The sequence below is a fragment of the Diadema antillarum genome, unplaced genomic scaffold, assembly GCF_040938485.1.
Source record: "Diadema antillarum isolate AM-2024a unplaced genomic scaffold, OU_Dant_1.0 seq00000576_RagTag, whole genome shotgun sequence".
Classification (NCBI taxonomy): domain Eukaryota; kingdom Metazoa; phylum Echinodermata; class Echinoidea; order Diadematoida; family Diadematidae; genus Diadema; species Diadema antillarum.
Window position 1 is genome coordinate 246,244 of NW_027271511.1, and position 66,257 is coordinate 312,500.

General features: G+C 39.9%; 1 protein-coding gene across 1 annotated transcript; it reads right to left on the minus strand.

The window, feature by feature from the left end:
- Nucleotides 1-23,348: 23,348 nt before the first annotated feature.
- Nucleotides 23,349-60,114, minus strand: LOC139735402 (uncharacterized). Its single transcript, XM_071646152.1, has 22 exons — nucleotides 60,031-60,114; nucleotides 51,636-53,725; nucleotides 49,037-49,222; nucleotides 47,557-47,754; nucleotides 45,883-46,025; nucleotides 45,157-45,263; nucleotides 44,316-44,413; nucleotides 42,929-43,187; nucleotides 41,488-41,576; nucleotides 40,662-40,905; nucleotides 40,000-40,109; nucleotides 37,648-37,903; nucleotides 36,107-36,195; nucleotides 34,267-34,498; nucleotides 33,569-33,614; nucleotides 32,646-32,734; nucleotides 31,113-31,350; nucleotides 29,582-29,757; nucleotides 28,685-29,007; nucleotides 27,497-27,724; nucleotides 26,105-26,230; nucleotides 23,349-23,489 (listed from the first exon to the last, which is right to left on the minus strand). The coding sequence occupies exons 2-22, from the start codon at nucleotides 53,691-53,693 to the stop codon at nucleotides 23,349-23,351; spliced, it is 5,436 nt and encodes a 1,811-aa protein (XP_071502253.1). The 5' UTR covers nucleotides 53,694-53,725; nucleotides 60,031-60,114.
- Between the last annotated feature and the right edge of the window lie 6,143 nt (nucleotides 60,115-66,257).

The window sequence follows — 66,257 nt, forward strand, 5'->3', positions numbered from 1 at the left end:
TAGGCATGTATACCTCATATTACAGAACAATGTTAATAGAATGGATGAGCCAAAACTATCATCTTGCCCTCTTCATTCATAGCATTCACTGACACTTCGTCATGAACTATAAATTAAGGCTTCTTTCTTAGCACTGCGCAGTACTATCATCAATGCTCATCTCACTCTGTAATCAAATCAGTCTCCATCCTTAATCATAATGACGTTTTTTTCTGCTTTTCGATGCTTTTCGATATGTGTTCTCACTAGTGCATTATAAGGGAAAAGGGTCAATTTCTCAACCTTGATGCTTAGAGTCCGAAAATATGCTTGTACTCTTCTCCAATTCGTCTAGCCGGCTAACACGTCGGGGCAAATGCGCGAGAACCCGTCCCTCCAGTCAGCCAGCTCATTCTAGGCACTAGAGCAGGCTCCTGCCAAGGTGGGACCTGGCGAACATCATGGGGCTGTATTGTTGTTTCTGCTAGTTGCTGTACTCCCTGCGTCTGTAGTGACATCAACTGGGGTTGACTCGGCCTGGTAGCAACTGGATAATACTCAGGATATGAAGGATAGAGGGGAGGATGAGACATTCGATAGGCGTGAGGTATGAAAGGGGGAACATGAGGCTGGAAGGGGTGGGAGTTGGTTACATGTTGCGGGTTGCGGGTTCCAGCTGGTATCTGCGTGAGGTTTGTTTGAGTTGTTTGGTAGGTTGGGGCACCTAAGTTGTCATATGTCAGTCTCGAAGGGGGCTGACGACGTCGTGGTGGCGGGGCGACATTCACTACAGGATCGGGTGGTTGTGGCGGGGGAGTGTTGTGTCTTTGCTGATCATCAGGTAACTCTGGTTCATGGTCATCTGGAAGTGGTGGTGTCAAGTTCCTCCTCTCTCTATTTGGCACCAATTGAGTTCCATCCCCTGTTGCCAGATCTGGTTCTGTCGAAGGGGGTTGTTGGGGTTCATCTGAGAGGACTTCCTTGTCAGAGGGAACACTCTCTACCACACTCTCACTATCTGATGACTGACGATTGGGGCCCTGTCTCCTTGCTGCTTCAAGGAAATACAGTTCTTCACCTGAGGAATCATCTGAAGAAAGAGACAAGCGGTGAGGTGTTTTCCTACTTCTCCTTGTCCTTCGATGAGAGGGTGCCCTCGTGTCCTTACCATTCCCTTGAACTTGACAATCTCCCGCAGTTGGAAGGTTCTCACAGGGCATCAACATGTTTCGGTGCAGGACTCGTGTATGACCCGATCCGTCCTCTGGGGTTACCTCGTACACTGGTAAGTCATCAGCTACCCTTTTGACGACCTTGTAAATTCCTTCCTCCCAGTATGACTGTAGCTTGTTTGGACCAGGATGCCGTTTATAGTTCCTGACAAGCACCCGATCACCACAGTCCAGTGGCAAACTTAGTCTCTTCTTGTCATGGTTCAGCTTTCCCCTGGAATTGTTCTTGTCGGCATTCTTCCGAGCCAGGTCGTATGCCACCTGCATCTGCTGCTTCCACTTTCCACAAAAATCAGAGTACTTGACCCCTTCCTCCTGCCCGCCTCTCTTCAGTTGGAACACCAAGTCAATGGGCAGTCTAGGTTCCCGACCATACATCAGGAAGAAGGGGGAGAATCCTGTTGCCTCTGACCTTGTGCAATTGTAGGCGTGAATCACCTTGGGGAGGTGATCCTTCCAACAGGCTTTCTCGCTAGACGTGAGGGTACGAAGCATGGCCAAGAGGGTACGGTTAAACCTTTCCACTTGGCCATTCCCCTCTGGGTGGTACGGGGTCGTTCTAGAGTGTTTGATGTTTGTCAGTGTTTCAAGCCGGCGGAACAGACGGTTCTCGAATTCTCCTCCCTGATCATGGTGAATACGATGGGGAAAACCAAACTGTAAGATGAAGTTGTTGAACATCTTGTCAGCCACCGTCTTTGCTGATTTGTCTTTCGTTGGGTATGCCTGAGCCAGTCTTGTAAAATGGTCGACCACAACTAAGATATATTCATAGCCGCCCTTGCTCTTCTCCAGATGGAGGAAGTCTATCGAGACAAGCTCTAGGGGTTGCGTTGTTTGGATGCTCGTCAATGGGGCTCTGGAGGGTCTAACTGGCCTCTTGTCTTTGAGGCAGGTACAGGTTGCAGTGATGAAGTGGTGTATATCACTTTCCATACCTGGCCAAAAGAACCGTTCCCTCGCCAGCTGTACCACCCTATCTGGTCCCAGATGGCCCATTTTGACGTGTAGCTCCTCATACACCAGAGGCTTGTACTTTGCAGGGAGGACCAGCTGAGTACGTGTGGTGGTTTTCCTTCTGAGAACCCCGTGTTCGTCCAGTTCAAGCCTCTTTGATTCACGAAGCATCTTGGCGATGTCTCGAGGCTGTTTCTTCCTTTCGGACATGGTTAGGTGCTTCTTCCTTTCTTTCAAACCAAGGATGACGGATATAGTTTGATCTTCCTCCTGGGCAGCTCTGATCTCACCTAAGGTCAGTTGAGGGAGTGCAGTAGAAATGTGGGCATCGGCCACCTGGACAGTTAGGGCTCTTGGTCCCTGTAGGGCCACGTTCCATGGTACCTCTTCATTTACTTGGATGCCGTGACTCACTGCCTGCAATACTGGCTGCGTCATCTCTTCAGAGTAGTTTTTCATGCTCTGGAGACTGAGTGGCTCCCTGGACAGCGTGTCGGCATCCCCGTTCCTCTTTCCTGGGCGGTACTTGATGCTGAACTGGAAATCAGCAAGTTCGCCGACCCACCGTAGTCCTGTGGCGTTCAACTTCGCTGTAGTAAGAATGTAGGTCAGCGGATTGTTATCAGTGAAGACAACAAAGGGAGGAGAGTAGTATAGGTAATCCCGGAAACGCTCGCATATTGCCCACTTCAGTGCCAAGAATTCCAATTTTCCGGAATGTAGGTGGTAGTTTTTCTCAGCGGGAGTAAGGGAACGGGACGCATAGGCAATGACACGTAGCTTGCCGTCTTGTTTCTGGTACAGCACTGCTCCCAATCCTTCCTGGGAAGCATCTGTGTGTACTACGAAGGGTTTTCCGAAGTCCGGGTAGGCCATGATGGGGGCCTCGAGTAAGCTATCGATCAGGGCTGACAGGGCAAGACGATGACATTCCCTCCACTGAATTGGCGTATTCGATGGTAGTGAGTTTGTCACCTTTTGTTTTGTGTTTCGTTTCTGTCTCAGTTTCGGCTGGGTGAAATTGGCTGAAAGGAGTTGGTACAGGCAAGCAGCTCGCTGGGAGAAGTTCGGGATATATCTGCGATAATACCCTACAAGTCCCAGCAGCTTTCGGAGTTCTCCCACAGTGGCTGGTACCTTCTCCTTCAGGGCTCGCACAGCTTCAGTGTCCTCCGGGTCGGCATGGTGTCCCTCTGCTGATACAATCCGTCCGAGATATTTCACCTGTCTCTGGAAGAACTTGCATTTCGCAGGCTTGAGCTTGATGCCTTTCTGTTTTAGTCGTTGGAGTACTCGCTGGAGATGGGCAACATGATCGTCAAATGTCGGGCTGTATACCAAGATGTCATCTAGGTATACAGTGCAGATGTCTCCACTCATGTCTTCCAAACAGTTCTCCATACACCGCTGGAAGACTGCAGGTGCGTTGGTAAGGCCAAACGGGATACGATTCCATTCGTAAAGGCCCCATGGTGTGACAAAGGCGGTGAGATGTTTGCTGCTGTCGGCTACATACCCCTGATGGTATGCCTTACCCTGGTCAAGGGTGGTGAACCAGGTATTCCCGCCGAGGCTGTCCAACACGTCCTGTATACGTGGGATGGGTTGCCTGTCTTGGATGGTCTTCTGATTAAGCTGCCGATAATCAATGCATAGCCTCAACGAGCCATCCTTCTTCCTCACGCACACCACGGGTGACGAGAATGGGGAATTTGACTTCCGTATCCATCCCTTCTCAAGTAGGTTTGACACATAATCTTTCACCTCACGGTACAATGGGCGGGGGATGGCCATGTATGTTTTCTGGACTGGCGTCGGGTCCGTAAGTGTGATGTCCATTTGTAGATCTGGGATGGACCCAATGTCTTCATCTCCTGTTGAGAACACATCCCGCTCTGCTTCTAACACATGAAGGATTTTCTCCCGTTGTTGCAGTGTTAGATGTCCAAGATCAAAGTTGTCACTGTACGACGTAGGGGCTGTGCTACTGGTCATTTGGTGAACTTCTGCTTTCCTTGTCTCATTCTCTGGTATGTGTTGGTGGATTGACGTAATCTCATGCAGGTTGCCAAGGACAGTCCGTTTTGGTATCACAATGGGGTGTGATGAGGTGTTCAAAGCATACACATGCACCCTGCATGAGCTGCCGTTGTTTACTCCTACTAGGGTGGGATCTAGTTGCAAACCATCGTCGATCAATGGGTGTCCTTCATCTGGCTCAAAAAGCCACTTAGTTTTACCTGTGTTCCCAGCATGCGTTGTTCCCGTGATCCTTCTCGTTTCACCCGGTTGGACAACGGTTGCTTTGTTGACTCTTATCTTTGGGACCACTTCCGTGGGAGGGGATTCTACAGTCGAGATGATAGTGCTCACCATCTCTGGAGAGCAACGCAGCGCAGACATCAGGGCATCATAAATATCATCAGGGGTAGATGAAGGGTGAGAGACAAGGGACTCTATCACGTTGTACCCAATGATAGCATTCTCGTTGATTGCATTTTCCCCAACGACAAGAAATGGAACAATGATTTCCCCACCTCCTTTTTCACCTATCCGGACAGGGAGTTCTATGTACCCGTGGAAGGGTAGCGGCGTCCCATTTGCTGCAGAGACTCGAAGTTCCTGGTCATGCAAGAGGTCAGTAATGGGTTTGACTCTGCTCTTGGGAATGAATTCTTTGATCCATGTTTGTGAAATGATGGATACCTGGGCTCCTGTATCCCAAAGAGCCTGCACTTTCACTCCTTTGATATAGCAATGGAGCATACATTTCTTTCCGACCAGCTTTGCAATCTTTATCTGGGGTTTTGATGGGAATTCCGTGGTGGTGATCATTGGGTCAAACTTCCTGGGACTTACTGTTGATTCTCGTTGGGGCACGACTCGTCCCGTAGTGGTGCCCGTCTGGCGTTTCCCAGGCATCCTCTGGCAATGTGCCCAAGTCCTCCACATTTGAAACAGTGGCGGCATTGACTTCCTTCCCCTTTCTTTCTGCATTCTTGGCAACCCCATTCCTCTGGCGAACGGCGTTGACGGCCCGGCCTAGGATTTCCTCGGTCTGCACCATCTCCCCTGAGGGCGGTGACCTCAGCCTTGATCAGTGCTTTAATCTCCTGATGAAGCTGCTTCATATCCATTGGAGCAGGGGAAGCACGCTCTTCATGGCGACTCTCAGATATTGCATTCACTTGTGTGTGAAGCTTGGCTCTCTTGTGCTTATCTTGTCTTTCCATCTCATTATGGGCGGCAACATTGACTTTCTCCAGTAAGACTTCATCACTGATTTGACGATCACTGAGGAGAGGTTTGAGGTCATGTCTGATACTCTCACTGGAGATGCCCGTATGCACAGAATGCAGAAACATTCCTTGCACAAGATCGTGGTTGTATTGGAAAGCTGATCCTGCCTCTTGAGAAGAGAAGAGGATCTTCTGTCGCAGAGCTAGTAGCCGAAGGATGAAGTCGTGTGGTGTCTCCTTGGGTCGTTGTACTGCCTTACTGAGGTCATGGTACAGTTCTGTTGCCTCCTTCTCTTGGTAATGGGAGCGTAGAAGGCGCCGTAGGGTTGGTAGGTCCAAATCTGTCTTTGATTCAAGGTACGCGCGGAGGGTGAGGCCCGGAACCATGGAACGAATGACTGCTTCAATTATTTCCTCGTCCTTGTAGCCTTTTGCCTTAGCCCGCTGCAACTGGTGAATAAGACTGGTAAAGCTGAGCCGGTCTTTTTGGCCTGCCTCACCAATCTGCCCTGATACCTTGAATTCTCGTCTCCACTGGTTCTCACTGGATGGAGTGGCGGTGTTCTCCACCTTCGGTGACTCTGGCTTCCGTTCTTGAGTAGGCATATCCTCCTTTGGCGTACTCTTTGTCCCAAGAGCAGCGGACACTTGCTTCCAGACAGCCTCTCCTTGGTCTGCTGATTCCGCCAACTCGTCACTATAAAGGTGCCTATTAACCAGCCTCAATACCCCTAACCTACCCTTCGACCTAGCCTTACTCACCTCCTCCTCCTTGAACTGCAGGGCCACCAGCACTTCGCTGAGCTCCTCCTCGCTGCACCCCTGTAGGCGTTGGGTGACGTCCTTGATGAGGGACTCCATCTTTGTTGTTGGTGGTCCTCCTGACTGCTGGGCTGGGTGATGATTCGGCGTCGGACTGGGTTAGGTCAGGGCCTCCTGGTTCGTTTCACTGGATGGTGAAGTCCTAGTTCTCTTTCGGTTGACACATGAAGACAGACGACACCATCCGGGCAGTGCCTCCAGAAAATGTTACACCCGTGGTCGTGCAGGTGTTTCAGACCGTTACCATGGATACAACTGATACAAATGATGAGGAGAGACACAAGAGTTGTATAGTTGAGATGATGGTGGCAAACGGTGTAATGATCTTTATTTCTCTCTTTTCATTGTTTATCACAATGTCATTAATCGTAACATGAATAATCCACATGACAAAGCATTTGTGAAGATCACAATTCAACAATGAATTTGTACCTTGGTCTTTACTTTGAATTACAACACTTAAAAATTACATGAACGATCACTGTCTAGATACACTAGGATGCAGAACCTTGAAATACAACTCACTTATCCACAGTATATCTGAGTGTAAGTTTGGCCGCTTCCAGCTAATCCTATTTCAAAACATTCATTCATTGTACAAACACGACTATATACCCTGATTGTGCCCTAATCTTTGTAAATTAATATGAATACATTAACAATCACCATCATGAATCATGTTTATATTGATGATTTACTTTCCACATCAAACATATTTTCTAATAATGAAAATGATGTAGCATTGCGCTTCATGCTTCGATTAAGATATCTGAGCTGATGGTAGTCTGGTTTATTACAGGGGTACTGAAATTGATACATCTGTATATGCCAAAATATCTCCCTAAAAATAAGATATGTGTCTTATTGATTAATCAATTATGAGCTAGCTATAAACTCCTTTTAACTCACATAATATAACAAGTGTGTAATTAACAATACTCAAAAATATCAATTATCAAAGTGAACAATTATCTAAAATGAAGTTAGATAATAACACAAATTATCTATCCATGCTTTATCTCACTGGAATATGACATCACTGAATTGAGTAATGTTTTAGTGTTTTGTATTCGACTACCATCCAACCCCATCGTCTTACTGGTTATGACTTATGTCCTGCGTCAAAGTACTGGCCCTTTAAAACTATCTCAGATCTCACGCACTAGGCAAAAAGGGGGGGGGGGAGGTTGCCTTTAAATAACACAACTGCTCTCTCTTTTACCTACATTGGAGCTAAATCATGAAGCTCACACAAGGAACTCCTTTTTCCAAGGGAAAAGAGAAAACTCCTCTTTTCAACAGCATACTAAAACTGAAAGCAGTGGTACAATGTACTGCCAATGTTATCTTGATTGAGGTTACTACCAGCCCTGTTATCTAAACATAAAGGGACAAGCCTCTCCCTCCTGCCTGGACGCGGTATCTCATCACCGGTCTTTGTAGTCTACATCACCTAGACCCACTATAGGTAACATTACCCAAGCATGGATATGCATGTAGGCATACTCACACTCGAATCTATGCTATCATCACTGTCACAGATTATTTTCTATTTCTTATCAAAGATTAATACACAGTTTCATTATTCATTTATATCCTCTTATTAATCATTAAGCTCGGGCTACGATACACCACTTGTTCCTATACAAAATAGTACATTTACAAGACATAAGCAGACCCCCTCTAAGAGTCTTTAGAGTCTGCATGATGAGACTAATCGTAACCCAACAGCTTGGAGATGTCCCCTGGGCTGGCCATCGCCCTCAGCCTAGTGGTCAGGGGTTACTCTCTATTTGTGAACTGATAAGAAAGACCCTGTTCACATCTTGGCTATATACATGTATGTTACAGTGCCTCTTTGGGTCATCACTTTCTACAGTAGGGGCTATACTAGACTGTGTTCACACGAGCGTCAGACTGAACAGGCCTACTCAGTTAGCTACACAATAATACGCCTGGTGTACACTTTCACATGAGAGAAATAATCTCTTGGACTACATCTATCTATACTTATATTATATACACTACAGAATAACCTTCTTTTAAGTTCCTCAACAAGTGATGACATTGTGTATTCTCCTGACAGAATCACTTTTGCACAGATTATCAGTTTAGTAACCTCCAAGTCTTCATTGAACCTCTTCCGGTGCAATATCAAATCACATAACTCACTTTCTATTAAATCTAGACAATTAAATGCAACAATGCTCGGTCATTGCCGGTTCTTCTGTCCTTTTATACAAAGTGAGACATTCAATTAATGTCAAACAACAATGAATATGTCATATAATGAGAAATTTGCTTACCTGATACAAATGATGAGGAGAGACACAAGAGTTGTATAGTTGAGATGATGGTGGCAAACGGTGTAATGATAACGTGGCCACTACCACCCAATCCATCTCTCCTCTTATCTCTTGGCCCACTCCATTTCTTAAATGGGGTGGGTTGCTTTCACTTTTCAGAGGTGCAAATATTCTCAATTCCTGGTAACTGAACAAAGTGTCTCATATAAGAGCATCAAACTGTACTGCCTCATGTCAAATATAGTTCCTTCTTGACAAAATTTAAAATTCTGACTGATAGGGTGGACATTTTCTACAGCAAATATTGGGTAGTGATCAAATCAAGAGAAAGACACATAAAATTTTATATGTGAACTTAACTAAGGGGCATAACATATAGCAATCCCATTGATATAAATTCCTATAAATCGCTCTATTCATATCACTTATATCATTCACATAATGTACGTGTGCATTTATGTCGTCGCTGTTTATTCATGGCGCTTATAGATTGGACTTGATGTATAGGGGCGTTTCTTTGGTTGAGTGCCAACTAAGGATAAACCTATTATATTGGCTGATTGACTGTAAAAGGGTCACCTCATTAGTCATGCGTAAATTTCGTTGTTCTAAAAGCAAACATGGCATAATGGCCCTTTAGTATAGACAATGCCAAGAATCTAACGTTCAAATTCATGGATTCACGTTGATCTCGCTAACATGAAACAAAAAAGAATTGTGGAAGGTTCCTTCAGCCTATCTAGGGCATAGATAAGATTGAGAGTTATGGTATTTTAGGGTCGCACAAGCTGTTCATTGTATAGATACACTGTACATGTTTTGTTAACATGATGTGGATGTACACAGATCATTGTGTTTGGTGGATACTTAAAGGGATAGTTAAAGTATTGGTTGAGGTGAAGATTAAGCGTTTGATTTTTTTTTTTGGAGATACTTAAAAACCACTTTATGAAAGGTAAAAAAGCATGCAATTCTAAGAGGAATCCAATGTTCTCTATGAGTTTGATGAAAATCCATTTAGAAATGGCTGATAATTTGTATCCAAAAATAAAGTAAAACAAAGCAACCCTTCAAAAAAGATGAGGCCCATCTTTTATTAGAATTGCTTTGTTGTTTGATATCTCAGCCATTTCAAACCAATTTTCATCAAATAAACTTTAAATTTCTCTCAATTAGTGTTATATGCTCTTCCATGTTTCATAAGAGGTTTCGCATTGATTGTCTCACAAAATCATCATAAAAAACCCAAAAACGTTGGATACCTCAAGCCCAATTTCAACGGAAACTGTACCATCCCTTTAAGCAGTGCGCTTTGATCCTCTGGCAGTCATTATTACAATTTTGATTGAAAATCTTCATTTGAAATCCAACAACTTTTCTTCTTGAGCGTGATGCAGCTTTTAAAACAACAATAAGAAAGGCCAGGAATTCAGTAAAGATGTTTGTATAGGAAGATGAATATGTGACACTCACTTGTGAAACAATATCATCTTATGAACCATGTCGTTGCGACAGTTAATCTCTAGAAATAATAGTAACAAAATTCGTAACTTTCCAATGCCGTAGGTCTTATTTCTATGTGGCCTATTGCACTGTAAAAAAGTTCGCTGATCACATCACATTCCTATGCCATAAAACAGACAACCACATTAGAGCTGTTCGACGTATAGAAGCTTTGGACTATATATAGTATGTACTATAGGGCCTAATAGTGACGAAGTCGGGAGAGCGGTGTTGTAACCCACTCAATATAGTCGCCCTTGATGACACATTCAGTGGAAATAATAGAAGGGGGCCTACACAGTACCACACCCTGATTCAATATCGTCTCGAATGGACATCTCTTCATATCGGAGATGGCACAGTGATAATAATAATTGTTTTCATTAAAAATAGTGGTTTTTGATTGGGGGGGGGGGGAGAAGGAGAGAGTAACTGTTAATAACTGAGATATAAGCATTTCCTTTATGAATCAATAATATGAAAGTCAAATCTAGGTCTACCATCAGAGTTTGAGACTATAGCGATTATTGTCTATAATAATGCGACCCGGCCAATCTTGGTCGAGCTATCCATTATACCCCAAATTATCTCAGATGTAGAAACTATACGACTTAACCATGGAACCGGATACATAATTAAACAATGAGCTACAAAGAAAATGCGTATTGTATTTTAATGAATAGTAATAATTCACAGGTGTGGCGATGCGTTTCTTTTCATGTGTCCGCCCACAAGACTTTAAAAACATATTCATACTATACCTGAAAACAATATACGTGTACTAACAAACAAATGTTAAATACACACACAAAAATATCCCTGCGAGTATGAACAAACAACCCAGGTTCAGTACCCCGCAGAGCGAACTTTAGGCTATGACGTCATCATTAGAACTGAGATGGTGACGGTGTGTAAACATTCCAGTATTTTCTGAGCGGCAGACGCCGCATACCAGTGAATGGAATACACCCTATGACGATATGACATTGTATTGACGAGTTACTCATCATACTGGAAATAGTTCGCAGTGAGGCTCCAAATACACATTCATGACCTGAATTAATGATAACTTAGTGCATAATTATAGTTTGCCTTTTCAGTATATTATTCTTTATTGGAAAGCGTAGTGGCAGTGGCGTGTCTATTTTCGTGTTGAATAGTACTCTCTCATCCGAACATGCCAAATTGTCGCGCCAGTCCTTGCCTTTAAGGAAGTATATTGCGCTGTCTCTTGAATGCAGGGACGGAGTTTGACGCAAGTCCAACCAGGATGTATTTATGGCTCTTACTGACCTTTCCCGAATAACGTCAGCTGGCAGAAAAATATATGAAAATATTCTGTCAACGATACGGTGATATGTGTGTTGTATATCAACTAACAACCAATATTGTTATCAAGGGTTTGCAAGATCAAAATGTTTTTTATTTGCTCCGGGTATCACGAAATGAAGTAAAGAATAGGCAGCAAGAAGATGAATGGACATATACCCGGAAAGTTATGTGGGTGTTTCAGGAATAATCGACAAAGACAGAAAATGTATTGAGGAAATTATTATCCCTCCTCGTCTTTCTTCACCCTAAAAAATGAAAAATGATAAATCGACATTTTAAATGTTGTCACTCCTCAAACCTTTTTCTAAATGTAAAATTTAACACTCAAAATGTTGGATTTACTATTTCTGAAACGGTAGTTCAATATTTTGAGTGGATAATTGAACAATTTGAGTGTTGATTTTACATTTTAATAAGAGTGTTACCATTTCATTTTAGAGTATTCCTTCCTCGTGTGTGTGTGTGTGTGTGTGTGTGTGTGTGTGTGTGTGTGTGCGCGCGCGCGCTCGCGCGCGTGCGAGAAGTGCAATGAATGGTTTTTATGATATACCCAGAATGGGTTAATTCATGTATATGATTTGAATGAAATCAATAAAGATCATGGAAAAACCAAAAAGTTGATATAATAGTTGTTTCTTTTTAAAGAGTACACTCGTTTGAATTCTTCATGTACAGTACTATGTCCCATAAAAAAATTACAATCGTATTTTTGCATTGATAACACTCCGACACCCGATATGATTAAACCCTCTACACGCTACTTCAGGGTCTTGAAATATAACATCTTAGCTCTATTTTGCAGAAAACCCCATTCAATTTGGTTAAGCGGTCACAGAGAAATGTGGATTGTTATAAAGCAGGTCATGAGTCTGATTCTTCCCAGTTCAGCTCTTGGATGCTCTTGGAACTACATATTAATGTGTAAATACAATAGACAGAACTTGGAGGGAAGGGATTCCTGACATGCTCTACAAAAATTCTCATTTCTCTTTAACCACTGAAGCAAATTGAATGGGGTTTTCTGTAAGATGTGGGCAATGAGTTATAGTTTCATACCCTGAAATTGTGTTTGGATTGATTTACTATTTTTAAAGTTATCGTTGCGGGTGGTACCGTTGTATCTTTTATCTTTATTTTTATTTTTTATTTTTTATTTTTTTATTTTTTATTTTTTATTTTTTATTTTTTATTTTTTATTTGTTTTTTAATATTTTATTTATTTTTTATTTTTTTATTTTTTATTTTTTATTTATTTATTTTATTTTATTTTTTCATTTATTTATTTATTTTTATTTATTTATTTTTTTTATAGTAAAATACCAAACACAGATCTCCCGTCTTGCCACAGAGCCGTGAAACTCTTGGAATGATCTCCCCAGTATACCGTGGACATCAAAGGCAGCACGATGTACTTTCAAGTCTGCATTTCAAAATCAATTCAAATTATGTAATTATGGAAACTCAAATATCGTCCACTTTCGTCGTACCCCAAGTTATAGTCCCTATAGGAGACCCTTCGGAAGTGATGAACACAATGTATAAGGAAATGAGATTGAGAATGTCATTTCCATTATTGTTGGGTCTAGACATGGCAAATAATATTTACTGTGGGAAAGGGCGTGATCCACAGTTCCCTCACGTCGCTGTGTAGACTGAGACACATTATGATTTAGTCTGCAGAATTGCCAATGATGACGTCAGTCGTGTCTGATTTATCCGAGGAAAACGAACCAAAAGGAATAGCAGCAAGAATGAAAACACTGAATAAAATATGTATAACGCTTCGGAAAATAGCCATGAATAGAGCGTAATCGACCGAAGCATACCTGCAGAAAGGTTTATGGATCTGAAAAGAGCACACTGGCTACAATGGTATAATGGCTGACTGTGAAGCCCATTATGTTATATCCCGGATGCTGTCTGCTCATAAAATGTCACTAATGTCCTCTTATCTCGGCAGTAAAGTTCATCGTCAAGATGTGCAAAAAATACGATGCTTTCTGACAGCGAGTTCTCAGTAAAGGCAATGCGTTTCATCGGAAGTTTTTCTTTCCTATACATGTACACGACGCAACAAAGAAATCATGAAATGACTGCATGCAAAGGTAAAAGGTCACTAATTTCCTACATTTCCTATTTTCTCTAATGATTTTACAGATACTTTTTTTAATGTCAAGTTGTTTATTCAAATAACTTTCTTATCAAAGTCATAATTCTTGAGAAAGGAGAGAGAGAGAGAGAGAGAGAGAGAGAGAGAGAGAGAAGGGGGAAGGGGAGCGGAGATATCGAAGAGAGACAAGTTTGGTTAAATTTAATTCATGAGGGGAAATCATATCATGACGTAGGATGACATGCAAAGGAGATGACAATCATGATCCATCTAAAGGGTTTGAAATGTAATTGAGGTTACAAGTCCTAGGATGAAGACAGTGGTCTATAACCTCCCCGACATAAAATTTCAAGCCTTGCTTAAATCCGTATATTCCCGACATAAAAAGTCATGTTTTATGTTAGTCAAAGCGCTTTGAGAATATAGCGCATAAGCAATATTTTAAACTTCAAACTTCCGTGGTAGTTCTTTACGCAGCATCCACTAGCTGGATTTGTAAAGCTTATTGCACCTAGAACGTCTTCGCGCCTCATTATTTTATTACGCTTCCGTAGTTCGCCGTTTGTTTACACAAAATGTTCCCCCGTAGGGATATCATCTAAAAAAAAAAATGGATATCATCTCAAAGAACGTTCAGCCCATGGGACATGGGAGTACATTTCAATGGATCCGCTATTACTTGAACATGTTTGTCAAGTCGTCGACTGATATTTAGCTGGCCCATATGAAATAATAGATTGATCCGTTTAGCTTTATGTTACTCGATCAATGGCAAACACATAATGGTCTCGTGATCTATTTGTAGCCGTCATTTCCTGCACACAAAGGACTCCTCTTTCTCCGCGTCTCACAGCTGGTGTGTATGAACATACAGTGTACACACTTACACACTATACAGAGGTATCCAATTGAGTTTTCACGTATTGCCACCACAAAGGAATAGAAAAAACAAACTGGTAATTCATTTTTGCCAAGACCCCTGAAGAAGGCATTGGACACTGAAAATATGAGTCAACTAAACATAATCTACACTGTGTATAATTATTGACTGGCCAAAAATGCATTACCATTTTTTCATGTGTGTGTGTGTGTGTGTGTGTGCATATATATATATATATATATATATATATATATATATATATATATATTATATGGATCCAGGACAACTCGCCCTCGAGACTAGTCACCCCGAAGACAGCTCGCCCTCGATTTTCGAGGGCGAGTTGTCTTGGGTCCGAGGGCGAGTTGTCTCAAGTGGCGAAGGAATATACCCCAAATGATTTGATTTAATTTCAGACAAAATAAAAGCTGCTTCAAAATAATATTGCATTTATCCCCCTAAGTTGAATATCAGAATGTACACAGTTTCTATTTTCTCCGATTAAAATCATTGTTAAGATGAAAATTATGGCATTCTGAATCGCATTTTCCCAGCCCTGAGATCACAAGAATTGCCGAATCGTCCATGCCCGATCTCCTGATCTCCATGCTCGCCTCCTGATTCCCATCGGCAAACTGCAGTAAATTGTTTAGACAGAAAGATCCGTCTGTCCGGAGGACTCTTTTATTTTTTGCCATTAACGCTGTCCTCCGTAGACACGGAGGGGATCCGTGAAGCCAGACGCAGTCTCCGCGGAACATTCCCCGACGGACAGATACAGACCGATCTTTCGGTCAATAAATTGTTTTACTTTGAATGCACCTCTTAGACTTCATTTATGATTCAGGTTTGTATTATTGATTAATGATGCTATATAGTAGGTTAAATTCGATTAATATTTCACTGTCTTTGTTTATTCAGCAGAAGAAGAAGTAGAGTCGATCTCGCCCTCGCCCCTTTTTCTCCGGCTAGCGCGGCGTGCATTGTGGGCTGCATTGTGCTCCCGTAACCGCTCCCGTTATGCAGCCCACACAATGCACTCCGCGCTAGCCGGAGAAAAAGGGGCGAGGGCGACATCGACTCTACTTCTTCTTCTGCTGAATAAACAAAGACAGTGAAATATTAATCGAATTTAGACCACTATCTAGTATCATTAATCAATAATACAAACCTGAATCATAAATGAAGTCTAAGAGCTAGGTGCATTCAAAGTCAAAAAATTTATTGCAGTTTGCCGATGGGAATCAGGAGGCGGGCATGGACGATTCGGCAATTCTTGCGATCTCAGGGCTGGGAAAATGCGATTACAGAATGCCATAATTTTCATCTTAACAATGACTTTAATCAGAGAAAATAGAAACTGTGTGCATTCTGATATTTAACTTAGGCAGATAAATGCAAAATTATTTTGAAGCAGCTTTTATTTTGTCTGAAATTAAATCAATCATTTGGGGTATATTCCATCGCCACTTGAGACAACTCGCCCTCGGACCCAAGACAACTCGCCCTCAAAAATCGAGGGCGAGCTGTCTTCGGGGTGACTTGTCCCGAGGGCGAGTTGTCTGGCGCCCATATATATATATATATGTATATGTATATATATATATATATATATGTATCTATATATATATATATATATATATATATATATATACATATATATATATTTATGTATATACATATATGTATATGTATATATATTTATGTATATACATATATGTATATGTATGTATATATATATATATATATATATATATATATATATGTATACATACAGACAGATAGAGAAATAAGAACGACTGCTTCAGTAAAAACAATCGAAGGTTTAATAAAGGTAGTGATGACAGTTCTGTTCTTTTTATTTACATTTTCACTGAATGACACCTACTTTCATTCAGAGCCAATGTCACCATTTCATTACAGAAATATCATTTTTTTTTCCTCAGAGTAAAACTTCATCATATTATTCACACTCGTTTTCAGCCACTGATATACTTTCGCAAAAGAAATATCAGTACACCGTGGTATAGCACTGCTATGTACATCACAAAATGAATCGGCAAAAGAAATGCTGGTCCATTTCATCGTATTTACACTGACATTTTGAATAACAGTCACATCATTTGTAGTGAAACAATAGTATATCTTCCAAATCAAGTGATAAGAAAATATATATACAAAGTCTTCTTCATCTGTACTTACATTATATTCTTCTCCAGGAATTTTCACTCTTTTATTGTTCTTTTTTTATGAAAGCAAAACTCTTTAGATTATATACAAGCCATGTTTTTAAGTATGTTACCTCTGTAAGTAAAGACATTAAACATTACGTTCATAAGCACAATTCACAAGCTACAAGATAACACTGGTCCATACTCAATGCGAAACAAGATGGCTGTCACAAATCTGTACAAGTCTGAATGACAGAGTGACCATCAATCTAACTGTTCTTGAGAGAAAACAACAATCTAAGCTTTGAATCGACTCTAGTACCAATAGTAATGCTGTTTCTGCCCTCCAATGATAAATTTCATAAAATCTTGGACAAAGCTAAAACCTGTATAGACTAGCCAAAAACATCACTTTGCTTGTTGCTTTCTTCATCTTTTTGTTGTTATCTGCCTAAGATTCCATCACACATTTCAACATCAATATACTCAATCTTACATTATTTTTGTTCCTAGATAGGGTCCAAATAGTAAATTCATCATTAAAAAAAAATAGTTTTGAGTCCCTCAAAAAAGGAGGATGAAGCTACAGTAGTGTGGAAGTGCCCATGTGTGCATGTGAAATTAATGATTTTTAGTCCTTCTCATCAAAGCTGCATTAAGATTACTGCCAAAAGTAGTATGACAAGGATCTTTTTCCAACAATCCTGTTTTATGGGCAACAAGAATTACTGCCTTGTGAAGTGCAATAGGATCTAGTGGGTAACTGGGTGCATGTTTTGGATGTTTTATATCTTAAAAAGGATGAAAAATAGATTCCCTATCTTATGCATGTCTACACAGAACTGAAGAACCCAAAATATATAGTTACTTCACAAGATTCAGGCCAAATTTCCAGCAAGTATTCCTCCATTTTTTCAATACCATTCAAGGCAAACCAATTAGGTTAATGTGCCATTGGTAAGTCCCTGGTACCTGACTAGGAATATAACAAATCAATCAAACAAGTACAGGTCAATGACTGTTCTCTCTATGCCACCAGCACGACAAAGAAAATAGAACCACTTCACATAACACCTGTTGCTTGAATACTTGATGAATGAATGTTATCATCAACCATGTGCATTGGATATCACTTCCCTCCTAGCATGCTCTGGTTAAATGTGATAACTGAAACATGACCACTTCACTAATTCTTCACAGCCAGGTTTAACTGTACATCCTTGATATGATCTACCCAGTATTCAACTGCACAGGTATTCATCTGAACACTTGGTTTGGTCGCATCAGTTTATATTCAGCAAGTCCCAAGACTTGTATGATTGCTGATCTCAATGTGAAAATGAGTCATGAAATCGTTGCCAAGGTATTCCCTTCCGTGCATCAATGCACAAGCTGTGCAAAACCTTATCTTTATCATTCACAATGTTTAACATTATTTTGAACAGCTTTTTAACAGACAGGCAATTTCACACAGAGCGACGTGAAACACCACTTGTAACATCTGCATTTCATCTACTGACATTTCATACAGACAGATTAGATATCCTCCTAATATTTCTACATTATCTGTTTCACTCATGATTGCCATACAACTACCTGCTTTCAATTTCAGCTTGCAGAGTGTGGTTAGAGCAAAGGCAAAATCATTTCAATATTTGATATGTACTGTCAGATTCAATGCACCACAAAGCAACTGTTAGCAACAGCCTAGGAATATGGGATGGCATGTACTTTAGTGTTTTCTTGTTTCATGATCAATTACTTAGAAACTCTGTTATTATTTCAACCATGTCAGATGGAATATTTGCACCAAAATCTAATGTGGGAGTCACCAAGCCAATCTCTAAAAGAGACAGAATTTTTTGTGAGATTGGATGATGAGATACTGTACTAAGGATACATAAGTGATACCACACTAATTCGCCTCCTAGTACGGGTCAGCTTCACAGAATTACTTATTTATCAGTCTCTGAAGCTATCACTTCTGCCTCTTCAGCATACCTCAACCTTCCCACTAATGACCCTGTGGGAGGCTACAAAGCCATAGATGCCACAAAGTGTGGAATCTGTCAGAGCGAGTTATATGGCTTCTTGTGTGGCTCCCACAAACACACCTTAGCGAAAAACAAAAAACAAAATTGATGACTTTCAGATGATCTTCTTTTTTTTTCTGTGCAGGAATTGCAAGATTCTCCCCAAATAAGACGTGAACCCACAAATGAATAGATATTAAGGTCACCCTACACAATACCCGATAGAATGGAAATACACACATAATTATGTGATTAACCTTTTCACGGGCTACCGGAAGTAACCTCCACCCCCTCCTCTCCTTGGATGGGAAGTATCCTGGCGTGTTAGGAGCCATCAGTAAACATCCAGGCCTACGGGGAAGGGGAGGAGTCTCATGAAGCTATGTACGTCATAATTGTGTCGTTTCTTTACGCCTTTCGGCCCCACAATGGTGGGGAAATCTGAATACAAATAGACTTTACATTTGCTAAATCACTGCCATTGGTGATTTCACAATTCATTTCAGAACCTTTTCCACTAAGAAAAAAAAAATCATCCAGTCACTGCCACATGTATTCTACACTCTTATTAATTCCTGGTTTGCCTCCTGTTTATCTTCCTCAACTCCTGTGTATATCTCCTACCCATCCCTCAAACAGATAATAGTTCACTATGGTTACGAGAGATACCAATGCTATCGAGATACAAGACAAATGGCTATTGATGTTGTGTCATGGGAATCTGTACCCTGCCATACCTGTAAGCAATATATTCATTATATCTACACTACTGCATCAATCCTGCCTTACCATAGCAGAATATTTGTCAAACAAATCTTTATCCTTCACTGCTACTAAATTTCAAAGATCTCTCGACGTACATGACTTTCAGTTTCAGCCAAACAGTTGATTTTTGTAGTTTCCCTCCATGAACAAATACTACAATACACCAACATGATTTTTACCACTTTCAAACATGCTACTGCAAAAGTGCAAAATTCTGCAAGAATAATTCTTCATGCTGAGCTAAGTTTGGTGAATGTCACTTATGATTTCATGAATGACATTTATTATACAAATGGTTTCTATAAACATCTCCCCAAATATTTGTGTTGTTACTTTTGCACTAGTTAAGTGCAGTGCAAATGTCAATGATGTGAATCATATATGTTCGTGGTACAACAGACAAACACATATACATTGGAATGTTAAACCAAAAACCTTCTCACCTTATCTTTGTATGATATGGACATCTACAATTTTTGACAAGCAAAATAGTGCACAGCCTACATCAACTATTTCTGCCTAGAATTGAAACTGGGTATGACTTTACTCCCTTTTAATCTGGGCCGAATGCCCACTCTCTATATTGATATCATTTCAAAATGAAATCTGCATATTTCATTTAATTCAACCGTATCATCATCACAACTTCATCTTCCAGCAGTATCATGTATTGTGACAACGTGAAACAAAGTGGAGTATACTAAAATATTTTACCCTCCGCCTGAAAAGTTGTACTTCCAACATTACTCATTTTTCTGCTTTCCTGATAATCTTGGTGGAATGCCCTCTATTTGATCATTGTGAGAATTTTCACAAAACACCTCGTGACCAGTCAATATGAAAATGAAATGAGTGCACGCATAAAGTCACAGCCCACAGCTTGTCATATAGTTTGTGACCAGTCTTGAAATTTCCTTTTTTTTTTTTTTTACATGCAAATATGTCTCTGTCTCAAATCCTAATCCTGATCATTATTTTGAACTTATATGGCCAGGACTAATGTTATGTTTTAAACTTCTATTTCAGAAAAACTGAACTTTTGTTAGATTTTAGTACATTATGAATGGAAAATTGTGAAGTGATGATAATCATCACCTCACTCATTTGCATATTCATAACTCCTCGAGAACTATTTTGCAATAATTAGTCAAACTCTATAATTTCATATCTTTCTTATGTTTTTCAGATTTTGATCAAATTTTCACAGTTGCGATTATAAATTTTACTCTCTCATCAGACTAATTTTAACCAGTGGAGGGTACCACTTTAATGAGTTTGAATTTCTCTACACGTTCCATCCCTCCACCAGTCACCCAATCAAGAAAACCTTTGGATTCCAATGTAATTCTAGGCTGATGATGATCGCATGGTGTGACATGAATTCAGCATTGCTCTGTAAACGAGGGTAGACACTACCAATATCATTATACACTATACTCCACTTCATCTTTGATATGTGTAAGACACAACAATAATATGCTAATGCTGCATAATCATATATGCCTATCATTTAAAAAAAATAATAACTCTGTTGTCCAAATATATTCCATACAATTCAACTACAGCTATGAAATCTCCAACAAAAAGAGAGTGAGTGAACAATTTTGTTTTTGCAGTTAATGCTACAATTTTCATATCTTTAGACAATAATTCAAGTCAATTCTGCACAATCCAAAGGCTAAAATTCAATACAACTCTGTGAAAGTAAAAACTGTAATCCTGCTTGTGTCATGATACCTGATCTATGAGATGGAGTCCCGCTTCACGTCACAAAAAATATTCACATTTCATTCATCAACAAATGAAACAATTATTTTTGCCATCCTCAATCAATGCATTTGATTTTGGTTTTCTGGTAGATTCTTCCCAAATGAAACAAAAAGTACTGCATTGATGCAGGCTCATCACTTTTGTTGTAAACTGAATCTCTCTGAGCAATTCATTTCATAAAGCAGGACCCACTAAGAATGAATCCTGGGACAGATAAGAAGATGATTTCATATAAGCTTGATGAGCTACTTGAAGTATTTCCTACGACAACACAACTCATGTGAAATTCAGAAACAGAAAACAGGGAACTGTTTTGACTGCTTCTCTAACGTCTACCAGGTAATGCAGTAAGTTTCGTCTTTTCAAAGGAAAGCAAAATTTACAAGTAAATCTTGAGTGGCCAAAACAATGACACACAGGTAACTTAAAAGTGGCAACATGACAAGTCTAAATCATAGTTTTGACAAAGCATGACATATCACATCCATCAATAGGCATGTACAAGAGGACAAGATACATTCCTACATTCAATCAATCAGAACTTGATGGTGTTATTTTTTTCTTTTACCTTCACTAAAATTTACAGACACACACTGTACTGAATTGTCCACTATAAAAAACACCAGCTAGCACTGAGCATGTCCGTAGTAAAAAAACAAAACAAAACAAAACACAAAACCAAAAATGAAACATGATATGTACTACTCTAAACTAATTCAAACACAGACAGATGTGACAAGAGTTATGAGGCAGCCAAATATGAATTAGCTTCAATGTAATGTTTACATCAGCTCTTTACAAGCACAGATACCATTTTTTCCATATCTTTGAAGCACTATAGAAAGACAGTGGTAGGACCAAAGTGCATCTTAAGATTTTTTTTTCTCTCATACTCACTCTGTTATAAGAATTTTCCAGCTGGTAAGCCAGCCAATATGATGGCATGTACCCTCACCCTAAGCTGCATTTTTGAGAAAAAAAAAAAAGAAGGTCGGGCAGTAACTAACACCTGTAACAAAAAGCAGTTCTGGTGGAATATTAACGCCCATCAATATGACATGTCACTTCAAAGTTAATTTAAAAATAGTTTCATACTGGGTGAAATCAGGAGGTAAACTATGACCAAGATTGTCTAGTAACACCACTGACAGAGACCTCATGTGCCATGCACAGAGTGCCAGTACTGAGTCATGCATTCTATGCCTTGTCATATCATGTCTGGACTAAGCTGGAGAGCTAGTCATATCATGTCTGGACTAAGCTGGAGAGCTAGTCATATCATGTCTGGACTAAGCTGGAGAGCTAGTCATATCATGTCTGGACTAAGCTGGAGAGCTAGTCATACCATGTCTGGACTAAGCTGGAGAGCTAGTCATATCATGTCTGGACTAAGCTGGAGAGCTTTAGATCAGTTACCCGTAGGTCAGGGACATAACAGAGAACCACAGCATCTTCAAATGGACGACCAACAAATTCAATTGCCTGATGGAGGGTTGTTTTCTCTTGAAGTGGACAAAACATTGATTATCCAGAATAGGTTATGTTTAGCATGTCTGCTCGTTTTGGCACTTGCAAAAGCTTGAAAGGGGAAATATAACATAAGACAATCTGATATCATCCATTAATTTTCTTATCCACTCCTGTGGCACAAGCACAAAAGGTGACGGTGATTAGCAATAGTCAGCAAATGGTGACTAGCAATAGTCAGCAAATGGTATCAACCAGGCACATTGAACCATACGCTTGAATGAATGAAGCTCGTGGGTTCGTCGTCATATTGCACTCCAATGTGGCACTTGTCTGAAAGTTTGAACTACACAGTAATGCAAAGCTCTCCTCTCCTTTAGTCCCACTCCATTCGTTGGTTTGCAAGCAAAGCCTTCGTCCGTCATTACAAAAGTCAGTTGCAACCGCACAAAGATGTGGCATTCCTGAGTAAAGAAATAATGCTCAAAGCTTGTAGCAATGCAATTCACAGTGTGAACTATCACAAAAACTGCATTTTTTGGCAGCACAGGTCCTCTAGGGTGAGCGGAAACTAGACACCATGCTCTGCATTGGGGAGGAGGTGACATCATGATCATCACATGTACGAGATCACTGGGTAAGCTGTATTCCGTCTCATACACTCTTTACACTGATTATCCTTTGCAAACAGCGCCCTCGGGCTCACTTCATGTCTTCCAGAGTACTCATTTTTCCTCACACCTCACTCCTGGGGAGAAGAGAAAGATTTCCCGCCAGCCACGCTACGATGCATACTGTTCGTAGAAGGCGATCTTCACCCTTTCGATGTGGTGGCACAGCTTGATGGCTGGTCCAAGTTTCAGCTCCATGCATTCCTGGACGGTGGGTAGGGTCAGCAGCAGCAGGGCTTGACCATCAATCTCCTGACCAAACAAACAAAGAAACAAACCCACATGATAACAAACAAAAGACAAAAAATTTGTCAACATTGTCAGTGTTTATCTGTGCATTCATTTCTTTCTGTGTGGAGTCATATGGGTGGTAATAAACATTTGGATTTAAAGGTAAAAATTTCTATCAAGTAAGTGATCCTGTACATGCATGATTTTTTTATTCTTTTAATATATTTTTTTAGCATATCACCTGATGAACATGAGTTCAAACTATTTCTCTACAGAGATTTAAACATTCTAATTTGGGGTTTATAAAATCATCTCTCTCTGGTTTGCTCAGGTAGTCCCAATCATGCATATCTTTGTGAGCACAAAAGCCTTTAGCTCATATAATAGGGTGCACTGTAAATATTTCAAATGGATAGCTCACTACGTTTGGGCAGTTTTGAAAAGTGAAATCTTTATTGCTCAATTCCTCAAAGCTCGCTGTATATGATCAAATTTTCAGTGTGATCCCAAACTGCGTCAGACATATCATCAATACGTGTATCTCATTCAGGCAACTAAGTTATGTATCTCGCAACATCTTTCCCAAAAGGCTCTGAATAATTTGGCTTGTTCTCTGCCCACTCATTGCACCATATTGCAAATCTGCACAGTGTGTATGACTTTAACAGCTTCTCAGATTACACGCTCTATGTGTTTTCTTGCTTTCTAATTTGTCAAAATTGCAATCATCATAATTAATGAAAAACAAAGAGAAATTAAGAAAAAGGAAACAAGACCAGTGTTCATTTATAAAGCATGGTAGAGTCCATGAATAAAGAAATCTCATTGTAAGATTAACTGATGGCCTCAATGATAAATCCCATGTGATATGTACTGTCATTTGTAAAGCATTACATGATGCATTTACCATCCGACTTAAGTAATTTATAAGAGAATAGACATCTATTCACTTGGAAATGCTAAAGAAGGATGAACATGCAACCTGCATTCACTCACATCAATCACATGCTCCATTACTTTCATCCTGATCATAATTACTGGTAAAGTTTCACTGTTATGAGCAATAATGTTGAAATGTCATGACTTTACCGTTTTCTAAACGACTGAAACTATACTAATTTGAGAGCAGTAACTTTAAAGGGTGTGTGAATAGGTAAAGCATTCATCATTACGAACAAATATGACAGAATTTGTATGGCTTCTGGAATTACACTGACATTCAACATTCACAAGCATCAGGCCTTCACTTAAGGACGAAACTCCTACATACCTGCTCCAGAAGCATCAATATGTGAACCCATAGAGACCGGTGCATACGTAAGCAAGAGGCCATACATATCAATAGTTATATTGCTTCAAATAAATCCCATTTCTATTTTGGTGATTTGCAAACAACTATTTTGTGAAGTCTATGCAGCCCTCTCTTGTTACAAATTGATCAAGATTTCTAAAATGCAGACCCATTGTAATAAGACATAAAGAAAGTTGGCCATATACCCAGTGCTTTCACAGTATGGTTCATTCATCTTTCCTCACCAGTGGAATTTTTTTTTTTTCCAAGCGAGCAAAGTTTAATCCGAAATTGGATTTTAAACTTGTTTATCACCAAACAACATGTGGCTATGATATCTTCTATACCCTATTCTACGATACAGAGATTTCATGTGAATTGTACAAATGGCAAACAAATAATCCAACCCAGTTTTACTTGTGAATTTATTTCCATTGGAATCAGTTATGTAAGTCCTGCTTTTCTGCAACATTGTAGCAATGTGATGCCGTGCAAATGTTAACCTTCTTTTGCATATCAAGGAAAACATGGGGACTAAAATGCCACGGACATAAAAGTCTGGTGATTCTGATTGCAAATTTCTTGACGTATATCATATGTCTATGGCTTCTGAAGATGACAAAGAGTATATGCCAGAAATAGGAACTGCTGTAAAATGCAAGAAAAAAAAATTGTTGCAGCTGATTGATAAATTGCCCTTCATTGAATCCAAAGAATGGAAAAATAAAAATCTACTTCTACGTAACATCGCCTCATCTCACCCCATCTGCATGAAAGGAGACTGAAATGAGATAAGAGTCTGGGATGAAGCTTTTTCTTGCCCACAGGCACAGAGCATTCATGAAAATTAAAAAGAAATCTATCATGTCATCACACGTACGCTTACTCCTATGCATATCCTTCGAATTAAAGCAAACCAAAATTGAATAAATGGCTGTAAGCACACAACCATGGGACAAAGAACTTTTACGCATTGGGGATAAAATGCCTTATTCCACTGCCTCACGCACTCATGGTTGGTTCAAACTTTTCAATCACACTGAAGAGTTAAGAGAATGCATGTACTGTGAACAAATGACTTGAACAAAGTTTGCCTAGTTTCCAACAAAGTATACTTTCACAACCACAACTTCATCTGCATGTCAAGTCTGAGAGGGGGGCACAGTGTGTCGGGAGGGGGGGGGGGAGCAGAGTCTGTCTGAGAGGGGGCAGAATCTGTCGGTGGGGGGGGGGGGTCAGAGGCTGTCTGAGAGGCGGGCAGGGTCTGAGAGGCGGGCAGGGTCTGTGGGGGGGGGGGGGGGGCAGAGGGGGTCACGGTTTGTCTGAGAGGGGGGCAGAATCTTACCTGCTCCTTGAAGATTTTGGCAAGAGGGGCACAGTCAGTCTTCTTGATGAACTTGACCACTTTGTCTACACTCCAGTGCAGTGGGTTGCTGTCAAGGTGAAGGGTGTTTTCGCTCTCATTTGGTCGCTGAATGCCGCCCGTATTCTGTAGAAATTTAAATTTCCAAAATAGTCACTAGATTATCAGAGGGTAAAAGCAAATAATTCGCTGGACCACATCTATCCACTTTTGCTATGAACATTGTTTCAATAAATGCAGCTATACAAAGGAAAACTACAATAGTTTGAAACACAAACACACATATATAGCAAAAGGAGTCAACTCACAAGACTATGGTAGTCTCATGAAAAACTGAAATGGTGACAGCAAGGAAGTTTCACACTTGAATCTCCTAGTTGAAATATCATTTTGGCAGGCAGGAAGAACAGTGAAGGCTAGGAAGTCGTCATAACTTCCACTAAATCTTACTTGAATGTGGTAGTGCAGATCAAAACAGTGGGTGTCAAATTTCTTGCAAGAACATAAGATCTAGTAAGGGGGTAGGTACCTTGACACTGGCAAAAATTAGAATACAAACATAGGATAGTGTGGGAAAGGGTTGTATGATTCTTTGTATACCTGGTTTGTACTTTTGTCACTCTCAAATCAAATGTTCAGACCAAAGATAATGAAGAGTTTGATAGCAAACAGAGTTAACTCCACTCTCCTTAATTTGAGAAATTTGCAATTAAAGCTGCTAGAAGACAAGAAAATAGTAAGAAAATATGGAATATCTTTTCATCATAACATCAAGAATATCCCTCATTTATAGCAGGTGAGGAATCAATGGAAAGTTTTATTTTGCTCCGTCTGATGACTGACTTACATTTAATTGTTTAGAAATGGTTCTTAACCCATATTGCAATAAAGCTCATCATCATGGAGGCGCTGTGGCATAGTGGATATTAAACTCCCGACTCTCCTTTGGAGGACCCGAGTTCGAATCCTGCCCAGTGCTTACGTCCTTGGACAAGATGTTTTAACCCACTATGTCCCTCAACCCAGGTGTATAAATGGGTACCTGGCAATGCTAGGGTAATAACAATGGCACAGTCATCTGGCAGGCTACCCTGGGTAAATAAGACGTCATCATCAGCATCACCATCATCACCATCATCACCATCATCACCATCATCACCATCACCACCATCATCATCAGCATCATCAGCATCATCACCATCACCACCATCACCACCATCACCACCATCATCATCACCATCATCATTATCACCATCACCACCATCATCATCACCACCATCATCATCATCATCACCATCACCATCATCATCATCACCATCACCATCATCATCATCACCATCATCATCATCATTTGTGAAGAGGAGAGGGACTCACAGGCTTTTTGTCTTTGGTATGTTTGTGCTTGTGGCGCTCCTGCTCCTGTTGCTGCTGTTTCTGCCGTTTCTGATGCTGCTCCATCAGCAGCCGTTCCTGCTCCTCTTGCCTCTGACGCTCTTCTTCCTTCTTCTGGGCCCGGGAGGACGTCAGGCGGGCAGCAAACGTCTTCATCTTGGTGCCTCGCTCTCGGTGGGGGAGCACCAGCTTGGGGGCACTGTGCTGAAGCTGTGGGAGAAGGATAATAAGAAAGACAGGAGATAGATAGATAGATAGATAGATAGATAGATAGATAGATAGATGGATAGATAGAGAGATAGATAGATAGACAGAGAGATAGATAGAAAGATATGGACAGACAGATAGATAGAGATGGATAGAGATATATATATATAGAAAGATGGTTAGAAATAGATAAATAGATGAATAGATATAGATAGATAGATAGATAGATAGATAGATAGATAGATAGATCGATAGAAATAGATGAATAGATATAGATAGAAAGATGGATAGAAATAGATAAATAGATATAGATAAATAAATATAGATATAGATAGATAGATAGATAGATAGATAGATAGATAGACAGATAGATAGAGAGACAGATAGACAGACAGATAGAGAGAGAAAGATAGGTAGAGACAGATGGTGGCATATATAGAGAGATAGATAGGTGGAGATAGATAAAGATAGACAGATAGATTGGTGGATAGATAGATAGAGAGAGAGAGAGAGATATTGCAATGAGTAAAGTAAGTTTCTTGTGTTAACATTCGTTATTGAAATCCCCATTTTGTAAATTTGTCTATATCAAATCAATACTGACTGAAACTAAAAGAGATATAGGGGCATATAACTCCCAAACATGTTTGTTTCACTCAAGGAAATAACGACAGGCGAGTATCTTGTGAGACAATACAGTGACCAATGAATTTCCCAGTGGATGGGTGTGTGTTCCTGTAGTTTATTCCCGGAGTCTAAGAACATTCTTGAAATCTATGATTCCTAGTACATTGAAATCCTTCTGATAAAACTTTACATACAAGTTTCCACAGGGATGTGTGTTCAATCAGTTCAAAGACACTCCTCATGTGTTTATTTCTTTGTGAATAAGAATTCATCAATAATAATGTTATAAGTTTCATTTTAGTCAAGAATGTAACGGATATCAGTGTAGCAACTGACCTTTGTTCTTTTGGCCGAGTCAAGCAAGGCCTTGGCCACACTGACCAATGGTTTCTTGGCTGAATGCATCACCTCTCTCCTCCTAGCCTCAGCCTCGGGACCCCCACCACCAGCACCCCCATCACCCCTGGGTGTGGCTGGGTCACCCCTGCCTTGCTCTGGAGACTCCGTCTTTAGGTTGTGCTTCTTGCGGTGGATGAAGAGCTGCCGGCGCTTCTTGCGCTTTCGTCCCGGGCCTCCCTTCTTCTCTGCCGTCTTTGATGGCTTGCAGCCTGGAGGTCTGCCGATACGTACCATCTTGTGTTTCCTGCCATAGGCTTGGACTGAAAGAAGTGGCGGTCATGTCAAAAATACATCTCAGTTTCTAACAGAGCTTACTTGTCAAAAAACAATAGGTTATAGCACTCGGTTTCACCAAGAAACACACATGATGAGCTGAACAGTTGTTAGTTTTGATATTGATAGATCATCTTATGTTTTAAGATGTAGATACAGAAGGTAAAGATGAAAATAAACAGCAGATAGTTATACCAAGATAACTACAGCAGTGCAGCAGACATACTGTATACTAGTAAGCTGTTATTTTTTTTTAATTTCGCAAATCACTGTTGGACCGCGAATTTAACAACACAGGAAAATATTGCCATGCGCTAGGGTAATAGTGCATTTACAATGTAGCCTGTGTCAATTCGTGAAAGCAACATCTCGTAAAAATGTCCAATACCTCATCATTCACGAAAATAACAGCTTATACAGTACCACACTCTGCATTGCACAAATAGGCTGCGACAAGATAAGAAATACTATACAGGGGGCTATGAAAATGACTGACATGTATGTGGAGCAGGGTGTGGTATGATTGGAGTTGGATAAAAAGGTGGGTAGAGCTGAACTCACTGTACTTGCTCTTAGTCAGGTTAAAGCACTGTTCAGGGCAGGTGTCAGTGACCTGGTTGAGGGAGACCAGGTTGGGACAGCACTCCAGGTTCAGACAGGTGCTACGAAGAAAGCCTGGCACCTCACTGGCTGTCTTACACAGCTCTATCATGGCGTGGTAGCTTTTGCCCTTGTACCTGCACAATGGAGTCATTTTCAGATAGTTCAGTTAAACTCAATGAGAATATAAAAGAAGTTATTTCATGCTAGCACAGCAGATCAGATTTTTTAAAAATCCCCAACATATCTGTCCATAAGTCATTCAAGCCACGTGGATAAAGCAGCCATAGTACCTCATGCAAAGCATTTTCATTTGTGTGATATTAAATTGACCAAACAATGATTATTATATCAAATCACATTGGAATATTCCACACACACACAAATCAATAATGACATGCTGTTACAACCCACAACGCAAACTTGCTCACCTATTCTTCATCTTCTGATATACACAGTACTACTGAAGACACGTGCTGACTGTATAACCACCTAGGAGAATTGTCAAGCCTGTCAACTGTGACTGTTTCCAGAATTTTTTCTTTGTAATTCACCCCCATTCTCCCCATCACAAAGTTCTACAATTCCATGCAATAAATAACTCACTCAACTTCTGCAAAATATGGCGATATAGGTTAATTGATTCATCACCCTATGACTGAAAGAGCAATTGAGGACTGGGAGAAATTAACAAAAACAGCACAACTCTTATAAACAAAAAAAGCAACTATTAATATACCATTATATTTCATCACATTCTTTCTCTCCCTCGAAAACAGTGTACAGTGTACAAACTATGTATCTATGAAGTACAATTTTCCTATTCATCCAGTTATCTATCCATATTTCTATTACGAGTATATTAACTACTCAATTTTCATCAATCCGAGAAACCATCAAAGCAGAGTCTATCTGAACACCAAATCTAGCTGTCACAACTGATTGACAAATTGCCCTACATCGACGTAAATAAGCACTGAATTGATCAGTGTTTTAGTAGTAGCCACGATAAACAATCATGGGCATAAATACTCAACAGGATTCGAACCTACGACCTCCTGATCACTGGACAGGTGTCATTTCCACTAGACCACCGAGCTTGCGCTCGACAGCAAGTTTCAATCAGTTGCAGTGAAAACATCTCGATGGAAGAATTTCATGAATTTGAATGATTACGCAGTACCCATTGCATGTTATAAGGATTAGAACCAACACTTGCTGTCGGGTGAAAGCTCAGTGGTCTAGTGGAGATGATGCCTGTCCGGAGGTCATAGGTTTGAATCCTGCTCGAGTATGTACACCCATGATTTTTTATCATGGCTTCTACTAAAACACTGATCAGTTCAGTGCTTATTTGTCGATGTAGGGCAATTTGTCAATCAGTTGCAATGAAAACATCTTGACGGAAGAATTTCATGCATTTGGAAAAAATCTAGCTGTCTACGGTTATTTCTGCCTAACGCTAGAGTGACAAGAGTTGGGAAGCACTAACTTTGCCTTCATGACGTGTAGGGAGCCATTCATCCCTGCTGTCTCCTCATTCTCAACCTGAAGCTCCCGCAGCACCCTGGGAGGCTTGTAGGCCGCATTGATGAGCATATGGAGCACCTCTCGGAGCACCAGGGGTACCATGCCGGGCCCCACTGACTTGGGCAGCTCAGCGATGCGACCCTTGTTCAGGTACGGGCCTGAGAAACACTTGTGGTTGTAGTACACCTTGTCGATCCAGTCTGGTGGACGCATTAGGCAAACGAGAATGAATTAAGATCTAAATGTGGGACAGATGCTGAGGATGAGGTTATTATCATTGACGAAACCTGCTGCTTGAAAAACGGCCTAGCTACCAGCAGTCATGAATTGAAAGCACAGAAATTTGAAAACTTAAGAAGACATGATGGAGATAAAGCACTACAGTCACAGACAGAATTTGATGTGTTCTGCACCAGAAGACATTGGGATCTACCATTTAAAAGGTTCATCATTCATGACAGACTTGTTTTAGACACTGCAGAGAAATTCTGGTGTCATTTCAAATCATTGGACCGTCTACAAGTTCTCATACAAACTTAGCCAAAAACCACAAATGCAAGAATCACTTATCTTCTTTCTGGTTATACACAAATCTTGACTAAATTCTCTTTAAATACAACTTAAAAAATTAAATGCTTCCTATCAAATTACTCCAAATCTTCAAGATTTGCTCACCTTTTTTCTTTTATCAAGCTTAAAGGGATGGTACAGTATTGGTAGAGATGAGAATTGGGCTTTTCAATTTTTGCAAGATACCAAGAAAACACTCATGATATAGTATAGAGCATACCATTTTAAGAGGTATTCAAAGTCTATTTGATGAAAATCGGGTTTGGAATGACTGAAACATCCAAAAACAACGTAAAACAAAGCGATCGTTATAAAGTGTGGGTCCCACACTTTATTAGAATCACCCTTTTTTGGATATCTCAGCCATTTCAAAACCAATTTTCATCCAATAAATGTTGAATTCCTCAAAGAATTGCATGCTCCTTCATATTTCATAAAAGGTTTCTCATTATCTCACCAAAAAATGTTAAAAACCTGACATTAGGTCTCAACCAAAACTATACGATCCCTTTAATAATTGATAAAATCCATATTTTCAGTTTGTTCAAATTCATGGGAGTTGATGACTTCATTACCTCATGCTACATGCATTATATGTGAATGCAACTAGAATATGAAAACATATGAAACCTTCAAATCCGGATCTTTCTTAGTTTCGGTCCCATTCTACTCAAATTTTGCCGTTCTATTTAACTTTTTTCTTTTATTAAAAATAATTTGAACATATGGAAGACTTTCCCTATCTATTTCTTGATAAAGAAGCATATTACTTTTTTTTTTCTGAATTGCTGGGCCAGTGCTTGAATACAACCCAGCATCCTTGAGCATACAAGCTCCTCACAAAGGGTAAAAAAACTGCATTGAATGCGAGTAATGACAATACTATCTGCACATCAAGAACCAATCTCTAACTGATCATCCATACCTTCCTCTGCTCCATCCTCGTCTCTGGCAGCTTCTCTCACCTCCCGAACTCTGTGGTAGAGGTCACGACCTGGGCTCATTGGGGTCAACCTAACCAGACATAGCAACAGCAAATGTGAGTGTAAATTGTTGCGGTTTCATTAGGTTGGTCCTTCAGGAAATCAGAAATTGCTGGGCATTATATAATTGTGTAAAAAACTCTTGCTACCGCATATGTTCACATTCCACTGATACCTTCTAACTCAAAGTCTGGTATATTCTATTCATCTTTTCTTTTTTTTTTTTGAGACTGCACCGTATTTGTGGCTTCCCTAAATAATTTGCCAGTAGAAGAAACACTTTCAAAACTATAAGCTTTCTAGATATTGGTAATTAGTGAAAGACTTGAAAGCAGCTTACAAACTAATGGAGAATGGGACTATAGGTGTCTCGTGACTTTTGTCCTCATTTCATGCCTTATCTAATTCAGGTTATTGTTGCATTCCTACAAACTTCATGAATTTCCTTGTTACACCATACACCTTCACCGACTCCAACACAAATCCGATGGGTCCACATCCTATTAATTGTTCAAGACCTATTTGGGACAAACTACTCCATTACACGCCTCTGCAATTCTTGTTATAGACATAATTATTTACTTCTGTTGAACTAAATATGTCTGTGATAGAACTAAAGGTTATGTGTTATAGTTTCCCAGAGAAATGCTCACAAATGTACTTAAAGCACATCAATATTATAATTCATTTTTATCTTTCACTGTAAAAAGCATACATAACTGTATTAACCATAATCATGTAAAGATAATTCATAAAACAGAAGAATTTTCAGGGCTCTTTGACAATGTCTTTGTCTTTACATTACTCACTGATGAACACTTACACAGCTATACAAACAAAAAATAAGTCACGAAGCCATACCCACCTCATTTTTTCTGGCCATACGATAGCCACCCTCTTTGTCTTTCGTGCTGTGGAAAGAAATACATACATCATGTATGGCAAGTTACTGGCAGAAGTAAAAATAGACAACACGCTAACATCAGAAGACCATGAACACAATTTTCATACAGAGACCGTTGTATCGTTGATATGTTTTTAAAAAATGAATGTTTAGCAGATTAATTTGTGTTTCCACAGAGGTTTATTTCACGCACACCAGGTTAAATGTTGCATGCATTTATCCTTGTGAAGCAAGCGGTCACTTGCTAATAACTTGCTGCATAGTTCGGACACAAAATCTTCATACTTCAAACTTTTCTTCTTCTGTTTTTGTTCAAATTCAATTATGCCCCAGTCTCAAATCTTAATTTCTAACTATCAAATCATTATTTTGAAGTTATTCAGCCAAGAATTATATCATGTTTAACACTTCTATAGCAGAGAGAAAAAAAAATCATCAGTTTTTTTAGAACATGATCCATGGAAATGTTGAGGTGTGAAAATCATCAATTCAACTGTTCAACTTTAACAATTTCACAACATCCCTGATTCACATTCAATTCTAATCACATCTTTAATGTTGTGTTATAAAATGTTACTCTTTCTGTTGAGACTAACTTTCAGCTGGCCCTGACTTCCCCTTTAAGCCTGGTGGCAAACTGATCACAAACCCTGACTCACCCAGCAGCTTTTTGGGAGTGCGTAGGTGATGGCCACTGCTATCACACCAACCCACTGGGAAGATATCCGTAGACTCCACGTCAACGATGTGGTTTGGCAACTTGCTGCCATCGAAATGGAGCCACATGTGGCGGCCAGCAATCTTGGTCACCGTGGCCGGACACACCTGGTTGGCGTTGAATGGGTTCACGGCCTCAAGCTTCATCCCATGCTGGAAGTCATGTTCAGTATTCTGTGGGCAATCACAAACACAAGGAAATTTTCCATCACAACTTTTGTTGTTTTTTCTTTAATCTATCGGTGTCATTCCACGATATAGTAAGTAATCTCTGTACAGTTGAACCTCTCGTATCCGGACAAGTCGGGACTGGGGCTCATCCGGATAAGGGATTTGGCCGGATACGGGAGACTCAATGCTTTATACATGTACATATACATACACATGTACTGATGTAGCCCATTGTAGTACCACATGTAGTAATGTGTATACTGCAACCTTTTCATTGTTACACTCAGTAACAGACCCCAAAATAGAGGTTCATGTTTGCAAGAATGAAATCATTTTCTTTTATAAATTCTTGGGATGATTTACCTAAATAATTATTAAGAAATGTATCAAGTAGATCTTGAAAATAAACAGTACGAGTCGACGAAACTACGCTTCAAAATTCGATCATCACGGCTCGGCAACGGCGACTGTAGGTCGCCATTGTTAGATGGCCTCCCTCTCTCTCTTTGTGTGTGTACTGTGTGTGAACAATTTTTGAGTGTTCAATATCATTCGTTGCTCAGCCAATGACTCGAAACAATGCATGTCTATCTTGTCATATCGACGGCTGTGTATGGACCTATATGTGGCAATGCGATATGAGAGGACTCGAGCGCATAATCTGTCCATGTTCTTGCGATGATTTGGGGATGTTTGGGGATGTTAAAATGTCTGAAGGTAAGCAATTTGGAAGGAAATTTGATGTAATGTATGTTAATCATGTTGGAAGTAATATGTAATTCATGTGTGCTTGTGTAGGAGTTCTCAAGGAGTTGGGAATCCCCCTTTCCTCCCGTAATTATTTTAAAAAAATCACGGCGAGATTGCGTCCGTATAATAGAGAGATCCGGATAAAGGGAGGCCGGATAAGAGAGGTTCAACTGTACTTCCAAATTATACTCTCCTTGAAAGAACAAAGTATTTCAGAAACATCAACAGGAAACATTCAAGCCTATGATACAGTTGAGGATGTCATATACATATAATAATGAAAAGTTTCTCTTTAATGTCACAACTAGCAAATATTCAAATTAATGATTCTTACATCGAGTCGTATTCATTGCAACTGATTTGACAAATTGCCCTGACAGGCATGAGACATGAGGCATGACTGATTCAAAGTTTCAAACTTCTGGTCAGGGTTGAATTGGGATGATGTGAAGCAAACAAATTCATCACAACAAAACCATACCAAATAGATAGATAGAAACATAAATAGATAGATAGATAGATAGATAGATAGATAGATAGATAGATAGACGGATAGATAGATAGATAGATGGATAGATGGATAGATGGATAGATAGATAGATGGATAAATAAATAGATAGATGGATAGATATATAGATAGCTAGAAGGATAGATAAATCAGTAGATAGATTATGTAGATAGGCAGATAGATAGGCAGCTAAACTGATAGATGAATGTATAAATGCATGAAAGAATGAATAAATGGAGGGATTAAGAGATTAATAGATAGATAGTGGGAATAGAAATACAGGATGACACTGGCTTTTATTCAGTCTAATTGATACCAAAGTTGTCATCACAAATGTCAATCTGTACACTTACCAATTTGAATAGGGCTCTGTGAGCAGGTTTTCCCTTCACGTGTCGCAAGTAGGCATTCCAGTCAAAGTGGTTTCCTTGCTGTAGGAAACCTGTAAAACACGTCCAGAAAGAGTGCAGGAATAATTCATGTCAAATGTGAGAGGTCAGGTGTATTCTATTTCTACCTACAGTAGCACAGAGAGACAGGATTGCCATGCTGGGGTACAATTCATGAAAGTCTAACGAGATACTTTTCGCTCATAAGACACACTTATGAATGAGTTCATGAGATGGATTTTACTTCTCTTTGAAAGTCTCACATAGCTACAAATGAGCGACTTTTGTCATTCTGAGATTTATGTCAAGACTTTTATATGATGACTTAATGAAACAGACCCCTGGTTCCTGTCACACCATTGGACAGCACTATTCAGTGGGATAAGAATGCAGCTAAGCCTCTGACCATATGAGCACTGCATACACTAAGAATCCTAGCATAGTTACCTCCGCCACGGAAGGAGGAGGTTAAGTGATCATCGGCGCTGGTTTGTCTGTTTGCAAAATAACTCAAAAAGTTGTGTACGGATTATAATGAAAATTGCATAAAAAGTCGATTTTGACACAAGGAACACCTCATTCAATTTTGGTAGTGATCCGAGAATTTTTATGGATTTTTGAAGGATTTTTCATCTTTTGGCATATAAGGTCAACGAACTTGGGGTTGAAGCTGTGCGTGCTGGAGGTTTACATACACGCACTGAAGCACATGCTCTGCTGGAAGAAGGTGCCGTACAATGACGTAAACAAAAGGCTTCTATTTTGGGAAAAACTGCATGCATGTAAGGGTGGAAATGAGTTGCTAGCTTGGCAGAGGTCTGTGCTCTCCAATTGCTTTTCTAGTTAGAGATGAGATTCATAGTCCATAAATTAACTCTACAGGAGCTCATGAGCAGAGCTATTTCAATTCAATTCAATTCAATTTTATCTATTTCAATCAACAAAAGTAATACATAAAGTATGCATCTGTTTCCATAGCATCGGTGTGTTATCAGTTGAGAATTTCATCTTGGTTGGTTTGAATGTTGATATTACAGGTTGCTATATTAGAGAGACATTAGTGAAATAGGCAAAAAATGCTAAACACTTGGAATGCAAGTAAGAAAACAACAGAATGTCACACCACTCCATTTCATTGCTATCTGTTTTGGGAAATTTTTGTCATCATCAAGTTTTGTTTGTTGCTTTTTTTTTTAACTGGTGTCTCTTGCATGTAAGGCTTTAATTTCATACAAGTGGTTTCACTTAACATTACCAAAAGAAAAAAGAATTCCAAGAGGAAAGATTTGGATAATTTGCAATGAGGCAGAGGATGTCGAACTCCATTCCCACCTTGTCATTTGCAAATATTGTGCATTTGCAGTTACTCTTCAACTTGTTAAACTAATAATACTTTCAGGAGGTACAGATGATCACCACAGCGCAAGATTACCATCAAGTGAGTAGCCTACAAATCTCAAAGCCAGCATCATTGTGGGGCTGCAAAGTGTTTACATTATTCATACCTTTTGGTGGCGTTACTGCCACTCCGTTTTGGTGAGCCCAGCCGACAGGGAAGATTCCGCCAGACATGCCATGACACGTCACCCTAATCTCCTCCCTCTCTGCTTCGGGTCGAAGGTCATCAATCGTCACCCGGAAGAAGTACACGTTGAAGACGTCAGTCACAGTGGCTGGACAGATTTGTGATGGGGCTTTAGGATTGACTGCTTCCAGGCGCATGCCGGCCAAGAACTTGTGGACATTGATCTTATTGTGCTCCTGTCAGTCAACAGAGCAAGTGAAAACAAAAATAAAATGATAGCAGCATCACTTCAGTAACAATAAGAAGATTCTGAAACTTCTTCTGAAACATTGTGATGTATAATAGTGTGATACATGCTTTTATTCAGTAATACTGGCACAGTAGTAAATCAAGACTAGAAATGTAGTGACTGGTATGCCTCCGCCATAATGCATGATTCTCCTAATAGGTCTATAGTACATGTGGACAATGTGTGATGAGAGTTTCACATAATTGGCAAAATATTAAAATGACATGCTTGTCACAAATGTGTTCACCTTCCTTGACCTAGGTTTTTTAAAATTGGATGAATAAAGGAGCATGTATTTGGGGATTTGAGGACTTTTAATTGACTTTATAAGTTTATGCATTGAGTACTTTTCAAGGTATGGATAAAAAGTGCAATTTCTGTATTGAATAGTAGACATGCATAAATAATACTAAGTTTCAAGATAACTTGAGCCACTTCTGAGATATGGGGAAAGAAGTAAAGTTCAGCACTTTCACTTGACCTTTGACCTTTGACCTTTTTAGCTGTAGCAACAAAAAAAAAACCCAACCAATTCCCAGAGAATCTCTATTGGGTAATGTATGTATACACAAAGTTTTTAAAAAATCCTGCAGGCATTGCATAAATATGAGGGAAATAGTAAAACTTTGAAGAATTGACCTTGACCTTTGACCCCTGACCCTTGACCCCATGAACCAAAATTCCCTAGATAATCACTACCGGTCAGTACATGCATATATATTATGCTCCATGAAGATACCTTGAAACATTTCCAAGATATGGAGAAAAAATGACATTTTAACATTGTCACTTGACCTCTGACCTTTGACCTCATGACCCAAAACTCTCACCAGAGAATCTTAATTGGGTAGTACATGTATACACTAAGTTCCAAGTAAATATCTACAGGCATTGCATAGATATGGGGGAAAGAGTGAAATTTTGAGCATTTGACCTTGACCTTTTGACCTTGAGTATATGCACCCAACCGTTGATAGGCACAACTTCACCCCCTCATACACATATATGCCAGTTAAGTTCCATTAGGATACCTCACATGGTTTTTTTAGCTACGCTGTCCACAAAATTGATTACGCACGGACGGAAGGACAACCCGAAAACATAATGCCTCCGGCACCACTTCGTGGCAGAGGCATAAAAATACCGAACAGTCTTTCTGTGCAATCACTATGGTCTAACAAGACATAATAGACAACAATATGCAGTAATAGAAATTAAGTAAAGAAAATGAAATAAAATGGCAAATTTATTAAAATGAAAAATACGCAGATGCAGAACAATAACAGCTACAACACATCGGCCTTGAGATGGCAAAACAACGTATCTACATCCAACATCATTTCCAGTAAATCGAGTTTGAAGTTTCGCAAACCTACAGCTTTTTTTCTGTTTTTGTTACACACTTCATATCTTACCCTAGAAGGACCAACAGCATCAGTAATACAGCGCATGCAAATTGATTTCACCAGACCCTTCACATTTAGAATGATTTGCATTTAATCAAAACATACATTGTTTTGCTGTCTCAACATAACCACGCTATTGCCATTGCTACGGCAAAACAACGTAAGTCTCGATCACTGGCGCACGTATAATGTCCAACAACGTCAATACGCGTGCGCTGCTGCAGCCACACACGGCACGCAGCCTATTACTGCGTAACTGGCAAAACAATGTATTGCATGTAGATACGTTGTTTTGCCAAGTCCATGCCCGACGTGTGTTGAGCAGGGGCAAGCGTATCGCTACTTACGTTGTTTTGCCAACAAAGTTTGAACAATTCCCACTGGGAGGGGGTGTCATATCTCAGTAATGGAATGGGTTCTGATTTCAAGATTTGGTCAAGAGTTAGATCATACTAAAACAAGCTGAAATATGTGACTAAGTGAATTTTCATGGAATTTCAACGTCATTTTGCCATCTCACGTCCGACATTTCATTTGAGAATTGGGGGAAAGGGGGGCAGAGAGCAAACAAGGCAGGGTTGGAGGGAATCCCAGTGAGAAAGATGCAGCAGACTGAGACGGAGGTGAGGTATCTTACCTTGAAGAGTTCTGGTGGTAGACTTGGATCCATCCCAGCTTTAGTAAGAGCAGCTTTGTACAGGGACTGGTAGTTACCTGCATTGCACTGGGGGTTCTGGTCCTTCACAACTAGCAGTCATGAATGGTGATAGTCACACAGAAAGGGTTGAACATCATCTCATATAAGTGAGAGTCACAATGTAAAGAATATTGCTTAATCTGCATGAAACTTTCAATAACATCATGTTCTTATTATTATCATCATTATCATAACCGGAATTACCTATGATGGTGCCCAGTAAGTCAAAGACATGTAGAGGGCCATTTCACAGATCCAATCCTGAGCCTGAGGAGTTCAGTGTGATGTATCCATGAGGTGGTCAATTTATGCAATCTGGATTCAATTTATCATGCCTCTGTTTCCAGCGATAAGTTTAGGCTTAAAGGCATTATCTAATTATGCATTATGATTTGTTTTACATGCTTTCTAAAGGCTTCTGAAGAAAGAATGAAGGCTGATATGCCAGCATATTCACATTGTATGGTCAAACTAAATATTTAATTTATGCTTGCTTATGAATAATTCTCATCACGGATATTACACCAAATAGATCAGTCTTCAACAACAGACATCATACAGCAGTCAAGTCTGTGTAGGTTTATTCATGAAGCAGGGCTTACTTTTAGGAGGTCCAATGGCCACCTTTCTGTCCTTAGCCCAGCCCAGTGGGTGGACCCGCCAGGACTGATAGAAGAGCCAAAAGTCCTGGTCCTCGTGGGTGTAGCCCAGGTAGCGCAGCTTGAGCCGGCCCCCGCAGTTCTCCATGATGGTGCAGATCCAGGCCTGTAGAGGGCAGCGTTCATCGATGACGTCCACCTGTAGGCCCCTCTTGAGTCCCATGACTGGGTAGAGGCTGGCTGGAGCCTGTTAATCAATCACAGAGTTTTGAAATCAACCGAAGGTTAGGAGTGAGTCAGATGCACTGCTAGGAGATTATGGAATGATTTCCCACTCTCAGAAAAATCTTCCGTTAGTTACATGCTTTGTCATGACACCTGTTCGTCATTATATAAAATTCTTTCAAATATCATATGCAAGACCTCTAAAGACAGCTTCAAAAACTAGAAAACTAGAAAGAGAAGGATGGAGCACTTAACCACAGTATTTCTATTTGAGTAGAATATCTCTCCAGCAAAAAGTGTCACACATAATTGTATGTAACACGGTTTGATAGTAGCAAACTAGAGAACAATGACATGTTCCCTGTAATATCGAAAGTAAAATCAAAACATACAGAACAAGTATGGCTCATATGGTAAAAGTTTATCAAAAAGAAGACATATGGTAAAAGTTTCATTATAAAGAAGACATTAAATATGTTTTGGAATTACAAATTCTCGCTATTTTCATTGAAATTGTACTTCTAAAACAAAATGGAATGGAACTACTTATCTGACTAACATAAGCTTCTTAAATCTTGAGTATAAAGGAAAGAATTGACCTTACCTCTCTCAGGATTTGCTCAGGAATTGTTTTTGTTCCTGTTAGTGTCTGGATCAGGAATTCTTGCCAGTTGATGGGTTTTTGGATTAGGGCTGGAAAGAAAAAACATGGACACAACTTTAAGTAAATGTCTTCACGAGTGTATACATTCTTGGTATCTCTCATTGGATCTATCAATTCAAAAGTCTGACCACAGATAACTGGGGAAAGGGACATGATTAAAGAGCTCTTTCTAAATAGCATTTACTTATATATCTTTATATAAATAAAGATATTGTGAATTGTGAATAATGTAAATTGTGAATGTAAACTGTAAATTGTGAATAAAAACAAAATTTCTCTAGAATATCTTGAATATAGACGGCAGGGATATGATTCATCAACATGAGAAAACATGAAAGTCAAAAGAAGAGCAGTAATGCTGGTGAGCAGGGCGGTGTCACGTCCTGTGCTTATATCAATTATCTCTTGATTCGCAAGTCTAATGTGATCTCCTATATCAACCTAGCACTGAGATCTTGTGTCAAGTCATTCAAAAGCGGCAAAACTGTCAAAAAGTGGAAATTTCCTCTGAAAATAAACTAGGTCTTGGAGATCGAGGTAGTTGTCTGTTCATGTTGAGATGAAATGTAAACTTGAGAGCTATTTTTTATCCATATCTTGAATATTCCTCTTATTCTTTGTCATAGCTCTAAATCAAATTGTGGTTTGCAAACAATTTTGATGATAATGATGGAAAGACATCGTAATGATTAAGATGATGTCCATAATGATGGTAAAAAGCAGAAGAAAGGGATGGAAGATGACGATGACATTACTGATGAAGAGAAAGAAGGTGGAAGAATGAGAAGATAAAAATGATGATGATGATGATGATGATGATAAACAGTGCAATACTTTCTTCTAGACTGCCAACCAAGAAATGATCGGAGACTCCAACCCCAAGCACCTTCTGATCTGGAGATTCTCCTGCCAGAAACCCGTAGCAAACTGGAGACTCTAACTTGATGTGCGCGAATGGTAAAGCGCACATCATGAGTGCAAAAGTCCCTTGTGGCCAGGGTCCAGCTTTAGGATTCTAGATGTTCTCTCGTGCCATCTCAGGCATTTTTCAACATACGAGGGCACTAAATAATGATTCAATGATTCAAATCATAAAATCATATTTTGGTTTGAGAAAACTTCATATCATAATCATCATATCATGAAGACAGATGTTATAGAGCTAATGATGCTCGACCATGAATCCCTTGGATTCATCAAAATTTAATTCCAGGTTTTAAGAAAAGGCGTTTTGGCAGGAAAAATTAAATCTCAAGTGGGAGAACAGGAGATTTCGCGAAAATGGGCTGTTGGCGGGAGATCTCCTGTCTAAAGCGGGAGAGTTGGAGTCTCTGAATAATGGATGGCTGAATAAGAATGATGACAGACAGCAGGAACTGACCATTGGGAGGCTGGAGGACGTAGCCATTTCGTGCACACCATCCAATGGGATGAACCTCCATGTTGACCAGGTCCCACCAGAAGTCCCCTGATCGGTCCCCCTCATCCCAACCGTCATAGCGCAGCAGTATCAGGGAGCCAGAGACGGCCACAATGGTGGCCACCCAGTAGCTCTTGACATGGATCGGGAAGGTCAACACCGGGTTGGGCACCTCAACCTTCATGCCTGTCTTCACGTAGCACTGCAGGCTGGCCTCCACCTACGTCAGCGTTCATGGAAAGGGTAAGCATATTGTCAGTCAGGAAAGAGCAAGGACTTTAAATCAAAGAATGCTTTGATGACATTTAGACTGTAAAGCTTCTTGAATGACATAATGATATCTCTCACACAAAAGATGATGTCATATCCTTTCAAGACCATGTTGATATTATGATATGAATCAATTTCCTTTTCTTCTTTACACTCTTCAAGCCTTCAAAAATATCCTGGTTCTCTGAAATACCTAACAAATATTCATGAAATAATAAAAGGTGTCACCTCTGTGATGTGGGATATTTCAGAAATAAACAGACCCTTTGAAACCATACCTGGTCAAGATAGAACATTTACCCACGACAGTAATGACTGTAATAAATGATTCTCATGAAAAATAACGGTTCAAATTCTCAGTAATTAGATTGAGTGCTAGTCTTGCTTTGACTTGTCAGATCTTGCAATGAAAAATGCATTCAAAACATAACGCCAAATGCTCACTGTGCGATTTGTGTCTAGCGATCTAGAGAGATCTTGCCAGAGTGGGAGCAATCTTCTCCGATCAATGGAAAAGTCATGAAGTGAGCACCCAGCTGTGGCACCTGAGCACCATACAGTCAAACCCGTCTATGGCGGCCACCCAGGGGAGACAAAAAAAGTGGCCGTTATAGGCAGGCGGCCGCTATAGACAGGTGACCGCTAAGGCAGGTTTGACTGTAGCTTGTGTCCACACAGGTGGTGATTGTAGTGGCCACTGGGTATTCAACATGTTCAATATATGGTGACCAAGCAGAAAAGCATACTGTAAAACCAGCAATATTCACGTGCATTTAAATTTCACGAATTTCGAGAGAGTCAAGATTTGCAAAATCAAAATGCACGCAAAAGGTCTTGTTTTCACAATAAGCATTGAATGCCAGGGGAAATTTGTGAAAATTTCATGCCCCAAATATTTCTTGCTTTACAGAAGTGCGCACACTAGAGCAGCACAGTAGGTAAGCCTAAACTGCATTAAATTTGGCTGACTCGTGGTAAAGTAGTGCGATTCACACAGATCCGAGGTCACTATCAATTCATGAGAATTTGCAGATGCCCATCACACAGCGGGCATTGGGCATTGAATTGAAAAACTTACGTGAGGGAAGCAAGGGCTGGGTGCTGCCGTCGCTCCCGTCATCTCCAGGTACTCATCCCACGAGAAATCAGGGTTTTCTTCCTCAGGTTTGGATTCCACTTTATGAGAAAGAAAAAAAAACACACACATCAAATCCAACTCGAGGATTGATATCAAACAGTCATCCATGTATAGTTCATTTCTGTCAGATACAACCATTACTGACTTCATCTTTGCACTTTGATATTCTTTGAAAATAAGTCCACGGTGTAAGCACGACAAGACAGAAAGATTGAAATCTGCCGCAAATCATGCCTTTTTGGTTCCATTAACTGGGCTCAAACAGACTCAAAGTATTAATCCATCATGTTTTACATATTAGGAAGAAAATGATGGCAAAGTGTCCCTAGGAATGTTGGCTGCTTTAAACACCATATTGACACCAATCTCCTTCTCAGTCCCCTTGGTGTATTTGCACATGTTGCATAGAGGGTGACACAATTCAGCATATAAAATACATATTTTTCTGCAGCACTATGGAATGTTGACACTTTTACATGCAAGGCTGGAAGAACCAAGAGTTGGATCACAAAATGAGTTCACTTCATTCTTGTTAATGTGATATATCAGCAATTATAGCAGCTGTAAAAGAAATGTAAATGATAAGAAACTATGGGATATTTTCAACAACTTCAAGAATATTTCATATTACATTTGTTTGTTACAAGTGAGGTATCTCTAGAAAGGTTTCATTTTGCTCTATCTGATGATGGACTTACCTGTTTAAAAATGGCGCTTAACTCATTATGCAATCCACTCTCAAAGTGAACTGCTGATCAAGTCTCCTCCACTGTGTACTTACCATCTACTTTGAGAACCTTATTCATGTCATCCTTCCCAACGTCCTCCTCCATCTCAGCAGCTTTTCGCTTGCCCATGGGAATAGGGGCTTGGGGATAAGTTCCATACCTGTGGTTCAAAGCAGAAGGACAGAACGAAGTACTGGGAAATAAAAGCACTGTGGGAAATATATAAATATCCTGAAGAGATCTGGGGAGATAGGTGAATGTAATACACAGTATTACCTACACAGTGCACTCCCAAAACAATGAACAGGGTTAGAATGAAATTCCGGATAAAACAAAGTGAACTTCAGATCCCAGAATTATCATCTATATATCTGCATATACTTTTTGTTCAGCTTTAACAAAAAAACAAAAAACAAAACAAAAAAAAAACTACTGGTCCAGAGGACTTGGTTATTACGGGAGTTGCCTGTATCTAATAAAGGTAGTAATGCCAAGAGTATGAAAAAAACAAAATAAAACAAAACATGAGTACCAATGAAATTTATTTATTACCCAATATATCAGCATTAAATAGCATTCAATTAAAAAAAAAAAAAAGCAGGCCCATGTATTTACACTAACTAATGTTTCTTGAGACTCTATACCTTAGATTTAAACCACAAGTACTGGGTTGAGGTTTAGGCAATACTGTGTTGATATTACATGACAAGACAAAAGAGACAGTCTGGACCACTAGTAAATTTCATGGCATTCTTCTGGGTGGAGTACGGAAGACTCACTTGATGGCAACATCAATACTGGAAAGTGGTTCCTTGGGTTCCTCCTTCACCACCACCGTCTGTTCTACCTTCTCCACTGGCTTGACAGCAGGTTTGATGGCTGGAGCAATAGGGATAGGCGTCGAAGCATGCTTGGCTTCAATCTACACACACAGAATTACAAAAGCAACATCAAAGTTCATCGTTCTTTCTTGGTAAGCCCTCTCAAATTTAACAACGTATCGACACCACAGCTTATGCCAAGTGTCATAATAGACACCTGATCTCACAGCAGCCCATATGGTCCTATAATTCTATATTCCTTCTCTGCATGAGATGTAAACATATCCAATTAAAATATATTATGAATACTCTAGATGCTAGTACCGCGTGACAAAAGTCATATGATTAACACTCATAATCTTTGCCTAGTATAGATAGTTATTATCAATATGGTGACTGATAACACCATGTTTTATCACATTGAACAGTATCAGTATTGCACTTTTGCGCGATAGCATACAATGCAGTTTTCTATAATGGCAATATAACACGCCCCTGTGGAATTCAAATCAGCACTATTTATCCCAGTAATATGAATGATAAATCCCAGTCATATGCACACAACAGAGTTTAATGTTTGAACCATAAACAATGTAAAACAATCTCCATGATACCCTCATATAGACAGAACAAGGCAAGTGCCAAAATGTGTCTCGCCCATTCGCGTAGAAAAAAGCAATGTTTTTCTAAATCCTGGAAATTCATTAATCCCGCCTGTGACCTTTGACCTTGTGGGGACCTTCAACTCCAAAAGGGACATTCACCAGCCAAGTTTGGTCACAAACGGACATATGGATCAAAAGTTATGAGCCATAATCGAAACGCGCCGTAAAAAACGTAACATTGGGCCCTAAAAGTTCATTGACCCCTGTCTGTGACCTTTGACCTTGTGATGACCTTTAAATCTTCAAGGGACATCTACCATCCAAGTTTGGTAACATATGGACATGTACATCAAAAGTTATGAGCCATAATCGAAACGCACCGTAAAAACTTAACATTGGGCCCTAAAAATTTGTTGACCCCTGTCTGCGACCTTTGACCTTGTGGTGACCTTCAACTCCCCAAGGGACATCTACCATCCAAGTTTGGTACCAAACGGACATATACATCAAAAGTCATGAACCACAATCGAAACGCACTGTAAAAACTTAACATTTGGCCCTAAAGTTCATTGACCCCTGCCTGTGACCTTTGACCTTGAGGTGACCTTCATGTTTGATTAAATGTGGGAGATAGAAGAGAGAGACAGATACAGGGTGAAGAGAAAGATATTTAAAAGAGAGAGAGAGAGATAGAAGAGAGGAAAGATGGAAAAGAGATAGATGGCAGAGAGAAATAGTGATAAGAGAGAGAGGGGGAGAGAGGGAGACGAGAGAGAAGATAGAAGAGAGAGACATATATACAGGGTGAAGAGAAAGATATTTTAAAGAGAGAGAGCGAGATAGAAGAGATAAAAGAGAGGAGAGATAGAGAAGAGAAAGAGAGAAAGGAGATAGAGGGTGAAGAGAGGGAGAGAGGACAGATATAGAGGGTGCAGAGAACGAGAAACAGAAGAGATAGAGGAGAGAGAGAGAGACAGAGACAGAAAAGAGATACACGGTGAAGAGAGGGAGAAAGAGTGGTGCTCACATCTTTGAGGGCCGGGGAAAGGATGGGGAGTTTCCCAGGGGCCTGAACCAGCTGAAAGATCTGGCCTGGCGAGATGGCGTTGCTAGCAACCAGCTGGGGGGTTGTACTACTGCTCTTCACCAGCTCTGTGTTGGTACTGGGTGCCAGGGCAGAGGGGCCAGCAGTTGTCGGAAGCTGGATAGGATGGCTCAGGTTCACCTGGTTTGAAAGGTTTTGGGTAAGAGGGATGCACACGAGGGTGAGCTCAAACATAAAAATAAATACTCGGTGAATTTGGAATGTTTACCATTATATCATAAAATAATCACCTGCATTATGAACATAATATATTGCTCCATATCCTAAAACTTTATATTAACAAAGGAGATATAAAACCAAATGTTTTGCATGCTGAAACAAGAATTTAAAAATCTCATTTATTTTGATAAGCAACCGAAGCTAACTGCAAAATCCTTGTTTCTGTAACCTTAACCTGGATCCTTCTGTTACCTGGTCTTTGAGTCTAAACAATTTGGTCACTGTATTCCAATGATGACAAATATTCTCTAGATCACTAATGCCTCGACAACATTCCTTGAAATTGTTTTGAATAACAAAAATCACTGACAAACCATGTGGAAACATGGGTGAGTTTTATTCTTCTGCTTCCAAAACAGAATTTCTTTGTTTCTGAACAAATATGCCTGTGGCTTGATGCCAGCATGAGTCAGTGCCTGTAAAACTCTCTGTCTCCTATGTCAAAACAGCAAGCCAAGCAAGGACTCAAACACTGATAACAAGACATTCTTCTTTTTGTCATGATCATTCCTAGCTAAAAGTGAATGCATTCTTAACTGCACATCACATACAAACATCCACCATCCTCATATTTACACAAGAGCACACATACATCTATTCTTTTCTACTTTCATTCCTTTTCCATTTCTAACGACTAGGGTTTCCTTCGCCTTACAATCATATCCAACGGAGTAGAAACTTTTCATGTCTCCGATACAAAGAGTTTCCAATAAAACAGGATTGTTTGTGATAAAATTATTGTATGAAATGCACAGGTAACACAAACAATAACCCATAAATAGCTGAAACATACAATAGATGTTAAAGAAATGAATTACACTCTACTGATCATTTTGCATGATTGCATACATCCTTTGATTTTGTACTCAGAGCATTTTTTTTTTTCAGTTTAAAAAAATTTAGTTTTTCTATCAACCTGCCATTTTCTCATTTGAGTAAGCTGAATCTATAGGTATGGCCTCTCTCTAGTTCTCCATTTTTTTTTTTTAAAGTTACCTCATGTGATGAAATACTGACATGTAGAAATAAAGCTAAAGACAGCACACTGTTTTCAAGCCTTTCTATACAGCCATCAGTTGTAACGATGCCTGGTAAGAAGATTGGCACAAATTGTTTAAGCACACATACAGAAAAGCCCATAAAAAAGAAGACAACAACAAAATGCCTCAAAGAAACATGTTACCATGGGAACTTGGATCAGTCCAATGGTAGCCTGAGCACCACAGGTCTGCAGTAGCTGGGGCTGCATGAGGGTGGATGGCTGCGTCACTAGGGTCCCACCTCCACTCTGGGAAGCTGGTGGAGGCAAGACCACAGGCTTGGTGTCGGGCAGCTTGTTGGGTGCACTGGCTGCAGGGGCACTCGCAATCTTTGGAAGGGATTGAAATAAATCACAATATACTCAGAATTCACAGGTTCTGAATCTAGAAATAGACTGATATCAAGCAAGCCAAATAACTAACAATGAAGAAACAATTGCTGTATATTCCACATCACAATACTGAAAATAATACTTCTGAATGTCCCATGATATTCAATTCACCTGACTTCAATTCTATAGCATGACAAACTTTATGCAGATACTAGAAATGTCGCTATGGCGACTGGTATGCCTCCGCCATAATGCATGATTCTCCTAATAGGTACAGATAGTACATGTGGACAATGTGTGATTACATTTTCACAAAAGTGGCAAAATATTAAAACGACAAGTTTGTCACAAATGTGTTAAATGTTCACCTTCCTTGACCTAGGCTTAATTGGATGAATAGGAGAGCATGTATTTGGGAGTTATTGTAAGGACTTTGACTTGACTTTGACCCATTCATATGTTTATGCATTGAGTTATTTTCAAGGTATGGAGAAAAAGTGCAATTTCTGTATTGAATAGTAAATTGTTACCATTTTCATCTGGCCTTTGACCCTAAACTTCATAAAATAATCACTGTCAGGCAGAACATGCATAAATATGTAGTACGTTTCAAAGATAACTTGAGCCACTTCCGAGATATGGAGGAAAAGCTTAGTTCAGCACTTTCACTTGATCTTTGACCTTTTGACCTTTGAGGCAAAAACAAAAGAAAAAAAAAACTTTCCAAAGAATCTCTATTAGGTTATGCATGCATACACCAAGTGTAAAAAATATAATAATCCTGCCAGCATTGCATAAACATGACGGAAATAGTACAATTTTCAAGTGTTTCCCTTGACCTTTGACCCCTGACCTTTGACCCCATGAACCCTAAATTTTCTAGATAATCACTGCCAGTCAGTACATGTATATATACTATGTTCCATGAAGATACCTTGAACAATTTCCAAGGTACAGAGAAAAAAGGTGAAGTTTTAATATTTTTACTTGACCTTTTGACCTTTGACCTCATGACCCAAACTTTCACAAGAGAATCTTAATTGGGTATGTATACACTAAGTTTCAAGACAATATCTTCTGGCATTGCATAGATATGGTGGAAATAGTGCAATTTTATGTATTTGACCTTGACCTTTTGACCTTTGACCTTGAGCATGTGCACCCAAAAGTTGATAGGCACAACTTCACCCCCTAATACACATACATGCCAAGTTTCATTAGGATACCTCAAAAGGTTTTTATAGTTACCCTGTCCAAAAAATTCATTACGGACGGACGGAAGGACGGACGGACGGAAGGACGGACGGACGGAAGGACGGACGGACGGACGGACAACCCGAAAACATAATGCCTCCGGCACCACTTCGTGGCGGAGGCATAATCAGAACTCCTGACACATTATGAACATATTTTATTTATTAATGCATGGTTTGATAGTCAATTAAACATAGATGGTTTTACAGCAATTGATGTAATTTTTTAAAACACTACCATGGATGTGCTTTGGAGCTGCAGAAAAAAGTCTAATTGACACCGGAGTGATTAAGCCAACTATCCATCATCCTAGGCATATTCAGCTAAAGTTACATCAACTTTGATTTGTGTCTTTCATTCTACATTCTACCTTTAAATTGTCAAGCAATGAGAGAATTAGTGGATTCTACTAATAGCAAGATGAATCATGAAACCAATCAACACAACTTTCACCCTGCTGAAGTCATGCAGCTTTTCTACAATGAGACATCTTGTATAATAAACATATCATATTCTACAATATCACAGTCTCTTAAACAAAAGGAACACATGTTGAATAAAAATGAGTTAATGAGATTTAGTCATATAAGATAATGTAATCATAGAGTCAATATCAGCTGTCTGAGGACTTATCAGAAAACATTGCACCAAGGGTGGGTATAGCACCATCTGATACACTGATAGGGTCCAGATTACCACTTCTTATCTTATTTGGTAATGGTCAGGGCAAATGCCATCTACTGAGTTCACAGAATTCAGATAAGGATAATGGCAGCGTTTTTTTTTTTTGTTTTGTTTTTTGTTTTTTGTTTTTAATGCTGATGTGTTTTCATTCAAAAGAAAATGAGTTATATGAGGGGAAATGTATTGACTTAAATTGTACATCCAGAATTGAGGTATACTGTACTATGGACATTTATGCATAATACTGTCATAAATTAATCTATTGATATACTTGGTTTTGCAATATGCATTTTTAACATCATAAAATAAAATCTGCATGATTAGAGTTTTGTGTAATCATCTTGAAAAAAAAATTTTGCTTCTACACTTAACAATTTTCTCCCCGATGGCTTTTGTACAGAGAGAAGGCATATGTTTACAGGCATCTATACATTGATACCAGACTACAAGGCAGGCTACCCTGTATACCTACCTGTACAGGGGCTTGAACAATCTTTGTCCTCATGTGCTGTGGTGTTATGTTGCCAGAGTTGGGAGTGACATGGGCACCATCCGCAAGAACTGGCTGTATGCTCTGAAGGAGAATCTGATTGTTCCCTCCGGCTATAATGTGGTGTGGTATTAGCTGCTGCAGAGTGGTGGTGGTGGTCTTAGCAGGTTGGTTGCCTGTGGCAGGCTTGGCCATGACAATAGTGTTCTTTGAGCCCTGAACTGGAGGCTGGTAGATGACGCTGACTGGTGTTGTTGGTACTGTTGTTGGGGTTGGTGGGTTGATGGTTCCACTGGACTGTACACCTTGAGGTTTAGGAATCCCTGGCTGAGGGTTATTGGTCAGAGCACCCACCTGCCCTAAGGTGGTGATCTTTGCCTGTGGTGATTTTATACCTGGGGTTATCAGTGTTTGGGCACCACTTGTAAGGGTTAGGCCAGGAATCAGGCTGAGGTTGGACTTACCCTGGACGGTGGGAAGTATCTGAATCCTTTGTCCACCACTGACGTGGGCTGATGTGGCTATCTTGGCAAGAGCCTGCTGGACTGGTACTGGTTTACCCTTAATAACAGCACCAGACACCTGTTGGAGGGTTTGTTTTCCATGCTGAATCTGGGCACTGCCCGAGTTCACTGGAGCATTGGCAGCACCAAGTTGAAGAGTTATAGGCTGGTTGACTGCAGGCAATGCAGGACTTTGCACGTTTGATGCACTCGTCTGTACCTGAGCCACATTTCCTTGTGAGGTCGTTGTGAAAGTGGGAAACAGGGAGGATGTCAGCACATACTTTTGTCCATTTGCAGCCACAAACTGGAACTGACCACTTTGCAATTTTGCCGATGAAACTGTTATCTGCTGGGCAACTTGGGTGGTATTTGGCTGTGCTGTTGGAACTGGCTGCTGCACAGCCTGTATTCCAGAAATATTCACCTGCTGAGGTGCACTGCCTTTATTTCCATGTGATGCAGGAGCACCAACCACAACTTTTGGTGATATGGAGGCTGGTACAAGCCTTGCTTTTGGTAGGCTGGGCAGCACCTTGCCTAACTGAACTTGGCTAGTGGCATCAGTGGGAATGGCAGTTTGCAATTGTGCCTTTACATCTCCTGTACCAAGAGACTGAGGATTGGTCACAAGTACTTTCAGCGGACGTAACTGCTGTTGCTCAGATTGTGAATCGGGACGCAAAATAGGAATCTGGGCAGGCTGAGAGATATTAACTGCCTGAGATCCCTCTGTCTTTATTGGGACACTCTGCACTGGCGTAGCTGCCAGAACTGCTAGTTTTTTAAGTGGAGGTTGCTGAGAGTTAGCAGGCGCTTGGACTGGTACTGGTGTTGGTGGTGTTTGCACTTGAGGTGGTGTTACCATTGTGGCTTGGATTCTTGGAGCAGGTGGTTGAACGATTGCAGAAGGGGTGTCAAGAGGTTTCTTTGAAGGAATTACAGGCCTCTGCAGGGCAACACCTGGAGCAGCTGGGATTGGGCTGGGGACAGGACTCTTTATAGCAGACTTTGGAGGAGTGGGTGAATATGGAAGGGTACAGGTTGTTGATGTCTTTGCTCTTATTGCAGCTGCAGCTGCAGCAGCCGCTGCGGCAGCAGAAGCAGTGGCTTTCGCTTCAGCTATGGCAGCAGCCTCATCGTCTACTGGTACGGTCGGCATTATCTTCTGAGGCTGGGATGGAACTGCAAGAATGGGAGCACCAGGTGACGGCAGGCGTTTCTTGACGATAACTGGCCTCTCCTTGAGAACATTTTTCTTTGGCATTATTCCGGTTGGCTTCATCCTGATTGGTGGTAGAGAGGTCTGTTTGAAGGATCTAACGAATCCTGGTCGTGGCTGCTGCAGGATGACGATACCTTGTTTGCCTGGTGCCCCACCATTGTTGTCGCTACTGACAGCCGTGACAGGTGCAGCTGGCTGCAGCCCGGTGGGCGGCTGCTGGTGGGGTGAACCTGGCCCCGCTGGCAAGGGCACAGTGGGTACAGAACTCTCCGAGTCTGAGGGTGCAGTGTCACCTACTCCGTTTCCTTCCATAGCTCCTCCTGCTTTCTATTCAATCATTTGGCCTGTGAAAATATCATAGAGAACAGAAATCGCCATTGTATCAAAATTAGACATTGTTGAAATATAGTGTTGTTTCATGGAAGAGTTAGAGTCAAATGAATCTTTCAGATTGAACTTTCATAAATACAATAAGCAGAAGAAACATCATATCGCGGACATGAAATACTTGATTGCATGTATTACATAAAGGTTGATATGAGTGATACTTGGGGTGAATCTTTTCATTCATATTTCAGAAGATGCTCAGGATATTTCTTTTCTGAGGTACATGACTTCACATATTAACTTTATTTTTACCAAGGGCAGTAACAGCATATGTACTGTACTATTTGTAGAGGGCCGTCCAATGGTGCCAGGTAAAACATCAGAGGTAATAATGTCAGAGGTAAAAATCTCAGACGTTAGAGTGTCAGAAGTAATAATGTCAGCAGTAAAAATGTCAGATGAAAAAACAAGAGACCCGGGGGTCACGCGCTCACCTGAGTATCGCAATTTTACCTTCCATGCATTCTTGCACACTCTTACCTGAGAACATTGGAAACTTAGGTCTGCATATGGATCCCCCCCCCCCCCCCAACTCCAGGGTGGGGGGGGGGGGCAGGCAGCCCTGGATCTGCAATGAACAAACTTGGAACTAAAGTCATCAATGTACAAACTCATGGTATTAACTATGCTTTATCATTTCTGGTTCTAGAGTAGAAGATTTTAGATATTCCTTAATGTGTGGGGGGGGGGGGGGGGGGTGGGCCCCCTAGGGGCCCCCCAAGAGGGATATGGTGCCCATTTGAAGGAATTGAGATTCTATCCCCCTAGGGATGCTACCTGCTAAGTTTGGTCAAAATTCATCATGAGGTTTTCAAGAAGAAGATGAACATGTACAAATCAGGCCCCATTACAACTGTAGGACTTCTCTCCATCCCCTCTCCTGGGTCCCAAGGGGGGGGGGGGGGGGGGGGGGGGTACCCCTGATTACACCAATCCCATGAACAAACTTGAAACTACAGTCATCAATGTACTAACTCATACATGTAGTATTATTTGAGCCCTATCACTTCTGGTTCTAGAAGATTTTTAAAGATTCCTTAATTTTAGGGGGTTCGGCCCCCCCCCCCCCCCTGGGGGGCCCCAGGTGGGCCATGGTGCCCATTTGAACAAATTGAGATCCTATCCCCCTAGGGATGCTACCTACCAAGTTTGGTGAAAATCAGACATGGGGATATCAAAGTGAAGATGAAAATGTACAATTTAGGCACCATTAGGACCCCTCCCTACTCCCCTCCCTGGGTCCCAAGGGGGGCACCCCTGATTCCCCCATGAACAAACTTGAAACTACAGTCATCAATGTACTAACTCATAGTATTAACTAAGCTCTATCACTTCTGGTTCTAGAGAAGAAGATTTTTAAAGATTCCTTAATATTAGGGTGTTTGGGCCCCCCTGGGGCCCCCAGGTGGGCCATGGTGCACATTTGAACAAATTGAGATCCTATCCCCCTAGGGATGCTACCTGCCAAGTTTGGTGAAAATCTGTTATGGGGTTCTCAAGAAGAAGATGAAAATGTAAAAAGTTTACACACGACGGACGACGCACGCCGGATGCCGGACGAAGAGTGATCGCAATAGCTCACTTGAGCCTTCGGCTCAGGTGAGCTAAAAATGGTACAAATATCATGCTTTCATCCATTTATTCAAATTCATTTAATTACTTATCAAACTATACTGTTATTTCCAGTATAAAAAGTTGATACAGAAATCTACACTAAAATGTGACCCCTATAATCTTCATCAATTTACAATGTAAAAGAAATATACTACATACAACTGTAAAAGGAGGGGTGCTAGGATGCTGGGGGCTGCAGCCACCCCCCCCCCCCCCCCCATGAAAATAGCGAAATTCAGGCAACTGCCATGTAATATCATCTCTTGAAGTTTCCAACATTTTATGATGCAAATTGTGTATCGGTGATCAACACTGCCATACCCAGAAAGGTGATTTCCAGTTAATACAAAGAAAAGGAAAAGGAAATGACATGAAAGTAATTGCATCCAGTAAGGGTCACATGAAAATCATTTATGACAGACACATGTACAAAACCTCTGACATTTTTACCTCTGAGACATTAATACTACTGATATTTTTATCCCTCATGTTAGTACCTCTGCCATATTTGCCTGACATTTTTAACTCTGACACATTTACTTCTCAATTTTTTTGCACTGAACCTGTCCAATTCTGTCATCACAATCTGCCTTTAGAATCAATTAACAAAGTGCCTCCAATCGAGGACTCTCTTCCATAAATTATGGACCTACTGCACACGGACATCCATTGCTCGTGAAATTATTCATGCACTTATTTCTGTCAAAAGCATCACAATAAAAATGTAACCATGCATTCCTGCTTTGATCTCGTCATCACTGCTGACAGCCAGCTGGGATAAAAACAATACAGCACTTAGAGAAATCTAAATCAGAAGATAATAACTCTGTTCATTCACTTAAGTTACCAAGTTTGTGACACATACTGTAAAACACGACATTTTCACGGCATTAAATTTTCGCAAATTGGAGCCGACGGCCTTTTTCGTGGCATTAAATTTTCGCGAGTTGCCTCAAGCATTCAATGCATATAGTGGAGACAAGAACTTTCGTGTGCATTTTAATTTTGCGAATCTTGGCTCTCACGAAACTCACGAAATTAGAATGCACGCGAACATTCCTTCTTTTACAGTACCGGTAGTTTGTTTTGAGGTTTGCTGCTTCCCATCATTGGTGTTTATTCAAAGGTAGTTGAGTCTGAAAAGGCACCTCATCCAAGAAGGACTAAAATGAGGGAAACCATTCTTTTGTCAGTGAAGATGCATGATTACACAATCTTCAATACCCAAACATCTGAATGTACTCACTAAGATGCATATAATCAGGCGGCGGCGGGGATGATGGGATCAAAGAAAGAGCTTCATTCATAGACCATGTATGTGTAGTAGGTCCACGCATAAACATTATACCTTTAAACAAATTGGAACTTCGGAATTAAGGCTGTCAAAATAGGATCTTTCCTGTAGCACACAACATATCTCTTGAAAATGTATACAAGCAAAGCTGTATTGTCATACATGTGGTAATAATTCAAACACATGCTTGTTAAAAACAATTCAAATCAGATCAAATACCTTCATGACAAATGATGAGACTAAAACATTTCACTCCAAGGCAATTTCTGGAATGGTTTTAAAATTGTTGATTGTTGAGGGAAGGGATGTACCATTATGGAGTGAAACTCTCTAAACTTCATGTTATGCAGCATTTACACCATGTTCCGGCAGCCACGTTTTGAGCCACCATGAACAAAACGGGGTGAACGTGAGACAACGTGGTGGGATGGTAAAGGCAAACTGCCAGGACGTGATTGCCGTGGATGCCATGTCAGATTTTTAAACCGTCAAAAAATTTGCCACTGCAGTGCCAGTGTTGATGAGAAACCTTGTAGGCTATATTAAACTGGGTGAATGCAACTAAATGCGATGGAACCCAATAGGTCGTACCAAAACTTGGAGGCCTTTCCTAATGAGACGCGACGGAAAATATTGTGTAGTTTAGCCTGACCAGATGCCATGAGAACAGCATCTGATAGCTATATTTTAACCAGAGTGAGAGCTGGAATGAACAAGACTAGAATACCGAGGGGAAAAAAACAGGAGAATGTCCCATCTATCCAAGGCGTACTATGTTTTGGGCAAACGGGGCTCTCGTGGTCACCGTGAACTTGGTGTAAACGTAGCATTATCAACTGTGATTGTCTTATATAATGAGCAGTGTCTGACTTAATGATTCTTTTCTCTCTCACAGTCCAGAGTTCAGTGTTTCTGAATGACACAGCTAAACTAGCATCATGTGATGGCAAAGTTACATCTACTTTAAGCATACTTGTGAGAGCCTCCTATTAACACTTGCATTGTTCTGGAAGCTTAAATCAAATCCCCCACCCCCCCCCCCCCCAAAAAAAAAAAAAAAAATATATATATATATATATCGTTTATATGTCCTGAATCATATGGAATGATGACATCTAAAATTTCATCATAGCACAAATAGACGATATTGACCAAAATGTTTAATAAAGTGGCACATAGAACATTCTTGCAGTGTTTTTTGGTCTCAACCAACCCTCTGACTTGTGCGTTATAATCATGTCTGTTGCTATAATTATGCATAGGTTTACCTACAATTTCTCAGGGACATTTAAAACACATACAATATGCTTACTGGATGATTGCATGGTACACTGTAAATTAGACGGATCATAAAGACAATTGCATTCATAGACAAGATATGGCTATATGTGATAAAGACTTCAAATAATTCAAACATGCTTCTGTACTTTTTAAAGGAAAGACAAAATAACAAGAATCATGATATTCAAAGTTGAAGTCTCGACATATGTAGTTGACACCATGACATTGGTCACAGCCAATGTCAAATTCAAATGAGATATATTATAATGAAGTCATTACGTCACAAGTCTCCCATAAACCTGCACACAAATCTTCACTATATACCCCTCTCTCATATGTGATGAATTCAAGATGATGAAATTTCATCCTTTCCTCACATGAAACTGTTAAAGAGCTTGAAAAACTCAGTACTGATGACTTTGTAAAGGGCAGAGTGTTAGAGTTACTGCATTGACAAAAAGAACGGATTTATATCTTTGTAAAAAAAATTTTTTTTTAAATGGGAGAGTTACAAGGCACTGACATCTGGCTTTGTGTAAGTGCATATCAATCATGCGCATGATATGGACTGTGGCCAATCACAGCTTGTGATAACATAAGTGTCACTTTATGTGGATTTTTTTTTTTTTAATCTTGATACAAAACGAACAACTGAATTTAATGTTATGTTAGTTTACCAAACTCTCTCTTTCTTTTTAAAGAGTTGATTATCGGTTGGGTATTCAACTTCATTTCATATCTATGTAAACTCAGTATAACATTGCAAGCTTTCCCATTCACTAGCTGTCAGCACAATTAAATGTTGTATTCAATATCGTAATTTTTACTCATGCCTGAGTAAAATGCCATTTCAGGACAACTAGTTTGGAAATGAATCATAAAGAACACAACCTATTTTTACACAGGCGTCCTTGATTTTGATTTATTTGTAGCATCATAATTCAGTAGGCCAATAAACTATACAGCGCTGATACAGAGATACCCGTATGAAAATATTTTGTGTGCAAGAAGAAATTTCTACTAGACCCTATAGGCCTACCGTACATTCTAAAATTGTATAAATGTGGCTAGTAGATGCTGACATAAAAAAAAAGACCAAACAAACTGTAGAACCCAAAGTTACACAAGTTAGGTTGGATGACTGATTGCTTTCATATCAGATTAGTTTTCAAAGTAAAACAAATCAAGGAATATGTTAATCTATCATAATTATGTACCTTGGTATGATGCATCCTGCCCAGATAATATGTTGAAAAAAAGTTATTTTTTTTTAATAAACTTAAAAGAATAAATAAAACAAACTGGATGAAGTCCAGCCAAAATATGTTGCACCAACTCCAAACACAAAGTGAGCAGAAGAAAAGAATATAGTGGTTCACTACATATTATGCAAAAACAGTGAACGTTGTTCGGGTATGCCTCCCTTTGAAGCTTTGCCTTTACTCAATACAGAAATCCCTTTTACTCCATACCACACTATGCTTCCTACGTCCTCGTGAAACAGTAGCACTTGTATTTTGCATACGTACATTTCTTTCGTGCTCTCTCCGCCTAGCGCCTCTAGGGCAGCGCGCCTCTCCAGCACCGTTTACTCGGGGAATACATAGAGCGCGCATGTGCACCACTAATATTAGCATATTCAACAAACGGCAATACTAAACATTCTACATGGAATCCTCGTGTACTGTGTCTACTTTTGAACTACGGCGAATCTGACGTACAATATTATAACATGAACTGCAGTGAAAAGAGATGTGGCCAACTCTCCAAGTTTGGAGAAAACTTTAGTCAAGTAATCGATTTTGGTTTTCCAAATGGCAGGACAGTGAGGCATATCCTATAACACACGAAAAAACGTTAAATAAGTTACGGGTAATTGGCTTACCGATCGGTGTTCCTGCAAGACCACTACACAGTAGAATGAATACGCTTGTTGGTTTATTGAATAACACACGCCCACAAACAAATTTGTGCGTTGAAAATAAGACTAGAAAACTGCTTCCCAATTCATATGAATCATATTTATCAATGCAATAGTATATATTGTAGGTATTGTCATCAAAATCCACTCACCATAACCCTGTTTCGTGCTCTAAAAACAATTTTTTGATCCACAGATTTCCACGTAAATTTACGACGTCTTCGCCAAGATGGCAGCTCAAAAGTATTCTGCGCATGATCGGAATAGTCAATGTTTACGTAGGGGAATTCTAGGGAGAAGGGTGTGTAATTCTTTCCAATATCCGGTTTAATAGCATTCATAAGGATCTTGAAAATGTCTGTATCGCTTAAATATTTTCAATTAGTACACTTCTTACGGTATGTTCTAAAAGATGATTGAAATCTTATTCGCATTTGTATTTAGCCTTCGCACTTAGAGAGTGGATGGCCATTGTCAGTCTGTTGGACGAATCCAATAACATTTTAACCTGCTTGCTGGCTGTACAAGCTCGCTCGCAACCAACCTCGCCATCTGAGCTTGTAGGTGACCCATTCGCTTTCAGCAGTGCTCGTCAATGTAGACAACAAGACGATGAATACCTTACTTTGATGGAAAAAATGGGCAATCTCTCAAATGTAGGAGAGCATAGAGCTCCACACATGTCAAAATTTCCAGTTGCTCATTTGTTACGCATATGTCTGGTAATCTCCGCCAAAATTCAATGAAAATCTCTTTAGATCCCTAAATGGTGAGAATGGAATATTTTTTACAAAAGAAAATGACAAGCAAAACAAACACAATGGCAAAGTATTGTATACATGTTTTTTTTTTTCTCTCTCTCTCTCTTCGGTAACTTATTTCAAAGGTGTGATAGGTCGTGCATAATCATATCACGACTTCACATGACAGTGAAAAAGAACAAACATGTTATGACTGCTCACACGGTTACACCCGATTTTAGATAACCATGCATGGGGCTGTATAACCGAGGATAACAAACAAACGGAAATTTTTGTACGAACATACACTGCTTGAACGCTGGCTTCATCATTTATCTTTCAAAAGCTATACAAGATGCTTAAAGGGATGATACAGTTTTATTTGAGGTGGGGTTTCTTTCAACGTTTTTCGATTAGGCCTATATCTTTTTGAGATAATTAGAAACCTCTCATGAAACATGAAAGTGCATTTTATTCTAAGAGGAATTCAAAGTTTATTCGATGAAAAATGGTTTTGAAATGGCTGAGATGTCCCAAAATAAAGCCATCCTAATAAAATGTGGGACCCGCGATTAGGATCGCTTTCTTTTATTTTGCTTTTGGATATCTCAGCCATTTCAAAACTGATTTTCATCAAATAAACTTTGAATTCTTCTTAGAATTGCATGCTCTTTGACATTTCATGGAGTAGTTTCTAAGTATCTCACAAAAAGTTAAACCTAGATCGTCACCTCAACCCCGCCGCCAATGCTATATTTCCCATGCCTTTCTCATTTTCGTTATCAATTACAAAATATGCCTATAGATGCCTTTGACTCAGACAAATGGTTTCTCAGTACGTATAAAGAATTTACACTCCATCTCATAACATTATTATAATGAAGTATAAGTGTAAAGGAATATGTAGTGGTCATAATGAAACTGTTATCTGATGAGATGCCTACCTGCGCAAACGTTACGTGACAAAGAGACGTTGGATACATATAAACAAATTGTATGGAACACTATAAGACATTTATCAGGGGCCACGTATAACGTGGTTTTTGTCATGTTTGGGTGTGTGTGGGGGGTGCTCGCAGTGGGTCAACCTCCACCCCCCCCCCCTCCCCCGATAATAACATAAACAAAAAACGCGAACACAGATCGTGACAAAAAGAGAAAACAACCATTCCAGGTTTGGCAGTCCAAGTTGACAGTCAATGTTCTTACTATTTGATATTTGATATTTTCGATTTATTTCTGCAATTTCATGACAAACGTAACATAGTTAATTTCCCTCAGACTTCGAAATGACCCCGGAATTAGTTAGAACATGCCTACTCTGAATATGATGATCGAAATCCATGATCATCATGATTGTATATATTCTCGACCACCTTTAGGATACAATATGAAGCCCATTCAGGGGTGGCTCTAGGTTTTTAGCTGGGGGGGGGGGGGTGACCAAATAACGATGGCTCATTGTACATTAAAAAAAAAATGTCTTCACATTTTCTTTCTTCTTGACAAGCCATCCACCCCAAATCCATCACTGACATTTTTATTCATAAATCATAATGTTCCAGACTAAAGTCGACAATGAACGTCTCTTTTGAACAAGGACTCCTTGAAGAGTTCTAATTCACTCCATCGCCAATGCACATCAGCAGTGACTATTAGATCCGAGTACAGGATATCATGGGTTTTTGTTTTTTTTTTAATTTTCTATAGGCCTACACAAACGACGGGACTGGATCAAAATCAAAAGTTGGCGGTTTTTTTCACTTATTTGTTACTTTCGGTCCCAAACGTAATCAGATTAATTATTTACAACTGAATACTGTGACATGATAGTAGTTTTGAATTCGGGTTTTATGTTATATTTCACTGTATCAGTATATTGTAGTCAAAGGACCGAAAAGCTCAATGTTTTGTCTATCTTCATTCAGTTCAGCAATTCCATATTACTTGTGTTTCACCAGTGCCCCCCCTCTCTTTCTCTCTCTCTCTCTCTCTCTCTCTCTCGGTTTCCTTAGAATTGTTATCGGAATGTGTGTCTGGTTCTTTTGTTGGACGTTGTTGTTGTTGTTGTTGTTGTTGTTGTTGTTTGGTCAGTGTTTCCGTCAGTTTTCGAGCACTAGTAATTTCGAACGTTTTCCATGCGTGTCTGGTGACGACTGTACTTTTTTATGTACTTTTTCATCAGACGTTGAGGTAAAAATGTGCATGATTTTGTGACTAGCCGTATATGCCGATGTCATCATAAATAATTTGACGCAGCGCAGTAGTCGCCTAATGATTTTTTAATCCAGTGAAAATAAAACATTAGACCTAAATGGGATATTGTAACTGCATGGAAAGACCATGGTAACATTTCCACTTTGGACGGTCGCAGTAGCCGTAACGTCCTGTTTTGCTTAGCCAATAGAAATGTATCAGTGATCACGATAAACAGACTATATTACTATTATGATTTACGTCATGTCAGTAGCCTCTTAATGATTTTTTCCCGCTCCGCAGAGTTCGATACATCACAGAAAATTTAGAAATACACGCCTATTTCGTCTCGTTGACTTTGTGTTTGCGCTGTACACGCCAATTAATAGTCAGTAGGCCTAGTAGACGTCACCATTATAACGAAAACAATTTGCATTGCCGACGACATTTGAATGAGATCGCAGATAATGTCTCTACACATTCGGCCTTTTATTTTCTAGCTTGCACAACACACGAATCTAGGGCGCGACTCATTTATCGCATGCTTCGTTGAGTGACTGTACGTCCGACTCCGACAGCCGTGCTTTTCTGGAAGCATCGCGCATCATTGCACCATCTGCACTGCGCATGTGCAGCTGTGTGACGACATCGGGGGGACACAATCATGGCAGCCACGACACAGTGCAAGTCGCTCACTGTAAAACGCAGAGAATATTTTGGGTAGTGAATGGCAATCTGATGACATCAACAATGGCAATCTGATGACATCAACAATGACAGTGACTGCTGCTTGCGATCGCGATAATGTGCGCAGAGGCGAGTTGTGCACCAACGTAACAGTGACTATGTCATCGTTTTCGGGGCACGTCACTGAAGAGCAAACAGCAACGACTATTATACAAATGAAGAGAGGATTTTTGTGCGCAGCAAACTCAAGAACAAACAAACAAACAAACAAACAAGTAAAAAAAAAGGCACGCGTTGATAATGCTATATATACATGTTCATCATTCACCGCTTAGGGGTCTACGTAGACCACCTGATTATGTGACTTATAGGTGAAACATTTGCGGCCAACCGTACAGAAAAAGGCACGCAATGATTATGCTGTAATATTCATCATTCACGTCCGCCCACCGTTGGACCTAATGTAGGTGGAACAAGGAAAACGCGTTTGGCTATCGCCAATTGCTCGCGTCTCTTATAATATAAATATTAAACTAGCTATAACCATCTCAGTTTACCATTATTGCACAGCCAGTGGTAGGCCTATCAATGTAAAGAAAAATAGAACCGACGGTTTAAACATTGCAAACAAAAGCAAAAACAAGGAATCTGCAAATACTAACACACTTTGGAAATTCATAAACAAACACATGAAAGTTTGTAGCGTGTTTATTGGAGTATAAACCAGAAGGGAATTAATGTCCTTATACAGCTAGGCCCTTTTAGTATAGGGCCTACTTCTCTTCCAACGAGCCGGAAATGACTGCACTCGCACTGTGAGCACACGAGCAAAGCCTTCCCGGATATCTTCCCCAAACACCCACGCAACTGCCACAATAGGGGGCCTCTATTCCTTCCATATAGGCCGACACCAACCTTACTAATAAACTTATAGGGCCGACATCGCGTTGACCGTGCAAATGTGGTACATTAAAGTTGAAGATGAGGAGACTTCTAGAGGTTATCGACGTCATTGTATACAACAATATATATATATATATATATATATATATATATACTCTCTAAAAAAGATCGAGTGAAAATATTCACTCTTGAAGGAGTGAATACAAAAAAGAGTGAATTTAGAGTGAAATTGGAGTGAATTTTGAGTGAAAATGTTCATTTTCACTCGTTTTAGAGTGACGTCAGGGATCACTCCAAAATCTTCGAGTGATCCCTGAGGTCACTCCAAAATGAGTGAAAATGAACATTTTCACTCGAAATTCACTCTTTTTTGTATTCACTCCTTCAAGAGTGAATATTTTCACTCGATTTTTTTAGAGAGTATATATATATATATATATATATATATATATATATATATATAATGAAAATATAAAGGGAATTCCACAAAAATTCATTTTTCATGAAAATTACACATTCCATCAATTTGATACTTACTGACAATTGTTGTCCACTCATAGGCCTATGTTATAAACTTAAGTAGTCTCCTCATCCAGCGGTTCCAACACCAAAACTGTAAAAATTCATAACTTTTGTATCGATTGTCCAATTTTCCTCAAACTTTCACTGATGTGTTCTCATGTTGTTGCTTTCACTCAACCCACATTTCTCTTTGGGTCTGGGTTTCCTTTAAGTACATACAATTAAGTCTGACATCTGCAGTTACCTGAATTCCTTACTGTATGGCAGGCAAGTGGCTGTTTGTTGTTATTTTCTAACGACAATAGTGTAAAGAAGCATTTGTTTAGCACCATTTAAGGTATTGTACTTGATACCATAATGTGTTCCATGACATCTGCATGCTCCTGAGACAATTGCTCCCATAATGAAATATCTGCATACACGCTAAGCCAAACCTAAATTATACCCACAAACATAACCCTATGATCCTAATCCTCACATCAAACTAAACCTAAAACTCTATCACACCCCTAACGCTATCATAACTCTTAGTTCTTGGAGAAAATAAGGTCGGAGCAATAATTGTGGCAGGAGCAAATATCGTGCCATAACCATACTACGTGTGCCTTTTGGGAAATGTGACACCACTTGTGACAACATTTTAAACGGTATTGATTATTTTACAGGTGTGACGCAATAGACATGCGATAATTTCGAGTTGCCGAACCAGCTTTACTCCATCAATATAGGGTCTAGTACTCTCAGGCGTTCTCAGGTCATTGTACGTGTATATAGCCAAGGAGGTACGAAGAGAACTCGTATACCTCCTTGGTACAGCACATTATTTTTGTCCCCCTCCCCCACCCCCTCCGATTTAAAGGCCTAAACTTCATTTTCATGAAAACAAATTCATACGTACGTGGACAGTGTGCTGACGTCATGACAAAGTTTATAATCCATTTGTTTTGAGAGCTATAATGCAGCCTGGTCAAATCTATATCTGCTATATTTGACACTTTCTGTAACAAAGAATGTAAGTAATCACGTCCAAAAGTTAATGTTCTTGAAATACAACATGCGGTATACTGTTTTTTTTTTTACAAATAGAACAGATATCTGTCAACATTATACTGTGTATTATCTAATTGAAGGTTTACAACAGAATAAAGTCCATCCCCGGAGTGGTAAGACTATTGAATATGCCTGTATAATGACCACAAAGAATGCACATGATTTATTACAGCAAATCATTATACAGTCTCGTGATAACGCATAATAGGGCCTAAGATATACCTTTTTAAGACATTAAGGGGTTGTACGCCTAGTTGCTAACTTACCGACAAAACAATAAA

Coding starts and splice junctions, on each gene's coding strand:
- LOC139735402 (XM_071646152.1), bottom strand. CDS start 53,693: ATGGAAGGAAACGGAGTAGGTGACACTGCACCCTCAGACTCGGAGAGT. Junction 46,026..47,556: donor TTTCCCCGGCCCTCAAAGAT/GTGAGCACCACT, acceptor CTGTGTGTGTAG/ATTGAAGCCAAGCATGCTTC. Junction 40,110..40,661: donor GGCCATTGGACCTCCTAAAA/GTAAGCCCTGCT, acceptor CATGACTGCTAG/TTGTGAAGGACCAGAACCCC.